Here is a 72,089-nt window from a genome sequence, read left to right as displayed (position 1 = left end):
CAGTGTTGGTGAAGATCTTCTCCCAGTCAGTGGGTTGCCTTTTTGTCTTAGTGACAGTGTCCTTTGCTTTACAGAAGCTACTCAGTTTCAGGAGGTCCCATTTATTCAATGTTGCCCTTAATGTCTGTGCTGCTGGGGATAATCGTAGGAAGTGATCTCCTGTACCCATATGTTGTAGAGTACTTCCAACTTTTTCTTCTATCAGGTTCAGTGTGTTCAGACTAATATTGAGGTCTTTAATCCATTTGGACTTGAGTTTTGTGCATGGTGATAGATATGGATCTATTTTCATTCTACTACACGTTGACAACCAGTTCTGCCAGCACCATTTGTTGAAGATGCTCTCTTTTTTCCATTGAATACTTTTAGCTCCTTTATCAAAAATTAGGTGTTCATAAGTTTGTGGGTTAAAATCAGGGTCTTCTACTCGGTTCCATTGGTCGACTTCTCTGTTTTTATGCCAATACCAAACTGTTTTCAATACTGAGGCTCTGTAATAGAGTTTGAGGTCAGGGATGGTAATGCCTCCAGACGATCCTTTATTATATAAGATTGTTTTGGCTATCCTGGGTTTTTTGTTTCTCCATATAAAGTTGATTATTGTCCTCTCAAGATCTGTGAAGAATTTTGATGGGATTTTAATGGGGATTGCATTGAATCTATAAATTTCCCTTGGTAGAATTGCCATTTTTATTATGTTGATCCTCCCTATCCAAGAGCAAGGGAGATCCTTCCATTTTCTGGTATCCTCCTCAATTTCTTTCTTCATTGACTTAAAGTTCTTGTCAAATAGATCCTTTACTTCCTTGGTTAGGGTTACCCCAAGATATTTTATGCTATTTGTGGCTATCGTGAAGGGTGATGCTTCTCTGATTTCCATCTCTGCTTCCTTATCCTTTGTGTATAGGAGGGCAACTGATTTTTTGGAATTGATCTTGTATCCTGCAACGCTACTAAAGGTGTTTATCAGCTGAAGGAGTTCTTTGCTGGAGTTTTTGGGGTCGCTTATGTACACTATCATATCGTCTGCAAATAATGAAAGTTTAACTTCTTCCTTTCCGATTTGAATCCCTTTGATCCCCTTATGTTGTCTTATTGCTATTGCTAGAATTTCAAGCACTATATTAAAGAGGTATGGAGAGAGTGGACAACCTTGTCGTGTTCCTGATTTTAGTGGAATAGCTTTGAGTTTCTCTCCATTTAATTTGATGTTAGCTGACGGCTTGCTATAAATAGCTTTTATTATAGTTAGGAACGACCCTTGTATTCCTAATCTCTCTAAGACCTTTATCATAAAGGGATGTTGAATTTTGTCAAATGCTTTTTCAGCATCTAATGAAATGATCATATCGTTTTTTTTCTTTCAGTTTATTTATATGATGGATTACATTGATAGATTTTCGTATGTTGAACCAGCCCTGCATCTCTGGGATGAAGCCTACTTGATCATAATGGATAATTTTTCTGATGTGTTCTTGGATTCGGTTTGCCAGTATTTTATTGAGTATTTTTGCGTCGATGTTCTTGAGTGAGATTGGCCTGTAGTTCTCTTTCTTGGTTGTATCTTTGTGTGGTTTTGGTATCAGAGTAACTGCAGCTTCATAAAAGGAATTTGGCAATGACTTCTCTGTTTCTATATTGTGAAATACCTTAAGGAGTATAGGTATTAGGTCTTCTTGGAAATTCTGGTAGAATTCTGCATTGAAGCCATCTGGACCTGGGCTTTTTTTGGTGGGGAGGTTTTTTATAACAACTTCTAATTCTTCGTGACTAACAGGTCTATTTAGATTGTTCACCTGGTCCTGGTTTAACTTTGGTATATGGTACTTATCTAAAAAAGTGTCCATTTCTATAACATTTTCCAATTTTGTGGCATACAGATTTTTGTAGTAAGATCTAATGATTCTCTGAATTTCCTCTGAGTCTGTGGTTATGTCTCCCTTTTCGTTTCTGATTTTGTTAATTTGCGTATTCTCTCTCCGCCGTTTGATTAGTTTGGATAGGGGTTTATCAATCTTATTGATTTTCTCCATGAACCAGCTTTTTGTTTCATTGATTCTTTGGATTGTTTTCTGTGTTTCTATTTTGTTGATTTCAGCCCTCAATTTGATTATTTCCAGTCTTCTACTTCTCCTAGGTGAGTCTGCTTCTTTTTTTTCTAAAGCTTTCAGGTGGGCTATTAAGTCTCCAATGTGTGCTTTCTCCGTTTTCTTTAAGTGGGCACTTAATGCTATGAATTTTCCTCTTAGCACTGCTTTCATAGTGCCCCATAGTTTTGAGTATGTTGAGTCTTCGTTTTCATTGAATTCAAGAAAGACTTTAATTTCTTTCTTTATTTCTTCCTTGATCCAGGTGAGGTTCAGTAGTTGACTGTCTAGTTTCCATGAGTTCATAGGCTTTCTGGGGATAGCATTGTTGTTGAATTCTAACTTTATTCCATGGTGATCTGATAAGACACAGGTGGTTACCGATATTTTTTTGTAACTGTGTAAGTTTGCTTTGTTACCGAGTATGTGGTCTATTTTCGAGAAGGTTCCATGAGCTGCAGAGAAGAAGGTATATTCTTTCCTATTTGGGTGGAATGTTCTATAGATGTCTGTTAAGTCCATTTGATTCATTACCTCCCTTAATCCTCTTATTTCTCTGTTAGGTTTCTGTTTGATTGACCTGTCCATTGGTGAGAGAGGAGTGTTGAAATCTCCTACTATTAGTGTGTGTGGTTTGATGACTGCCTTGAGTTTTAGTAACGTTTCTTTTACATAAGTGGGTGCTTTTATATTAGGGGCATATATTCAGGATTGAGATTTCATCCTGGTGAACTGTTCCTGTTATGAGTAAAAAATGTCCATCTCCATCTCTTTTGATTGATTTTAGTTTGAAGTCAACTTTCTTAGAAATTAGTATGGCCACACCTGCTTGTTTCTTAGGTCCGTTTGCTTGATAAACCTTTTCCCAGCCCTTTACTCTGAGTAGATGTCTGTCTTTGTGGTTGAGGTGTGTTTCTTGTAAGCAGCAGAATGTTGGATCCGGTTTTCGTATCCAATCTCTTAGCCTGTGCCTCTTTATAGGTGAGTTGAGTCCATTGATATTAAGTGATATTAATGACCAGTGGTTGTTAACTCCGGTCATTTTTCCTTTCTTTCTTTCTTTCCTTTGGTAGTAGAGTTTGTGTGTTTCCCTTCTTCAAGTTGTGCTGGTGAAGGGTCTTTAGATGTCTGAGTTATTGTGGGCATTGTTGGACTCCTTGGTTTGTGATTTTCCTTCTATTACTTTCTGAAGGGCTGGATTTGTGGCTACGTATTGTTTAAATTTGTTTTTATCCTGGAAAACTTTGTTTTCTCCATTTAGAGTGAACGAAAGCTTGGCTGGGTATAGTAGTCTGGGCTTGCATCCATGGTCTCGTAGTTTCTGCAGTATATCTATCCAGGACCTTCTGGCTTTCATGGTTTCCATAGAGAAATCAGGTGTAAGTCTGATAGGTTTACCTTTATAGGTAACTTGACCTTTTTCCTTTGCAGCTCTTAATATTCTTTCTTTATTCTGTATGTTTTGTGTTTTGATTATTATATGACGAGGAGATGTTTTTTTTTGATCCAGTCGATTTGGTGTTCTGTATGCTTCTTGGACCTTCAAAGGAATATCTTTCTTAAGGTTGGGAAAGTTTTCTTCTATAATTTTATTAAATATATTTTCTGGACCATTGAGGTGTACTTCTTCTCCTTCTTCTATCCCTATTATTCTTAGGTTTTGTCTTTTTATTGTGTCCCAGATTTCCTGAATGTTTTGTGATGAGAATTTGTTGGTTATGCTGTTTTCTTTGATGAGAGTGTTTATTTTCTCTATGGTATCTTCAGTGTCTGAGATTCTTTCTTCTATCTCTTGTAATCTGTTGGTGGAACTTGTCTCTGTAGTTCCTGTTCGTTTATTCAAATTTTCCATCTCCATCCTTCCCTCGGTTTGTGTTTTCTTTATTACTTCCACTTCGTTCTTCAAGTCTTGAACCGTTTCCCTTACCTGTTTGATTACTTTTTCTTGTTTCTCTTGGTTTTCTTGGGTATCTTTGAGATATTTATTCATTTCCTCTACCTTTTTGTTTGTAATCTCTAATTGGTTGTGGCAGTTTTTCACCTCCTGTTTAAGGTCCTCTATTATTTTCATAAAATTCACTTTTGAGTCGAATTCTTCTAATTCTTCTTTATTAGGGTTTAGACTTCTCATTTCAGGATTCCTGGATCCTGGTGATGTCACGTTGCCTTTCAAGTTGTTGGGGGAATTCTTGCATTGGCGCCTGCCCATCTTTTCCTTCAAATGGAGCCAGGAGAGGCCTGATGTCTTGGACCAGTCTTTGCTGTGACTAACTCTCTAGGTGTATCTCCTCAGTGTAGGGGCAGGAACCGTTCCCTTCCAGGTGAACTCCTCAACACCAAAACATGGATGCGTGGTATTCCAATGACCCGCGTAAAGAAGGCCGAATGCAAGGGGTCGGGCGGGGTCCAGTAGAACACAGGCGACACTGCAGTACAAGCTGGAGGTGCCTGCGCTCCCTTTCGGGGGTTGCTGAGGCCTGCCCGCTGCTCTGGTTGGGTAGCCTTAGTGTAGGGGCGTTTGTGCTCTCTACGGGGACCGTCCGCCCCAGGATAGTACACACTCACCCGTCCCGATGAAACTTCTTGGCACCTACACAGGAACTCCTGGATGCCCCAATGAGCCAGGGACTAATGGAAGTAGGGCGCAGGCAGAGCAGGTCCAGCAGATCACAGCAGAGACTGCAGCCCCAGCAGCAAGGGCCCGCTTTCCCTGGCTGGGACCTTGAGGCCTGCCCTCTGGTCAGGGACTCACTGCTCTGGGTTGGTAGCCTTAGTGAAATGGCAGGAAACTGTTCCACAGCTAAGGACCTTGCAGACAAGGCAGGTTTGGGGGTGGGGGTGGGGGCGGGTGTGTAGGAGAGCAAGCCCTGCAGCAGGAGCTGGGGGAGGGGTGTTTGTGCTCTCTACCTGGACAGTCCGCCCCAGGATAGCACACACTCACCCGTCCCGATGAAACTTCTCGGCACCTACACAGGAACTCCTGGATGCCCCAATGAGCCAGGGACTAAGGGAAGTAGGGCGCAGGCAGAGCAGGTCCAGCAGATCACAGCAGAGACTGCAGCCCCAGCAGCAGGGGCCCGCTTTCCCTGGCGGGGACCTTGAGGCCTGCCCTCTGGTCAGGGACTCACTGCTCTGGGTTGGTAGCCTTAGTGAAATGGCAGGAAACTGTTCCACAGCTAAGGACCTTGCAGACAAGGCAGGTTTGGGGGTGGGGGTGGGGGCGGGTGTGTAGGAGAGCAAGCCCTGCAGCAGGAGCTGGGGGAGGGGTGTTTGTGCTCTCTACCTGGACAGTCCGCCCCAGGATAGCACACACTCACCCTTCCCAATGAAACTTCTCGGCATCTACACAGGAACTCCTGGATGCCCCAATGAGCCAGGGACTAATGGAAGTAGGGCGCAGGCAGAGCAGGTCCAGCAGATCACAGCAGAGACTGCAGCCCCAGCAGCAGGGGCCCGCTTTCCCTGGCGGGGACCTTGAGGCCTGCCCTCTGGTCAGGGACTCACTGCTCTGGGTTGGTAGCCTTAGTGAAATGGCACGAAACTGTTCCACAGCTAAGGACCTTGCAGACAAGGCAGGTTTGGGGGTGGGGGTGGGGGCGGGTGTGTAGGAGAGCAAGCCCTGCAGCAGGAGCTGGGGGAGGGGTGTTTGTGCTCTCTACCTGGACACTCACCCGTCCCGATGAAACTTCTCGGCACCTACACAGGAACTCCTGGATGCCCCAATGAGCCAGGGACTAAGGGAAGTAGGGCGCAGGCAGAGCAGGTCCAGCAGATCACAGCAGAGACTGCAGCCCCAGCAGCAAGGGCCCGCTTTCCCTGGCGGGGACCTTGAGGCCTGCCCTCTGGTCAGGGACTCACTGCTCTGGGTTGGTAGCCTTAGTGAAATGGCAGGAAACTGTTCCACAGCTAAGGACCTTGCAGACAAGGCAGGTTTGGGGGTGGGGGTGGGGGCGGGTGTGTAGGAGAGCAAGCCCTGCAGCAGGAGCTGGGGGAGGGGTGTTTGTGCTCTCTACCTGGACAGTCCGCCCCAGGATAGCACACACTCACCCGTCCCGATGAAACTTCTCGGCACCTACACAGGAACTCCTGGATGCCCCAATGAGCCAGGGACTAATGGAAGTAGGGCGCAGGCAGAGCCTTTTTTCTAGAGCTTTAAGGTGTGCTGTTAAGTCCCCATTGAATGGTTTCTCTGTTTTCTTATGTGGGCACTTAGTGCTATGAACTTTCCTCTTAGCACTGCTTTCATACTTTGCCATAGATTTGAGTATGTTGTCTCTTCATTTTTTATTAAATTCACGGAAGATTTTTATGTTTTTCTTAATTTCTTTCTTGACCCAGGTGTGGTTCAGTAGTTGACTATTCAGTTTCCATGAGTTGGTCGGCTTTCTGGGGGTAACATTGTTGTTGCCTTCTAATTTTAATCCATGCTGATCTGATAAGACACGGGTGGACACTGATTTTTTTTGTATCTGTGGAGGTTTTCTTAGTTACCAAGTATTTGTTTAATTTCAAGAAGGTTCCATGAGAAGAAGGTGTAGTCTTTCCTATGTGAGTGGAGTGATCTAGAGATGTCTGTTCAGTCCATTTGGTTCATTACCTCCAATAATTCTCTTATTCTCTATTAGGTTTCTGTCTGATTGACCTGTCCATTGATGAGAGAGGTGTGTTGATGTCTCCTACAACTAGTGTGTGTGTGGTTTGATGTCTGCCTTGAGTTTTAGTAATAATTCTTTTACATAAGTGGGTGCTTTTATATTATGGGCATAGATATTTAGGATTGAGACTTCATCCTGATGAATTTTCCTGTTATGAGTATAAAAAGTCTCAACCTCTTCTGATTGATTTTAGTTTGAAGTCAGTTTTGTTAGAAATTAGTATGGCCACTCCTGCTTGATTCTTAGGCCCGTTTGCTTGAAAAACTTTTTCCCAACCCTCTAGTCTGAGTAGATGACTGTCTTTGTGGTTGAGATGTGTTTCTTGTAAAACAGCAGAATGTTGGATCCTATTTTCGTATCCAATATCTCAGCCTGTGCCTTTTTATATGTGAATTGAGTCCATTAATAGTAAGTGATATTAATTACCAGTAGCTGTTTACTCCAGTTATATTTATTGTTTTTGTTAGTAGAGTTTGTATGTCTCCCTTCTTTGAGTGGGGTGGTGAAGGCTTGCTAGATGCCTAATTCCTTGTAGGCAGTGTTGGCAATGTTGGATTCCTTGATTGTGATTTTCCTTCTTGTTTGAATTTGTTCTTATGCTGACATGTTTGTTTTTTCCATTCATAGTGAACGATAGCCTGTCTGGGTATTGTAGCTTGGGCTTGCATTCACGGTCTCTTAGTTTCTGTAGTACCTCTATCCAGGACCTTCTTGCTTTCATGGTTTCCATAGAGAAGTCAGGTGTAAGTCTGATTGATTTACCTTTATAAGTTACTTGCCCTTTTTCCTTTGCAGCTCTTACTATTATTTCTTTAATCAGTATGTTTTGTGTTTTGATTTTTATATGGTGAGGGGATTTTTTTTGATCCAGACTGTTTGGTGTTCTGTATGCTTCTTGAATATTTAAAAAATATCTTTATGTTGTGAAAATTTTCTTCCATAATTTTGTTAAAAAATATGTTCTGGGCCTTTGAGCTGTGACTCTTCTCCTTATATCCCTATTAATCTTAGGTTTGGTGTTTTTTTTTAAGTTAAAGATCTTTTATTTAATTAATTAATTAATTAATTAATTTAATTATTAAAGATTATTGCCTCTTCCCCAACACCACCTCCCATTTCCCCCCACTCTTCCAATCAAGTCTTCCTCCCTCCTCAGCCCAAAGAGCAATCAGGTTTCCCTGCCCTGTGGGAGGTCCAAGGACCACCCACCTCCATCCAGGTCTATTAAGATGAGCATCCAAACTACCTAGGCTCCCAGAAGGCCATTATGTGCAATAGGATTAAAAACCCATTGCCATTGTTCTTCAGTTCTCAGTAGTCCTCATTGTCTGCTATGTTCAGCGAGTCCAGTTTTGTCCCATACTTTTTCAGACCCCGCCCAGCTGGCCTTGGTGTGTTTCCGATAGAACATTTCCATTGCCCTCGCAGTCCTGAGTTCCTTGCCCGTGCTCTCTCTCCTTCTGCTCCTCCTTTGGATCGTGAGACTTCAGTCCAGTGCTCCAGTGTTGGTCTCTGTCTCTGTCTTCTTTCATTGCCTGATGAAGGTTAATATTCAGGAGGATGCTTATATGTTTTTCTTTGGGTTCACCTTCTTATTTCGCTTCTCTAGAATCACAAATTATAGTCTCAATGTCCTTTATTTATGGCTAGAAACCAAATATGAGTGAGTACATCCCATGTTCCTCTTTTTGAGTCTGGCTTAACTCACTCAGGATAGTGTTTTCAATTTCCGTCCATTTGTATGCAAATTCAAGAAGTCATTGTTTTTTACTGCTGAGTAGTACTCTAATATGTATATATTCCATACTTCTTAATCCATTCTTCCATTGAAGGGCATCTAGGTTGTTTCCAGGTTCTGGCTATTACAAACAATGCTGCTATGAACATAGTTGAGCATATACTTTTGTTGTATGTTAGGGCATCTCTTAGGTATATTCCCAAAAGTGGTATTGCTGGGTCGAGAGGTAGGTTGAACCCGACTTTCCTGAGAAACCGCCACACTGCTTTCCAAAGTGGTTGCACAAGTTTGCATTCCCAACCAGCTATGGATGAGTGTGCCCCTTTCTGCACAACCTCTCCAGCAGAGGCTATCATTGGTGTTTTTTATTTTAGCCATTCTGACAGGTGTAAGATGCTATCTTAAGGTTGTCTTGATTTGCATTTCCCTGATTGCTAAGGAACTTGGGCATGATCTTAAGTGTCTTTTGGCCATTTGAAATTCTTCTGTTGAAAAGTATTCGTTCAGCTCAGTGCCCCATTTTATAATTGGATTGAATAACCTTTATGGTCTAATTTCTTGAGTTCTATATATATTTTGGAGATCAGACCTTTGTCAGTTGCAGATTGGTGAATATCTTCTCCCAATCAGTGGGTTGCCTTTTTGTCTTAGTGAGAGTGTCCTTTGCTTTACAGAAGCTTCTCAGTGTCAGGAGGTCCCATTTATTCAATGATGTCCTTAGTGTTTGTGCTGCTGGGGTTATACGTAGGAAGTGTTCTGCTGTGCCCATGTGTTTTAGACTACTTCCCACGTTTTCTTCTATCAGGTTCAGTGTGTTCAGACTGATATTGAGGTCTTTAATCCATTTGGACTTGAGTTTTGTGCATGGTGATAGATATGGATCTATTTTCATTCTTCTACAGGTTCACAACCAGTTCTGACAACACCATTTGTTGAAGGTGCTTTCTTTATTCCATTGAATACTTTTAGCTACTTCATCAAAGATCAGTGTTCATAGGTTTGTGGGTTAATATCAGTGTCTTCTACTTGATTCCATTGGTCGACTTCTCTGTTTTGATGCCAATACCAAGCTGTTTTCAATACTGAAGCTCTGTAATAGAGTTTGAAGTCAGGGACTGTAATGCTTTCAGAAGTTCCTTTATTGAATTCAATTGTTTTGGCTATCCTGGGTCTTTTGTTTTTCCATACAATGTTGAATAATGTCCTCTCAATGTTTGTGAAGAATTTTGATGGGATTTTGATGGGGATTGCATTAAATCTAGGAATTGCCCTTGGTAGAATTGCCATTTTCACTATGTTGATCCTCCCAATCCAAGAGCAAGGGAGATCCTTCCATTTTCTGGTATCCTCCTCAATTTCTTTCTTCAAAGACTTAAAGTTCTTGTCAAATAGATCCTTCACTTCCTTGGTTAGATTTACCCCAAGGTATTTTCTGCTACCTGTGGCTATCGTCAAAGGTGATGCTTCTCTGATTTTCCTCTCTTCTTGCTTATCCTTCGTGTATAGGAGGGCAACTGATTTATTGTATTTGATCTTGTATACTGCCACTCTACTTAAGGTGTTTATCAGCTGTAGGAGTTTTTTGGAGGTGTTTTGGGGGTCGCTTATGTACACTATCATATCATCTGAAAATAATGAAAGTTTAACTTCTTCCTTTCCAATTTGAATCCCTTTGATCCCCTTATGTTTTCTTATTGCTATTTCTAGAACTTCAAGCACTATATGAAAGAGGTATGGAGAGAGTGGGCAACCTTGTTGTGTTCCTGATTTTACTGGGATGACATTGAGTTTCTCTCCATTTAATTAGATGTTAGCTGTCGGCTTGCTATGAATAGCTTTTATTATAGTTATGTACGACCCTTGTATCTCTATTCTCTCTAAGACCTTTATCATAAAGGGATGTTGAATTTTTTTGAATGCTTTTTCATCATCCAGTGAAATGATCATGTGGTTTTTTTCTTTCAGTTTCTTTACATGATGGATTACATTGATAGATTTTCATATGTGGAATGAGCCCTTCATCAGTGGATGAAGCCTACTTGATCATAATGGATATTTTTTCTAATGTGTTCTTGGATTTGTTTTGCCAGTATTTTATTGAGGATTTTCACATCGATGTTCATGAGTGAGATTGGCCTGTAGTTCTCTTTCTTGGTTGGGTGTTTGTGTGGTTTTGGTATCAGAGTAACTGCAGCTTCATAAAAGGAGTTTGGCAATGATTTCTCTGTTTCTATATTGTGAAATACATTACATTAAGGAGTATAGGTAATAGGTCTTCTTTGAAGTTCTGGTAGAATTCTGACTTGAAGCCATCTGGACCTGGGCTTTTTTGGTTGGGAGGATTTTAATATCATCTTCTAATTTTTCACGACTAACGGGTCTATTTAGATTGTTCACCTGGTAATATTTTAACTCTGGTATATGGTACTTATCTAAAAATTGTCCATTTCTTTTACCTTTTCCAAATTTGTGGCAAATAGGCTTTTCTAGTAAGATCTAATCATTCTCTTTATTTCCTCTGTGTCTGTGGTTATGTCTCCCTTTTCATTTCTGATGTTGTTAATTTTCGTATTCTCTCTCTACCATTTGATTAGTTTGGATAGGGGTTTTTCAATCTTGTTGATTTTCTCCAAGAACAAGATTTTGTTTCATTGATTCTTTTGATTCTGTTATGTTTTTCTGTTTTGTTAATTTCAGCCCCCAGTTTGATTATTTCCAGACTTCTACTCCTCCTATTAAGTCTCCAATGTGTGCTTTCTCCATGTTCTTTAAGTGGGCACTTAGTGCTATGAACTTTCCTCTTACCACTGCTTTCATACTGTCCCATAGGTTTGAGTATTTAGAGTTTTCATTTTCATTGAATTCAAGAAGGACTTTAATTTCTCTATTTCTTCCTTGATCCAGGAGTTGTTCAGTAGTTGACTGTCCAGTTTCCATGAGTTCGTAGTCTTTCTGGAGGTAGCATTGTTGTTGAAATCTAACTTTAATCCAAGGTAATCTTTAAGATAGGTGGTTGCTAATATTTTTTGTAACTGTGGATGTTTGCTTTATTAACGAGTATGTGGTCAATTTTCGGTTCCATGAGCTGCAGAGAAGTAGGTATATTCTTTCCTATTTGGATGCAATGTTCTATAGATGTCCATTAAATCCATTTGATTCATTACCTACTTCAATCCTCTTATTTCTCTGTTAGGTTTCTGTCTGATTGACCTGTCCATTGGTGAGATAGGAGTGTTAAAATCTCCTACATTAGTATCTATGGTTTAATGACTGCCTTGAGATTCAGTTATGTTTCTTTTACATGAGTGGGTGCTTTTATATTAGGGGCATAGATATTCAGGATTGAGACTTTGTCCTGATAAATTGTTCCTGTTATGAGTAAAAAATGACCCTCTCTATCTCTTCTGATTGATTTTAGTTTGAAGTCAACTTTGTTAGGTATTAGTATAGCCACACCTGCTAGTTTCCTTGGTCCATTTTGTTGATAAACATTTTCCCAGCCCTTTACCCTGAGTTGATGTCTGTCTTTGTGGTTGAGGTGTGTTTCTTGTAAGCAGAGGAATGTTGGACCCTGTTTTCATATCCAATGTCTTAGCCTGTGTCTCTTTATAGGTGAGTTGAGGCCATTAATATTAAGTGATATTAATGACCAGTGGTTGTTAACTCTGGCCATTTTTTCTTTCTTTCTTTCTTTTTTTACCCTTCTTCGAGTTGTGCTGGTGAAGGGTCATTAGATATCTGAGTTATTGTGGGCATTGTTGGACTCCTTGGGTTGTGATTTTCCTTCAATTACTTTCTGTAGTCTGGATTTGTGGCTATGTATTGTTTAAATTTGTTTTTATCCTGGAAAATTTTGTTTTCTCCCTTTATATTCTATGAAAGCTTGGATGGGTATGGCAGTCTGGGCTTGCATCCATGGTCTCTTAGTTTCTGCAGTGCATCTATCCAGGACCTTCTGGCTTTCATGGTTTCTATAGAGAAGTCAGGTGTAATTTTGATATGTTTACCTTTATAAGTAACTTGACCTTTTTCATTTGCAGCTCTTAATATTCACTCCTTATTCTGTATGATTTGTGTTTTGATTATTATATGATGAGGAGACTTTTTTTTATCCAGTCTATTTGGTGTTCTGATTGCTTCTTGGACCTTCAAAGAATATCTTTCTTAAGGAAGGGAAAGTTATCTTTTTAATTTTATTAAATATATTTTGTTGACAATTGAGCTGTACTCTTCTCCTTCTTCTATCCTTATTAATCTTAGGTTTGGTCTTTTTATTGTGTCCCATATTTCCTGAATGTTTTGTGATGAGAATTTGTTGGTTTTGCTTGATCAGTGTGTTTATTTCCTCTATGGTGTCTTTAGTGTCTGAGATTCTTTCTTCAATCTCTTGTAATCTGTTGGTAGTACTTGTCTCTGTAGTTCCTGATTGTTTACCCAGATTCCATCTCCATCCTAACCTTGTTTTTTTCTTCTATACTTCCATTTCATTCTTCAAGTCTTGAACCGTTTCCCTTACCACTTTGATTGCTTTTTCTTGTTTCTCTTGGTTTTCTTGGGTATTTTGAGAAATTTATTCATTTCCTCTACAATTTTGTTTGTAATATCTAATTTTTTATGGCAGTTTTCACCTCTTGTTTAAGGTCCTCTATTATTTTCATATAATTCAATTTTGAGTCGAATTCTTCTAATTCTTCTGGAGTAGGGTATACAATTCTTCTTATTTCAGGATTCCTGGATTCTGGCAATGTCATGTTGCCTTTCAGGATGTTTTGAGGAATTCTTGCATTGGTGCCTGCCCATCTCTTCCTTCAGATGGAGCCTGGAGAGGCCTAGTGTCTTGGTCCAGTCTTTGCTGTGACTGACTCCCTGGGTGTATCATCTGAGTGTAGGAGCAGGAGCCGTTCCTTTCCAGATGTATTCCTCAGCACCAAAACATGGACGCCTGATAGTCCAATGACCTGTGGACAAAATGGCGAATGTGGGGTGTAGTGTGGAACACAGGAGACCTTGCAGCCAAAGCTGAAGGTTCATTTGCTCCCTTCGGCGGTCCTTGAGGCCTGTCTGACAGGCAGGCACTCACCACTCTGAGTGGGTAGCCTTAGTGTAGGAGCATGAAACTGTTCCTCAGCAAAGGACCTTGCAGACAAGGCAGGCTTGGGGCTGATCGTGGGTAGGAAAGAAAGTCCTGCAGCACGAGCTGGGGGAGGGGGTTTGTCCTCTATTCCAGGACAGTCAGCCCCTGGATAGCACACACTCACCCATCCAGATGGAATTTCTCAGCACCTATACAGGGATGCCTGGTAGCCCAATGAGCCAGGGACTATAGGGAGAATGTTACAGAGAGGGCAGTGCTCAATAAAGCACAGGAGACCCTGCATCCCCAAGCTGAATGTTCCTGTTGTCCCTTGTTTGGAACCTTCTGGCCTGCCTGGTAGGCAGGCACTCACTGCTCTGGGTGGGTAACCTTAGTGTAGCAACGGGAAAACTGTTCTTGAGGAGAGAACTTAAGAGACAGCAAGGCAGGCTTCTGGGGGGTAGATGGGGGCTGGGTCATGTGTAAAAAAGGGGCCCTGCAGCAGGAGCTGGGGGAGGGTGATTTGTGCTCTCTTCCAGGAGAGTCAGCACCTAAATTGCACACCCTAACCCATCCAGAAGGAACTCCTCAGCACCTAAACAGGGATGCCTGGTAGCCCATGAGCAGGCAAAAAAGGAAACAAGCCTACTTGATTGTAAAGCATAATTTTTTAAATGTGTTCTTGGATTCTGTATGACGAAATTTTATTGAGTATTTTTGCATCAATGTTAATGAGTGGTATTGGTCTGTAATTCTCTTTCCTGTTTTGGTCATTGTGTGGTTTTGGAATCAGAGTGACTGTCAATTCATAAAAAGAGTTTGGGAATGACTCTCTGATTCTATTATGTGCAACACATTAAGGAGTATAGGTATCAGCTTTTCCCAGGAGTTCTGATAAAATTCAGCATTGAAATCATCTGCTCCTGAGCTTTATTAGCTTGGGAGCTTTTTTATGACCGCTTCTATTTCCTCATGACTTATAGGTCTATTTAAATTGGTCACCTGTTCTTGATTTAACTTTGGTAAATGGTACTTATCGAAAAATATGTCAATTTCTTTTATTATTCCAACTTTATGGCATACAAGCTTTTGTAAAATGACCTAATGATTCTCTGAATTTCCTCAGTGTCTGTTGTTAAGTCTCCTTTTTCATTCCTGATCTTGTCAATTTGGGTATTATATCTGTACCTTTTGTTTAGTTTGAAAAATTGTTTGTCAATCTTGTTGACTTTCTAAAAGAACCTGCTCATTGTTTCATTGATTCCTTGAATTGTTCACTGTTTATTGATTTCAGCCTTCTGGTTGATTATTTCTGGTCTTCTACTACTCCTGGGTGAGTGTGCTTCTTTTTTTCTAGAGTTTTCAGCTGTGTTGTTAAGGCTCTAATGTGAGCTTTCTCCATTTTTTAATGTGTGCAATAAAAGCTATGAACATTCTTCTTAGCACTGCTTTCATTGCTTCCCATAGGATTGTTTATGGTGTGTCTTAATTTTCATTGAATTTAAGGAAGACATTAATTTCTTTCTTTATTTCTTCCCTGACCCTGTTGTGGTGAATAGTTGACTGTTCAGCTTCCATAAGTTTTAGGCTTTCTTGGGGTAGAACTATGTTTAAATTCTTATTTTACTCCATGGTGATCTGATAAGACACAGGAGGATACTAATTTTTTTATATCTAAGGAAGTTTGCTTTGTTACATAGTATGTGGTCAGTTCTAAAGAAGATAACATGAGATGTTCAGAATTAGGTATATTCTTTCCCCTTTAGGTTGAATGTTCTATAAATGTCTGTTAAAGGCCATTTTTTTCATTACCTCCTTTAATTCTATTTTTTCGCGATTTGTTTTCTGTCTGATTGATCTGTCCACTGGTAAGACAGGAGTGTTGAAATCCCTTCTATTAGTTCTGGGTTTTGATATCTGCCTTTAGATCTAGTAATTTTTCTTCTAAAGAAGTGGGTGCTTTTTTTAGGGACATAGACATTCAGGATTGTGACTTCATCCTGATGAATTGTTCCTCTTATGAGTAAAAAGTCTCCATCACCATCTCATCTGATTGACTTTAGTTTTTCGTCAGTTTTGTTAGATATTAGTATAGCCACACCTGTTTGTTTCTTAGGTTCATTAGAATGAAAAACCTTTCCCAACCCTTTCCTCTGAGTAGATGTCTGTCTTTGTGGTTAAGGTGTGCTTCTTGTAAACAGCAGATTGTTGGTTCCTGTCTTTGCATCAAATCTCTTTGCCTCTGTCTTTTTTATAGGTGAATTGAATACATTGATATAAGTGATATTAAAGACCGGTGGTTGTTAACTCTGGTTATTTTTTTTTTTCATTTTGGTGTTAGAGTATTTTGTTACCCCTTTTTGTGTTGTATTTGTAAAGATTTGCTAGATGTCTGAGTTATTTGGGCGTTGTTGGATTTCTTCGGTTGTAATATTCCCTCCATTTCTTTTAGTTATGCTGTCTTTATGGCTACATATTATTTAAATTTGTTTTTGTCCTGGAATGTTTGACTTTACATTGATGGTGAACTAAACCTTGGCTGGGTATAGTAGTCTGGCCTTGAATCCATGGTCTCTTACTTTCTGTAGCAATCTATCCAAAAACTCCTGGCTTTCATTGTTTCTATAGACATGTCAGATGAATTCTAAAAGGTTTATATTTATAATTTACTTGAGAGTTACCTTTGTAGCTCTTAATATTCTTTCTTTATATTCTATGTATTGTGTTTGATTATTATAATGTGAGGGTTTTTTTTTATTCATTCTATTCAGTATTCTGTATGCTTCTTGAACTATTATAAGAATATCCTTTTTTGAAGTTAATTGAATATATTTTTGGGCCTTTGAACTGCAATTTATCTTCTTCTTCTACCCCTATTATTTTTATGTTGGGTCTCTTTATTATGTCCCTGATTTCCTGGATGATTTGTGATGAGATATTTTTAGATATGCTGTTTTCGTTGAACAGTGTGTTTATTTTCTCTATAGTGTCTTCAGCATCTGAGATAGTTTCTTCTATCTTTTGTATTCTGTTGGTTATGCTTGTTTTCTCTGTAATCTCTGTTTGTTTACCTAGATTTTCCATATCCAGGTGGCCCTTGTTTCTTGTTTTCTTCATTACCTTCAGTTTAGTTTTCAAGTCTTGACCTGTTTCCATTATCTGTTTGATTGTTTTTTCTTGGTTTCCTAGGGTATCTTTTCGGAATCATTTCTTCAAACTTTTTGTTATTCTTCTCATCCTTTTCTTTAACGAAGTTTTTCACATCCTGTTTAAGGGACTCTATCATTTTCATAATGTCTATTTTTTCTATTTCTTCTGCATAAGTGTGTTCCCGTCTTCCTGTTGTACGTTTATTGGATTCTGGTGTAATCATGCTTTTCAGGTTGGTGGAGGAAATTGTCTTCTCATTTCTTCCTTCCATTGCCTTCTGATGGATCTTCTGGTACAGAATCAGAGCCACTTGCTGGCCAGGGACATTCAGACAACCTAGTTTTATTCAATGTGGTATTCTCAGATGTCATCCCTGAGTCAGTGAGCTTCCACTAGCTCAGGTAAGCTGTCTCTGTGGGTTACCCCACCAATGTCTTGACTCCATTGCCTGTATACTCTCTTCTGCCTCTCTTCAACTGGACCTCAGTAGCTTCGCTCACTGTTTAGCTATGGATCTTAGCATCTTTTTCCATCAGTGGTTGAATAAAACTTCTATGATGATATTAGAGTGGTCAAGAATGTGATTACAGATGCAGGCCAGTTCAAAACCCTCTCCACTAGTACTAGAATTTTTATCTGGGACTGTTTTTATGGATTACTGAGACTTTTTCTGGCAGCAGTTTTGTCTCTAAGCCTAGTATTGCTTTCTATATCAAGATATTTTCAGGGCAGATGCACGTGCCGGGGGAGACCAGTGGGCAGACTCACGCTGCGGGCGGAGACCAGCGGGCAGATTCGGCAGAGACAGCTATGCAGACCCGGCAGGAGACTGGCACGCAGACACGGTGGAGACCTGCGGGCAGAAGCGGCAGTGACAGGTGCACAGATGCGGCAGAGACCAGCAGAGGTGGGATAGTCTAAGCATGAAACAGTGAAGCCCACACTGAGAGCAGATTGCCCCACTACTATTAAATCAAGTAGGTTTCTTGGGGCCTAACCTGCAGATTGGGAGGCCTTGTATTGGCGAGATCCACTGGCCTGCCCTGAAGACACTCCTGGGTGGGGAGAGTGTTCTTGGCCCACGGTGGGCCACAGTAAATGTAGCAGGGGCATTCCAAGACCCCCTTGACCCCTCTGCTGGTACCCTCTGCTAGGGCTGCTCTTCCTCTGCTGTGACCTCGCTCCCCCTGGCCCAGCTTGTGCCCAGGGGACGACGTCACTCTCCCTCCCTTACGCAGGGCCATGGGATTACCCAGTTTAGCCTATTTGGGCTCTGGGTCAGGAGCTCAGGACAAAGGGCAGTGGAGATTCTCTGTTTTGGTGGCTGGCCCACAGAGTGGTAGGCCTTTTGTTGGTGAGATCCCTGGCAAACGGGGAGCCTGGCCCTGTTCCTGAAGACCCTTCTGAGTGGTGAGAAGGATCTTTGCCCTTGGTGGGAGACAGGAAACGGAGCAAGGGCATTTTGTAAGCGAGGCCACTGGCCCAGCAGGGAACCTGATCCTGCTTTAATAGACCCATTAGATAGCATTGATAGGAGGAGATGGGCAGGCACCAAAGCAAGAATTCACCCAACAATCTGAAAACAACATGAAAACACCAGAACCCAATGATCTTATATCAGAAGGACTTGAACACCCTAAAAGAGAATTAGTGGAAAAATTGACTTTGTGAAAGCAATAGAGTCCCTTAAACTACATGTAAAAAATGCCCTTAGAGAAATGGATGAGAAATATAACAAAAGGTTTGAAGAAATGAGTAAATACGTGAATGATACCCTGGGAAACCAAGAAAAAACGATCAAACAAGTAATGGAAACAGTTCAAGAATTGAAAACTGAAATGGAAGTAAGGAAGAAAACACAAACTGAGGACCAGCTCGGTATGGAAAATCTAGGTCAACCAGCAGAGACTGGTGGGAATGTAAACTTGTGCAACCACTTTGGAAAGCAGTGTGGCGGTTTCTCAGGAAAGTCGGGTTCAACCTACCTTTTGACCCAGCAATACCACTATTGGGAATATACCCAAGATATGCCCAAATATACAACAAAAGTATATGCTCAACTATGTTCATAGCAGCATTGTTTGTAATTGCCAGAACCTGGAAACAACCTAGATGTCCTTCAATGGAAGAATGGATGAAGAAAGTATGGAATATATACATATTAGAGTACTACTCAGCAGTAAAAAACAATGACTTCTTGAATTTTGCATACAAATGGACAGAAATTGAAAACACTATCCTGAGTGAGGTAAGCCAGACCCAAAAAGAGGAACATGGGATGTACTCACTCATATTTGGTTTCTAGCCATAAATAAAGGACATTGAGAATATAATTCGTGACTCTAGAGAAGCTAAATAAGAAGGTGAACCCAAAGAAAAACATATAAGCATCCCCCTGAATATTAACCTTCATCAGGCGATGAAAGAAGACAGAGACAGAGACCAACATTGGAGCACTGGACTGAAGTCTCACGATCCAAAGGTGGAGCAGAAGGAGAGTGAGCACGAGCAAGGAACTCAGGACCGCGAGGGGTGCACCCACACACTGAGGCAATGGGGATGATCTATTGGGAACTCACCAAGGCCAGCTGGCTGGGGACTGAAAAAGCATGGGACAAAACCGGTCTCGCTGAACATAATGGACAATGAGGACTACTGCGAACTGAAGAACAATGGCAATGGGTTCTTGATCCTATTGCATGTAATGGCTTTGTGGGAGCCCAGGTAGTTTGGATGCTCACCTTAATAGACCTGGATGGAGGTGGGTGGTCCTTGGACCTCCCACAGGGCAGAGAAACCTGCTTGCTCTTTGGGCTGAGGAGGAAGGAAGACTTGATTGGGGGAGGGGGAGGGAATGGGAGGTGGTGGCGGGGAAGAGGCAGAAATCTTTAATAATTAAATTAATTAATTAATAATAAAAATCAGCAAATAAAAGAAAAAAATATCAAGCATAATCAATAGAATACAAGAGATGAAGAAAGAATCTCAGATTCTGAGACACCATAGAGAAAGTAAATGCACTGATCAAAGTAAACAGCAAAGTCAACAAATTCTCATCACAAAACATTCAGGAATTATGGGACACAATAAAAAGACCAAACCTAAGAATAATACGTATAGAAGAAGGAGAAGAGTCACAACTCAAAGGCACAGAACATATTTTTAACAAAATTCTGGAAGAAAACTTTCCCAACCTAAAGAAAGATATTCCTTTGAATATTCAAGAAGCATCCAAAACACCAAACAGACTGGATCAAAGAAAAACATCCCCTCACCATATAGTATTCAAAACAAAAATATAGTGATTAAATAAAGAATATTAAGAGCTGCAAAGGAAAAAGGGCAAGTAACTTATAAAGGTAATCCGATCAGACTTACACCTGACTTCTCTATGGAAACCATGAAAGCCAGAAGGTCCTGGATAGAGGAACTGCAGAAACTAAGAGACCACGGATGCCAACCCAAACTACTAGACCCAGCCAAGCTACCATTCACTATCAATGGAGAAAAAAGACATTCCAGGTAAGAACAAATTTAAACAATACATAGCCACAAATCCAGCCCTGCAGAAAGTAATAGAAGAAAAATCATAACCCAAGGAATCCAACATTGCTAACACTGCCTCCAATAACTCAGGCTTCTAGCAACCCTTCAACAGCACAACTCAAAGAAAGGAGACACACAAACTCTACTACCACAAACAATAAGAATAACTGGAGCAAACAACCACTGGTCATTAATATCACTTAATATGAATGGTCTCAATTCACCTATAAAAAGGCACAGACTTAGATGTTGGAGAAAAAAACAGGATCCAACATTCTGCTGTTTGCAAGAAACACATCTCAACCACACAGACAGGCACCTACTTAGAGTAAAGGGTTGGGAAAATCTTTTTCAAGCAAATGGTTCTAAAAAAAAGAAGGTGTGGCCATACTAATTTCTGACAAAACAGACTTCAAACTAAAATCAATCAGAAGAGATCGAGATGGACATGTTATAATCATAACAGGAACAATTCATCAGGGTGAAGTCTCAACTCTGAATATCTATGCTCCTAATTTAAAAGCACCCATGTATCTAATAGAAATATTACTAAAATTTAAGGCAGACATCAAACCACACACACTAGTAGTAGGAGACTTCAACAAACCTCTCTCACCAAGGGACAGGTCAATCAGACAGAAACCTAATAGAGAATTAAGGGAATTGTTGGAGGTAAAGGCTTAACAGACATCTATAGAACACTCCACCCAAATAGGAAAGAATATACCTTCTTCTCTGCAGCTCATGGAACCTTCTCGAAAATTAACCACATACTCGGAAACAATGGAAACCTCCACAGATACAAAAAAAATCAGTGTCCACCTGTGTCTTATCAGATCAACATTGATTAAAGTTAGAAGGCAACAACAATGCTACCCCAAGAAAGACAACAAACTCATGGAAACTGAACAGTCATCTACTGAACCACACCTGGGTCAAGGAAGAAATTAAGAAAGAAATTAAAGTCTTCCTTGAATTTAATGAAAATAAAGAGACAACATACTCAAACCTATGGGACACGATGAAAGCAGTGCTAAGAGGAAAGTTCATAGCACTAAGTGCCCACTTAAAGAAAACGGAGAAAGCATACATTGGGGACTTAACAGCACACTGGAAAGCTCTAGAAAAAAAAAGAAACAGACTCGCTCAGGAGGAGTAGAAGACTGGAAATGATCAAACTGAGGGTTGAAATCAACAAAATAGAAACACAAAAAACAGTCCAAAGAATCAATGAAACAAAAAGTTGGTTCTTGGAGAAAATCAACAAGATTGACAAACCCCTATCCAAACTAATTAAACGACAGAGAGAGAACACGCAAATAAATAATATCAGAAATGAAAAGGGGGACATAACCACAGACACAGAGGAAATTCAGAGAATCATTAGATCTTACTACAAAAGCCTATATGCCACAAAACTGGAAAATGCAAAGAAATGGACATTTTTTTTAGATAAGTACCACATACCAAAGCTAAACCAAGAACAGGTAAAAGATCTAGTAGACCTGTTAGTCGTGAAGAATTAGAAATTGTTATAAAAAGTAGTCTTTCCTAAAAAAAGTCCAGGAGCAGATGACTTCAATGCTGAATTCTACTTGACTTCCAAGAAGAGCAAATACCTATACTCCTTAATGTATTTCACAATATAGAAACAGAAGAGTCATTGCCTAATTCCTTTTATGAATCTACAGTTACTCTGATACCAAAACCACAAAAGACCCAACCAAGAAAGAGAATTACAGGCCTATCTCATTCATGAACATTGACGCAAAAATTCTCAATAAAATACTGGCAAACCAAATCCAAGAACACATTAGAAAAATTATCCATTATTATCAAGTAGGCTTCATCCCAGAGATGCAGGGCTGGTTCAACATACGCCAATCTATCAATGTATTCCACCATATAAATAAACTGAAAGAAAAAAACAATATGATCATTTCATTAGATGCTGAAAAAGCATTCGACAAAATTCAACACCCCTTTATGATAAAGGTCTGGGAGAGATTAGGGATACAAGGTTCATACCTAAATATAATAAAAGCTATTTAAATCAAGCCAACAGCTAACATTAAATTAAATGGAGAAAAACTCAAAGCCATCCCACTAAGATCAGCAACAGGACAAGTATGTCCACTCTCTCCATATCTCTTCAATATAGTGCTAGAAGTTCTAGCAATAGCAATAAGACAACATAAGGGGATCAAGGTGATTTGTATTGGAAAGGAAGAAGTTAAGCATTCATTATTTGCTGATGATATGGTAGTATACATAAGCGACCCCAAAAATTCTACCAAAGAACTCCTACAGCTGATAAATACCTTTAGTAATGTTGCAGGATACAATATCAACTCAAAAAAATCAGTTGACTTCCTATACACTAAGGATAAAGAAACAGAGAAGGAAATCAGTGAAGCATCACCATTCACGATAGCCACAAATAGCATAAAATATCTTGGGGTAACTCTGACCAAGGATGTGAAAGATCTATTTGACAAGAACTTTAAGTCTTTGAAAAAAAAATGAGGAGGACACCAGAAAATGGAAGGATCGCCATTGCTCTTGGATTGGGAGGATCAACATAGTAAAAATGACAATTTTACCCAAAGCAATCTTTAGATTCAATGCAATCCCCATCAAAATCCCATCAAAATTCTTCACAGATCTCGAGAAGACAATAATCAACTTCATATGGAAAAGCAAAAAACCCAGGATAGCCAAAACAATCTTATACAATAAAGGACTGTCTGAAGGCATTACCCTCTCTGACTTTAAACTCTATTATAGAGCTATAGTATTGAAAAAAGATAGGTACTGGCATAAAAACAGAGAAGTTGACCAACGAAATCGAATAGAAGACCCTGACTTTAACCCATAAACCTATGAACACCTGATTTTGACAAAGGAGCTAAAAGTATACAATGGAAAAAAGAGAGCATCTTCAACAAATTGTGATGGCAAAACTGGATGTCAATCTGTAGAAGAATGAAAATAGATCCACGTCTATCAACATGCACCAAACTTAAGTCCAAATGGATTAAAGACCTCACTAATAGTTGGAACACACTGAACCTGATAGAAGAGAAAGTGGGAAGTACTCTACAACACACGAGCACAAGAGACCACTTCCTACGTACAACGACAGCAGCACAGACATTAAGGGCATCATTGATTAAATGGGCCCTCCTGAGATTGAGAAGCTTCTGTAAATCAAAGGATACTGTCACTAGACAAAAAGGGAACCCACTGACTGTGAGAAAATCTTCACCAACCCTGCAACTGACAAAGGTCTGATCTCCAAAATATATAAAGAACTCAAGAAACTAGACCGTAAAAGGCTAATCAACCCAATCATAAAATGGGGCACTGAGCTGAGCAGAGAATTCCCAACAGAAGAATTTCAAATGGCCAAAAAACACTTACGGTCATGCTCAACTTCCTTAGCAATCAGGGAAATGCAAATCAAGACAACTTTAAGATACCATCTTACACCTGTCAGATTGGCTAAAATCAAAAGCACCAATTATATCCTTTGCTGGAAGGTTGTGGAGAAAGGGGTACACTCATCCATTGGTGGTGGGAATGCAAACTTGTGCAACCACTTTGGAAAGCAGTGTGGTGGTTCCACAGGAAATTCGGCATCAACCTACCTCTGGACCCAGCAATACCACTCTTGGGAGTATACCCAAGAGATGCCTTATCATACAACAAAATATATGCTCAACTATGTGCATAGCAGCATTGTTTATAATAACCAGAACCTGGAAACAACCTTGATGCCCTTCAATGGAAGAATGGATGAAGAAATATGGAATATATACATATTAGAGTCCTACCCAGCAGTAAAAAACAATGACTTCTTGAATTTTGCATGCAAATGGACAGATATAGAAAACAGTATCCTGAGTGAGTTAAGCCAGACCCAAAAAGAGGAACATGGGATGTACTCACTCATATTTGGTTTCTAACCATAAATAAAGGACATTGAGCGTAGAATTTGTGATCCTCGAGAAGCTAAATAAGAAGGTAAACACAATGAAAAACATATAGGCATCCTCCTGAATAGTAACCTTCATCACACGATCAAAGGAGACAGATACAAAGACCCACAGTGGAGCATCAGACTGAAATCTTAAGGTCCAAATCAGGAGCAGAAGGAGAGAGAGCACGAGCAAGGAACTCAGGCTGTGAGGGGTGCACTGAGATAATGGGGATGTTCTATTGGGAACTCACCTAGGCCAGCTGGCCTGGGTCAGAAAAAGCATGGGATAAAACCAGACTCACTGAACAATGAGGACAACTGAGAACTCAAGAACAATGGCAATGGGTTTTTGATCCTACTGCACATACTGGCTTTGTGGGAGCCTAGGCAGTTTGGATACTCCTCCTACTAGATGGGATGGAGGTGGATGGTCTTTGGACTTCCCACAGGGCAGGGAACCCTGATTGCTATTAGGGCTGACGAGGGATGGGTACTTGATTGGGGGAGGAAAATGGTAGGTGGTGGTGGGGTGGAGGCAGAAATCTTTAACAAACATATAAATAAATAAATAAATAAATAAGAGATATTTTCTTCATTTTTCTCCATCTCTGACCTTCTTGAATCTCAACCATCCCATTCTTTCATTTCTCCTTGCCTTCCCCTTCTTCCATCTCCATCCTCTTCCTCCCACCTTTCTTCCTCCACTGTTCCCAATTTTTTCGGGTGCTCTTTTCTGTTTCTACTTCCCAGGGCTATCCATGCATGCATCACTTAAGATCCTCCATATATCCTTCTTGTTGACAAATGAGTTTATCCTGCCTATTCCCAGAGTGACTTACTTCTAAAGAGCACACAGAGACTTATATTAATTATGAACTATTTGGCCGATTAGCTCACACTTATTATTGGCTAGCTGTTATATTTTATATTAACCCTTAATTCTTATCTATGTTTAGAAACATGGCTTATTACCTTTTCTCAATAAGTCATTCTCATTATTTTTTTTCTGCCTCTAGCTGATAAGTCACTCTGCCATCCCCTTCCCATATTTCACTTAGTGTAGTAGCCTCAACTGTATTACCTGCCTAGTTACAGGAAAGTCTGTACCTTTCCAGTGACTAATCTTTATAGTCTACAAGAATGTTATCCCACAGTAGTTCCCCTTTTTTTTCTTTGAAAGAAAGAGCTCTGTTTTATTTCATTTGTTTAGCTTTAGTATATATATTGAAGGTAGAATTTGCAGTCTATAGGTGTGAATGGCCTTAGCCAATGAGAAGGCATGTGATGTTAGTCACAAGGAAGTTGAATTTTCATATTTAATGTGTTCCTTTATCTGGAGTTTGGCAGAGATTGGAGAGTTTGAGAGCTTGGCCAAACTTTCTGAAATTAAAAGAAAAGCATCCTTTTTGTCTCGAAGTATAGAAGACCAAATTATGAATAGATGGGTTTTGAAATTTCAGTCCTATATATACACTCTATGCATCAGCCTTGAGCCCTCGTCATGCTAACAGCTGATAGTCCTGCACATATTGGTCATCTAAAAATTTTCTAGCAGAATATTTAGAATCATTTGCTTAGACCTAGAATGACTCTGTATCAAATAATTTGTTTCTATGGCTTCTGCTGAATCATGTATATAGTGAGGGAACACCCAAGTTAGTTTACCTGTGTGCCTCTTATAGTTTGAGGGATTGCCCTGACCTTGTGGAAAAGTGTCTTGATACAGTGTAACTTAGTAGACCAGAATTCCAGGGTAAGGCTCCATATTGTAAAAGTGGCCAGGTTTGAACTCAGTTATCTTGAAGTGTTGGGACATTTTGTTTACTACTGTGGAATAATGCTCTTATATCCTGTATATATTTGTTATTTGTGTTGGTTCAATAAAATGTTCATTGGCCACAATCCAGGCAGGTAGTATAGGCAGGGTAAACAGACTAGGAGAATCCTGGGAAGAGGAAAATATTCATTCTGCAATCGCCATCCAGATTTATTGGGTACAAGATGTGAATGCTACACTGAGTAAGCTACCAAACCACAAGGCTAATCTTAGATTAGACCTATGGTTAATTTAAGTAATAAGAGCTAGCTAGGCATATGTGTGAGCTACTGGACAAACAAGGTTGTAATTAATGTAGTTTCTGTGTGAAAACTTGGGTCTCCGTGACCAAGTAATGAAAGGGCTATCAGTATATACAATTTGCTCTTCTTTCTGTATGTATTTCAGGATTTCTTTCCATATAACTTTCACCATCTCTCTATCATCTCTATACTCCATCATTTATTTTTCTATACTATCATCTTTTCCTGTATTATCTCTAGTTCATCTCATTGTCTATCATCTCTCTATAATCTCTTTGTCATCTTTTTATCATCTCTATCATCACTCTGTCATCTCATTATCATACCATTTTCTATCATCTCTCTTTTGTCTCTATGTCTATCCTCCAGCATTTATTTTTCTTGTCTCTCTTCCATCCCTTTCTCTATCCCATGTATCATCTCTTCTATTTCTCTATCATGGCTCAATCATCACTTCTTCTATCATCACTTTTTCCTCCATGTCTTTGTCTATCATCACTTCCTCTTTCATCTCTTTCTCATCATCTCTTCCTCTATCATTGCATTTACTATCGTATCTTACTATGATAACATTTTCTTTATCATCTCTTTCTGTATTGTCTATTTTCTATCATCAGTTTCTCTAATACCTCTGTCATCACTTACTCTATCATCTTGTTCTCGATCATCTATTATTCATTTCTCAATTACCTCTATCTGCCATCATTTCATTCTCCAGTCTATCTTCTCCTATTCTACCATCTCTCTATCTTCTCTTACTCTATTATTTCTCTGCCATCTCTTTTCTGTCTTCTATTTCTCTACTATCTTTCTCTATCATTTCTTACTCTATCATATTTCCTCCATTATGATTTCCTCTAACACTTCTCTATCATCTGATTCTCTCTCATCTTTTCTTCTATCGTCTCTTCCACTATCATCCCGTACTCCACCATCGCATTTTCTAGCATCTCTTCTCTAGCATCTCTTTCTCTATCATATCTTCTTTTATCAACCTTTGCTCTATCATCTCTTGCTCTTTAATCTCTATGTCATCTCTTTCTCTATGACCTCTTCATTATCATCTGTCTTTATCACTTATGTATCATCTCATTCTCTAAGATCTCTATCACATATATCTTTAGCATCTTTTCCTATTTCTCTTGATCTCATTAATGGTAGGCAGAAAATTGCATTGATAAAAATGTATCTCTTGGTATGGTATTATTTTATTTAATTTATTTATTGAAAATTTCTACTTCCCTTCTTCAAATTTCACTCACACTCTGCCATCCCCCTCTCTGTCCTTCTCGAGTCCTCAGAGATAACAGAGTGCCCTACCCAGTGGGAAGTCCGAGGCCCTCCCCACTCCATCCATGTCTAGGAAGGTCTGAATCCAAACAGACTAGGCACGCAAAAATCAGTACATGCAGAAGAATCAAAACCCAGTACCATTATCATTGGCTTCTCAGTCAGTTTTCAGTGTCAGGCACATTCAGAGAATCTTGTTTGATCACATACTCATTCAGTATCAGTCCAGCTGGACTTGCTGAGCTTCTATTATATATGTCCCATAGTCTCTGTGTGTGGAAGCAATTCTTGAGGTCCTAACTCACTTACTCATGTTCTCTCTCCTTATGATCTTCATCTGAACATTGGGAACTAAGTCCAGTGCTCCAATGTGTGTCAGTGTCTCTATCTCCATACATTGCTAGATGAAGGTTCTAAGGTGATATGCATGATATTTATAAGTAGGGCTATGGAATAAGGCCAGTTCAGGGACCCCCTCATCCGCTGCAAGATGAAAGAGCTAGGGACATCTTCCAGGGCACCTGGGACCCCCTCTAGAGCCAAGTCTTTTGCCAAACCTAAAATGGTTCCCTTCCTTGTGATATCTTCTTTTCTGCTCCGATATCCATCCTTCCTCAATCTCATTCATCCCTATTCCAATCCTTCCATTCTCCCTTCTCTCTCCCCACTGCCACCCCCATGATCCCAACTTTCACCTGGCAATCTTGTCTACATCCAGTATCTAGGAGGATAAATATATGTTTTTCTTTGGGTTCTCCTTCTTGTTTTCTTCTGTAGGATCATGAATTATAGGCCCAATGTCCGTTGCTTATGGCTTGAATCCACTTCTGATGGAGTTCATAACTTATTCATCTTTTTGTATCTAGGTTATCTCAGTAAAATGTTTTCTATTTCCATTCTTTGAATGCAAAATTCAAGATGTCATTGTTTTATTGCACTGAGTGCATCTCTAAAGTGAATATATGCCGCACCTTCTTTATCCATTCTTCTATTGAGGGGCACCTAGGTTGTTTCCAGGTTCTGGCTATAACAAATAGTGCTGGTATGAAAATAGTTGAACAAATGCTTTTGTAGTATGATTGGGTATCTCTGGATATATTCAGCAAAATTGAAATTACTGGATTCCAAGGTTGGTTGACTCCTCTATTATAATGTATCATACATCTCTACTTCTGATCAAGGTATCTATAAGCTGCTTCCATTTTGAGGCTGTTGTCATCATTTGTTGCACATATGTTCAGAGATTGTTTAATATTGTAAAATGAAGTAATAGTCTTTACGTTATATATTAAAGCAGTAAGTATTATAGGTTAATATTCACCGATGTTTTCCAAACTCATATTAACACTAATCAGGTTCTTATGATACATAGAGACTGTATTCTGTACAGATAGGTAATCATCAAACACTTAAAGGAACTGCAGAAACTGGGATTTAAATAACTTAGGTCTTTGTTGATGTGAGACACAATGGCTCTTTGCAGCACTGATCTATTCCTGAAAGAATGTTGAGCATCAAAGATACTGTACTTGGAGTTTGTACTATTCTTTGTAAAACTGGGCTTTGGTGAAGGAATTGCACTTGTTTGACTGATAAAATGCATGGTGTCTGGACTGGACAAGCAAGATACAAGAAAAATGACTGTCAAACCTTGCCAAAATAGGGTAAGATTGTTTTCAAAATCTTCCTGCCTCTATAAAAGAGCTGTCAGTTACTCTAGGCCTTAGCCAAAGTGGTTTGCTTCAACATTGCAAATGAGACACTGGGTGATTTCCAAGGTAGACATATGTCTCTGTAATCTACTGTACATTTTGGAAACATCTTGAATGCATTTATTGGCTACTCAAGTAATATTCTATCTCAATTCTCAGGCCTTGATGGAGGTTGAAGACTTGATAGTTGTAGATAACTTCCTCTTATGGTCTAGCCAACCCATTTCTAATACAAGACTAAGACTCCTAGGAATAAAATAATCATTGAAATTTTGAGCATATATTTCTTGCTCAATATTGCCTATACTGGATACTCCCTGGGCTCCCTACAGGGGCTCTACACCCCGCAAACTGCCTCTCTCTTCTTGTCCCATCCAGCTTGCATCAAGAACCCTTCTCCCTTCTGCCTCGTTGGGCACATAACACCATCCAGCTCAGTCTGTCTGGTGCTGGGGGCAAATCCTCAGGGTAAGTAGGCAGGCAAGACTTCCTTTGTTTCACTGGCCTGCCTGCCCCAAACAAGTAGGCGCTTTTTTTACAAACTACCCAACCTGCACGGAGATCTGACCTCGGCACCAAAGAGACAGCAGTGGGGTGAGTTTGTGACCGGCAGCGGAAGCAGCCCTGGACAGGGAACTCTGAAGTTCCTCATCCCCCACCCTATACTCCCTGGGGTCCCTGCAGGGGCTCTACACCCCGAATACTGCCTCTCTCTTCTTGTCCCACCCAACTTGCCTCCAGAACCCTTCTTCCTTCTGCCCCCTTTCCTCTTTGGGCACATAACACCATCCAGCTCAGTCTGTCTGGCACAGGGGGCAAATCCTCAGGGCAAGTAGGCAGGCGAGACTTCCTTTGTTTCACTGGCCTACCTGCACCAAGCAAGGTTGGGGCTTTGTTTACGAACTACCCAACCTGCACGAATATCTGATCTGGGCACCAGGAGAGACAGCAGTGGGGTGAGTTTGTGACCGGGGGCAGAAGCAGCCCTGGACAGGGAACTCTGAAGTTGCTCACCCCCCACCCTATACTCCCTGGGCTCCCTTCATGGGCTCTACACCCCGCATACTGCCTCTCTTTTCTTGTCCCACCCAGCTTGCCTCCAGAACCCTTCTTCCTTCTGCCCCCTTTCCTCTTTGGGCACATAACACCATCCAGCTCAGTCTGTCTGGCACTGGGGGCAAATCTTCCGGGCAAGTAGGCAGACGAGACTTCCTTTGTTTCACTGGCCTGCCTACAACTAGCAAAGTAGGGGCTTTGTTTACGAACTACCCAACCTGCACGGAGATTTGATCTTGGCACCAGGAGAGCCATCAGTGGGAGAGCTAATCTCAGTACCAGGAAAGCCATTTTTGAGCACGGAGATCTGGTATAGGTACCAGGAGAGACATCATTGGAGCACCAGGAAAGCTATCACTGCAGAGTGCCATCAATGGGAAGGTACATAAGTAGGCAAGGAGACCTGATCCGGTAAAAGAAGACCCATAGGGGAGCATTCGGAGAAAGAGATGGGCAGGCGCCAATGCAAGAATTCACCCAACAATCTGAAAAACTATATGAAACCACCAGAACCCAGCGACCTCACAACAGGAGGACATGAACACCTTAATCATGATGAAGAAGTAGATAAAATTTACTTTATGAAAGTGATTGACACCCTTAAACAGCATGTAAAAAATGCCCTTATAGAAATGGATGAGAAGTATAACAGAAAGTTTGAAGAATTGAGTAAATCAGTGAATGACACCCTAGGAAACCAAGGAAAAACAATCAAACAGATAATGGAAACAGTTCAAGACTTAAAAACTGAAGTGGAGGCAAAGAAGAAAACACAAACAGAAGGCCAGCTGGACAGGGAAAATCTAGGTAAACGAATAGAGACTACAGAAGTAAGCATAACAAATAGAATACAAGAGATAGAAGAAAGAATCTCAGATTCTGAAGATACCATAGAGAAAATAAACACGCTGATCAAAGAAACCAGCAAGGCCAACAAATTCTCATCACGAAACATTCAGGAAATATGGGACACAATAAAAAGACCAAACCTAAGAATAATAGGAATAGAAGAAGGAGAATAAGCACAGCTCAATGGTCCAGAAAATATATTTAATAAAATTATAGAAGAAAACTTTCCAAACCTAAAGAAAGATATACCTATGAAGGTTCAAGAAGCATACAGAACACCGAATAGGCTGGATCAAAAACAAACATCCTCTCACCATATAATAATCAAAACACAAAGCAAACAGAATAAAGAAAGAATACTAAGAGCAGCAAAGGAAAAAGACCAAGTTACTTATAAAGTTAAACCTATCAGACTTACACCTGACTTCTCTATGGAAACCATGAAAGCCAGAAGGTCCTGGGTAGATGTACTGCAAAAACTAAGAGACCATGGATGCAAGCCCAGACTACTATACCCAGCCAAGCTTTCATTCACTATAAATGGAGAAAACAAAATTTTCCAGGATAAAAACAAATTTAAACAATACGTAGCCACAAATCCAGCCTTACAGAAAGTAATAGAAGGAAAATCCCTAATCAAGGAGTCCAAAAATGGCCACAATAACTCAGACATCTAGAGACCCTTTACCAGCACAACTCAAAGAAGGGAAACACATAAAATCTACTACTAAAAAAGTGACAGGAGTTAACAACCACTGGTCATTAATATTACTTAATGTCAATGGACTCAACACACCTATAAAACGGCACAGACTAAGAGATTGGATATGAAAACAGGATCCAACATTCTGCTGTTTACAAGAAACACACCTCAACCACAAAGACAGGCACCTACTCAGAATAAAGGGTTGGAATAAGGCTTATCAAGTAAATGTACCTGAGAAACAAGCAGGTGTGGCCATACTAAATTCTAACAAAGTTGACTTCAAACTTAAATCAATCAGAAGAGATGGAGAGGGACATTTTCTACTCATAACAGGAACAATTCATCAGGATAAATTCTCAATCCTGAATATCTATGCACCTAATATAAAAGCACCCACGTACATAAAAGAAACATTGTTAAAACTCAAGGCAGCCATCAAACCACACACATTAATAGTAGGAGACTTTAATACTCCGCTCTCACCAATGGACAGGTCAAATAGACAGAAACCTAACAGAGAAATAAGAGAATTAATGGAGGGAATGAATCAAATGGACTTAACAGACATCTATAGAATATTCCACCCAAATAGGAAAGAATATACTTTCTTCTCTGCAGCTCATGGAACCTTCTCAAAAATCGACGACATACTCGGGAACAAAGCAAACATCGACAGTTACAAAAAACATATCTGTAACCACCTGTATCTTATCAGATCACCATGGATTAAAGGTATAATTCAGCAAAAATGCTACCCCCAGAAAGCCTACAAACTCATGGAAACTGAATAGTCAACTACTGAACCATACCTGGATTAAGGAAGAAATAAGAAAGAAATTAAAGTCTTCCTTGTAGACTATGAAAATAAAGAAACAACATACTCTAACCTATGGGACACTATGAAAGCAGTCCTGAGAGGAAAGTTCATAGCACTAACTGCCCACTTAAAGAAAACAGAGAAAGCACACACTGGAGACTTAACAGCCCACCTGAAAGCTCAAGAAAAAAAAGAATCAACCCCAAAAACTCCACCAAAGAACTCCTACAGCTGATAAACGCCTTTAGTAATGTGGCAGGATACAATATCAACTCCAAAAAATCAGTCGCCCTCTTATACACAAAGGATATGGAAGCAGAGAGGGAAATAAGAGAATCATCACCTTTCACGATAGCCACAAAAAGCATAATATATCTTGGGGCACTCTAACCAAGGAAGTGAAAGATCTATTTTGCAAGAACTTTAAGGCATTGAAGAAAGAAATTGAAGAGGATACCAGAAAATGGAAGGATCTTCCTTGCTCTTGGATTGGGAGGATCAACATAGTAAAAATGGCAATTCTACCAAGGGCAATTTATAGATTCAATGCAATCCCCATTAAAATCCCATCAAAATTCTTCACAGATCTTGAAAGGACAATAATCAACTTTATATGGAGAAACAAAAAACCCAGGATAGCCAAAACAACCTTATACAATAAAGGAACTTCTGGAGGCATTACCATCCCTACTTCAAACTCTATTACAGAGCTACATTAATGAAAACAGCGTGGTACTTGCATAAAAACAGAGAAGTCAACCAATGGAAATGTATATAAGACCAGGATTTTAACCCACAAACAGAGGAACAACTGATTTTCGATAAAGGAGCTAAAAGTATACAATGGAAGAAAGAAATCATCTTCAACAAATGGTGCTGGCACAATTGGATGTCAACCTGTAGAAGAATGAAAATAGACCCATATCTATCATCATACACAAAACTCAAAACTCAAGTCCAAGTGGACCAAAGAACTCAATATCAATCTGAACACACTGAACCTGATATAAGAGAAAATGGGAAGTACCCTACAACATATGGGCACAGGAGATCGCTTCCTATGTATAACCCCAGCAGCACAGACATTAAGGGCAACATTGAATAAATGGGACCTCCTGAAACTGAGAAGCTTCTGTAAAGCAAAGGACACTGTCATTAAGACAAAAAGGCAGCCTAGGGACTGGGAGAAGATCTTCACCAACCCTGCAACAGACAAAGGTCTGATCTCCAAAATATGTAAAGAACACAAGAATCTAGACTTTAAAAGGATAATTAACCCAATTAAAAAATGGGGCACTGAACTGAACAGAGAATTCTCAACAGAAGAAGTTAAAATGGCCAAAAGATACTTAAGGTCATGCTCAACCTCCTTAGCGATCAGAGAAATGCAAATCAAAACAACTTTGAGATATCATCTTACACCTGTCAGAATGGCTAAAATCAAAAACACCAAGGATAGCCTTTGCTGGAGAGGTTCTGGAGAAAGGGGTACCCTCATCCATTGCTGATGGGACTGCAAACTTGTGCAACTACTTTGGAAATCAGTGTGGCGGTTTCTCAGAAAAATTGGGATCAACCTACCCCTGGACCCAGCATTACCACTCTTGGGAATATACCCAAGAGATGCCCTAGCATATGACAAAAGCATTTGTCCAACTATGTTCATAGAAGCATTATTTGTAATAGCCAGAACCTGGAAACAACCTAGATGCCCTTCAATGGAAGAATGGATGAAGAAAGTGTGGAATATATACACATTAGAGTACTACTCTGCGGTAAAAAACAATGACTTCTCGAATTTTGCATGCAAATGGATGGAAATAGAAAATACGATCCTGAATGAGGTAACCCAGACCCAAAAAGTAGATCATGGGATATACTCACTCATAATTGGTTTCTAGCCATGGATAGGGGCCACTGAGTCTATAATTTGTGATCCTAAAGAAGCTAAACAAGAGGGTAAACCCAAGGAAAAACATATAGATATCCTCCCAGCTATGGGAGATAGACAAGATTGATGGGCAAAATATTGGAATCTTGGGGGTGGGGTGTGATGGGGATGAGGGGTGATGGGGAGAGAAAAGTGTGAAGGAGATGATGAGGGGAACTGAGGGAAACTGGTGACTGGGGATAAAGCAAGCTGGGATAGGGGAGCCGGAAACTCATACCTTAGTTAAGGGAGCCACCTAAGGGTTGGCAAGAGACTTGAACTTGGAAGGGCTACCAGATGCCCAGGGCAATGACCCCAGTTAGTTCATTGGGGCACCTGAGGATAGGGAACCTGAAATGAACCTGTCCTATAATCATACTGATGAATATCTTGCATATCGCCATAGAACCTTCATCTAGTGATGGATGGAGATAGAGACAGAGACCCACACTGCAGCACCGGACTGAGCTCCCAAGGTTATAATGGGGAGCGAAGGAGAGAGAACATGAACAAGGAAGTCAGGACCATGAGGGGTGCACCCAACCACTGAGACAATGGGGCCGATCTATTGGGAGCTCACCAAGTCCAGCTGGACTGCTACTGAAAAAACATGGGATAAAACCGGACTCTGTGAATGTGGCAGAAATGAGAGCTGATGAGAGGCTAAGGAGAATGGCACGGGAACTTTCATCTGGCGATGGATCGAGAGAGAGACAGATACCCAATTTGGAGCAACGGTCTGAGCTCTTAAGGTCCAAATGAGGAGCAGAAGGAGGGAGAACATGAACAAGGAAATCAGGACCACGAGGCATGCACCCACCCACTGTGACAGTGGAACTGATCTATTGGGAGGTCTCCAAGGCCAGCTGGACTGGGACTGAATAAGCATGGGTTGAAACTGGACTCTCTGAACATGGTGGACAATGAAGGCTGATGAGAAGCCAAGGACAATGGCACTATGTTTTGATCCTAATACATGAACTGGCTTTGTGGGAGCTTAGCCTGTTTGGATGCTCACCTTCCTGGACCTAGATAGAAGTGGGAGGACCTTGGTCTTCCTGTAGGGCGGGGAATTTGGATTGCTCTTCAGTATCGAGAGGGAGGGGGAATTGACTGGGGTAGGACAAGAGGAGTGGGGATGGGGGAGGATAGCGGGGGGAGGGGGCAATATGTGGGAGGAGGGGGAGCGAAATGAGAAACGGGGGGCAGTAGGAAATTTTAATTAAAAAAGAATTAAAAAATGAGAAAAAAAATTGCCTATACTGGCTATAAATCTAACTTTTATACTTGATATTTGTTCTTATTATATGTAGTCCTGTATTGGTTTTGAACATTCTTATTAGGTAAAAGGGGAGGTGATGTGGAAACTCCTTTGGCCAATGGCCTTTGAGAGGCTGGACCTTGTGTGGTGTGACTTTGTGGTACCAGAAACACTTAGGAGAGCCATTCTGCCTCTTGTGCAAAGCAACAGACTCTCGTCAACCTGGGGAGCTACTGGGAGAAAAAGATTCCAAGAGTGTGGTAAACTTCCATGTTTTTTTTCTTACTGAAGAGTTGCTGACAGGAGGAGTTACTGTGGGTAACTCTCCAAGTTATCTCCCTTACTTATGAGCTAATGGTAGTAAGACTGGCAATTCTGTCTTAGGAAAGTATCTTTTAGGTCATATTCTTACTTGGGACAGCTGGCAAATGAAGCTATCATGAGTTTGATGCTCTTCCAGCCCTCCTATTTCTTTTGAAGTTGTTGGCAACATATGTGGCCTTATGCCTAAGCCAAGAACTTTTTCCCGTTGAAGTGGCCATCGAGGACAAGTGCTCTAGGCCCTAGCTCTTATTGGGGAGCTCTTAGCAATTGAAACTGCCATCAGATATGTTTTCCTGGCCTCATCAAACACTGAGTTCTTATTGGAGGAGTAGATGGAGGATGGGGAAGGGAGAAGTTGGCAGGAGTGGAAGGACAGTGGATTAACTTGGGTATGTAACATGAGATTGTCCTAAAAAGAAAAAAAAAAGAAAGAAAAAAAACCACTGCCAGAAGAGGCCCAGACATTTATTGGGGAGGTACTGGCAGCTGAATCTGAAATCAAGGATGTGCATTATTCCCTATCACTTTACTTATAGGCTACTGACAGTTGAAGCTGCCATGAAGGATGTGCTTTCCAGGCAATATCTTATATTGCGCAGGCCAACTTGCTTCTGGATGGACTAAGGTAACACCCACAGTGGTATAACTGTTCTGTATCAATTAGCAGTAATAGCCCCATAGACATTCACTTATTCCATTCAGATAGCCACGGTTCCATCTTTCCATATGACTCAAGGTTAATAGCTAGTTTAAAGGTAAAGCAAACTGTGATGAGCAGCAAGTGACAGAAACCCACTGGAAACACTAGGAGCCAAAAGTGGTGATTCTTTGCTGGGGCATGGTGCATCCTGGCATATGAGAAGAAGGAAGGTGTCATATGCAAGCAAGGACTCAGAAGACCCTAATTCTCATCTCTGCCCTTCCTTCTTTATTGCCTGCATGATGGCTTACATGCCTCATCACTTCCTCTTAGATCAGATTTCAATAAATGACAGATATCACTTGTCATCTTAACTGCTGCTTATCTAATATTTAAGAAAGCATTATCTGTGTTTACTTATATTCATCAGGCACTTCAACCTCAAGTCCTGATTGATTATTTCTCCTTGCTGTGCTCTGTTGATCTTTTGATTGCTTTCATGATTCTGAAATATTTCCTTTCTCAAATTTCTCCTCCAGAATTCCCACAATGGTTAGTGTTCTTTCTCAAGACAAACAAATGACATTATTAATATTATTACTATTATTACTATTGTTATTGATGTTACTTTTATTATTGTTGTTGTTTTTCTGTTGTGATTTTATCCTGAAAACTTATCCACAGGGATTCACTGGGGTTCTCAATTGTACAAAGAGACATTTCTACAAATGATTACTTCAACTCCATGCTTCTAATCATTTTATTATTTGTCTGATTTTGTTCATTGCAGCCAAATTACTGTTTTCCAACTGAGGCCTTAGTCTAAGACACTGTATGTGACCTGTCCCTATTCCATAGCATATTCCCACACTTTGTGTTCAGACTGTGACATGCTTATACAATCCATTCTCTCTTTGTTGAACAACCTCTGGCTGGTATTATTTCATGTCCTTGTTCCAAGTTCTGTTTGTACTTCCAATGGGTCCTTTTAAATAATCAGGCTGTTTCTTCACAAGTGATGGTATCTTTGATCATCAGGATGAGCTGCAGTTGCTTCATTTCAAAGTAGTTTCTTCTGCATCAAGATGCTGACACTTTGCAAATAGCCATTTTCTTAGACTTCCAGTCAGCGGCAGAATCCATTAACGATTCTTACCTGAGCCAATTACGGCATATATGGTGGCTGCCAGGTGGTGGGGTTCCAATTTCATGATTCCTTTGCGTTGATGAGTTGGAATGCCACCCCAAAGACCCAGTTTTCTCCTCCACTGTTTTTTTTAATCAAAGCAGTTGGGATTCAGAAACATTTTCTTCCAAAGATTTAAAATGGCAGCTATTATTGTTTTCTGCGATGTTAAATTGTCCCTGGTTGGCAACCAACAAGCCTTCATGCCATCTCATGTTTTCCTTTTGACATTTGTGTTTTTTGAGAACTTAGTTACTCCCTGGATGCATGAGATATTTTAGGCTTCTGCCTTCTGCTTCCCTCTGCCTATCAATCCACCATTTCCCCATGGAGTGCTGTTATCTTCTTCTTCGGGGAATGATATCAGAAGTTAAACCCCAGCACTTGGAATGATGAATACTGAATGAGTCTGATGTTTGCATCTGTGGCCTTTCAGAGAACTAACATCAGGAAAAGCCTTTTATATAAACACACGTACACTCACTACTGTATACACATGAACACCTATAGGTCAGCACATGAGTTTTCTCACTTGTTTTCCCTGATCTACTTCGTGCTTAGATTTCCTATTGCATCTCCTTTCCATTTTAAGACTCACTTTTCTAGTGGAAAAGCTGTTGCTCTCATTCCTCACTATCCCGATATGGTTTTAATGCTAAATCACCTGCTAGACTGTGAAAGACACAATCTAAACAGGGCTCAGTGTGTGTGTATAGAGTAAGTTTGAATCTTTATTCTGAGAAGTTATAATCAATGTGTCAGGAAGTTACTTACAGCTACTGTTAGTAGTATTGCGCATTGGAGGCACATTACTCATTCTGCATATCAAGAACTAGGCAGCTGAAGGAATCTTCTCTGTCTTTTCCTGGGTCCTAGAAGCCATGAGACTTTCAATAATGTATTAATTATATATCTTTTAATCTATTAATATCATCTATCTCTTATTATTCATCTATCCATCCATCCTTCCATCTATCCATTTATTCCTCATTTGTTTACCAAATATCTAACACCAGGCTCTCTGTCTATCTATCTTTCTATTTATCTTGTCTTAGTTGTGGTTTCTACTGCTGTGAAGAGATAACATGACCACCATCAGTCTTATGAAGGAGAGCATTTAATTGGGTTCTGACCATTAACATCATGGCAGAATTATACCAGACTTCAGGGAGACATGGCGCAGGAGAAGGGAAGAGATCTACATCCAGACCCTTGGGGAGCAGGAAGGAAGAATAAGGCACTGGACCTATGTTGAGCTTCAGACATCAAAGAGTATCTCTGGTGACACTCTTTCTCCAACAAGGCCACACCTCCCAATAATGTCACTCCCCATAGGATGATAGAGTATCATTTTTATTCAAACCACCACATATCTATTAATCATTTATATTTGGATGATCAATTATTATTTACCATCACTCTATAATTTATCTGTCATATATGTGTATATTTGTTACTCTATCAGTCATATATCTATCCATCTATCTACTTAACTACCTATGTTAACTCCTATTTATCACACTTTCAATCTATTAGGTGTATCTATGTATCTATTAGTCTTTCTATGTATTTATCTCTGTATCTCTAAGATATGTATAATTATTCCTCTGTACATGTTTCCTCTATGTTTCTATATTATTCTATTGACGTATCAATCTATCTATCTGTGTATATCTGTATGTTGATTATTATATTAATCAATGTCCATTTATATAATTCTTTCTGTCCATTAATCTATCTATTCTCTATCTATTTTCCATCTATATAACTTTTTATCTATCTACAATCTCTCTATGTGCTTGTCAATTTTCATATCTGTTATTTCCCAGTATTAAGTCATAACCTTTTAAGTTCCCACCATCCACACACTCCCTGTGTTTTGCCCATAAGATTTTGATCAAGAGCTGTCTGTTAACCAAAGCCTCTGACAACACTGGTATTAAATTATTGACCTTAATTCTGCTTGACAAACTACTCTTAGTAGAAGGATTTAACATTTGCTGAACCTAGACTCAGATCTCACACAGTATGCCAAGGAGGTCCAACTGTGATGAGATATTGAAAAATCTCCAGCTGCACCCATTGGGTAGTGTCTACACTATAGGCATTCCTGTGAACGTAAGATGACAATGTTTAAGAGCACTGTAGCTCTGGAGACAAGGAGAGATCTTAGGCTAAATGTCACTGGGTTTTCTGTTTCCTTCTGCTTAAAAAGCCCAGATTCTGCATTCTTGAAAAAAGGGTCCCATATGCATTTGGAATAATTGTTACCCATGGTATTTGTCAGCTTCTTTGTTGCTTTAAAAGGACATACAATCTTCTTTCTACTTATCTTACCCAGCCATCTTTTGTGGTATCATTCAGTTGAACACTCATGGAAATACACTTCTGAAAGACTGTCTGCCCACGTTAGTGTGAAGTCTAACCCTTCCCAGATCAGGAGATGAGGAGTTATTTCCCCCGACCGATGATTTCCGTGCATCTACGGCAGTGGATGATAGTGCTGTGATGTTGATCATGGCAATTTCTTTTTCAATTTGCTGAGAGAAGGGAGTGATAGATATACATGGATGATGGTAAGGAGCAGAAATCTAAGCAACTGCAGGAAGAGAGGAAACATGGAAACAGCGACACTGAGAAACATACAACTGGGTTGTGAGTCAGGGACAGCCTTGATTTGCTATAGGATACTTATCCTTGCACTTGAAACTCAAGCTGGTAGAAATGTCAGTGTCTCTTTAACAGCTCCCCTAGGACATAAAGGGATGCAGGAGCTGGCTTCATTCTCCAGAACCCATCATATCCCCTAGTCTCGCTGGAGACTTTTCAGTTCCAAGAGATAAAACACAATTCAAACTGGCTTTAGGGAAAGCCAAAGTTTAGTTAAAGCAAAAATTCATCTAGGCATCAAAAGACAGTGAGTAACCTCAGATGGAACTGGAATGGTGATTAAAAAATCTTGACCAGGATGCAGGTCTTGATTTCTAATTTTTTTTTACTGACATTACAATGGACACAATGTTAAGATGTTTTCCCTGGCTGTTTTAAGGTCATTTGAGTTTTTCCAAAGCCTAAAGTGGTCAGTTGAGGTAACTCTAACAAAAACATTATGCCATAAAATGACTGGTCTAGCTAAATGGGGAAGATAGATCATACAGTGTCCAACAGTTTGCCACGGCAAGGCAGGGAAAGCCACCCATGCCTGGATTTGGAGGAGAGTTTCAGGGAGAACTAAAGGGAAGGGGCAGGAAGGTCCATGTGGCAGATGGGGTATACAAGTGCTTATTTATTATCAGTACTCTGTTTAACTTTGTGATATTGTTTTCTTAATTTGAACACCATTGGAATTCTGTAGTCATTGTGCTGTGAATTCAAAAATGAGCAATCACTTTCTATATGAGTCTAAAATTAAGACTAACATACTGAAAAGAGATTTTCTTTGTCAGGGATAAATCAGCTGTGTGTATACAGGCCTGAGTTCAGACTCCAGAGACCTTATTCAAAGCTTTCCAACGTGGTAGTGTGTGCTTGTAATGTCACTGCTTGGGAGGCAGACACTGTGGATTCTGGTACTGACTGGCCAAACTGCATCTTCTATTCAGAAAATCCTAGGTCCCTGTAAGTGATACTGTCTAAATAAGCATGGTAGATGATTTTTGAGGAATGACCACTGAAGTTGTCCTTTGGTCAAATCAAACACACACACACACACACAAACACAGAGTAAAAGCCACCAAATAACCTTCCAAACCACAAAACTGCAGATGTACAAATGTTAATTGGTTAATACGATTGGCATTATTTTTTTTGTCAATGTCAGTCATTTGTGCAAGATTAGATGATTGAACAGTGGGAATAATGAGATTTTAGCTATTGGGTGGCTTAATTATCTTCATTGTGAGGCAGCACCCAACCCAATTTTCTGGAATCTTCCAGCTATCAGGGTCCCATCCCATTTTAAGAACTCCATCTATTAACATCTCCATTAGGTCTCAAAGAGTGTCACTGCTACTGGCTGTTAAATATATTGGAGCTGCTTTGGAGTGGTTGGGAAAAGAAGCCAGCTCATCAGGGTTGTGGTACATTAGTTGAAAAATTCACATTATCGTTATCAGACCTGGAAGTAAGAGGGAGAGCAGAATGAACTATATGAGAAATACAGCAGGTGAACATGACAGGAGCTGTAATGGGAAGAATTTGTTTCCTTTAAAGCATGGAGAAAGACTTGTGAAGACAGACAGCATAAATGGGTGTCAACCTGTAGAAGAAGAAAAATAGATCCATATTGTTCAGCATGCACAAAATGCAACTACAAATGGATTAAAGACCTCAATATTAATCTGACCACACTGAACTTCATAGACTAGAAGTTGAAATGAGTCTGCAATACATGGACCCAGGAGACCACTTCCAGTGTAGAACCTGAGTAGCATAGACCATGAGACCAAAAAGGAATAAATGTGACACCTCCTGAAAGTGAGAAGCTTCTGTAATGCAAAAGACATTGTCACTAAGACAAAAAGGCATCCTTTTGAATGTGAAAAGTCTTCACCAGTCCGTAATCAAAATTCTGATCTCCAAATATGTAAAGAAATCCAGAAACTAGACATTAACACTTAAATTACTGCAATTAAAAAAGGGTACTTAACTGAACACAGAATTCTCAACAGAAGACTTTCAAATGGGCAAAAGACAATGTCATGCTTAGCCTTTTTAGCAATCAGGGAAATGCAAATCAGAACATCTCTGCTATACCATGTTACAACTGTCAGAATGGCTAAAACCAAAAACACCAATGATAGACTATGCTGAAAAGGATGTAGAGTAGAGGAACACCGATCCCTTGTTGTCGGGAATGCAGACTAGTGCAACTACTTGGGAAATCAATGTGGCAGTTTTTCATGAAACTGGGAGTCATGCTACCTCAGAACTGAATAATTCCATTCTGTAAGTGCATTGTGCTCTTGAATATAGTTCCCTGCTTGTTTGAAGTAAAAGAGTGACGACTATTTTCAATAGAAATGATTAAATTTCTTTTCATGAGTTTGAGTTTATCTGCACATTAGTGTGTTCACCATGTGCATTCAGTGCTTGTGTTGGCCAGGGTCAGATGTTCTATAACTGGAGTTACAGATGTTTGTATGGGTGGGAGGAATTGAAACCCGGTCCTCTGGAAGACAAGCAAGTGACCTGAAATGCTGAGCCATCTCTCTCATGCAAGAATGATAGTTCCCTTTCAGGGGAAGGCCTAATTACTAACAGGCCTAACCACCAAAACCTGTGGAGGATATTTTGTAGTCCTAACAGGAGTCCAGGTGGTGGGTGACTCACTCAGTCGCCCTCTCTCCCCTTCTCACTCTTGTCACCTGCTTGCTATCTTGTGCCCTTTTCTCTCTTGCTTAGGACACGGAACTCTTGAACAACACAAATCTCCCTGGAAACGTCATAGGGTTCAAGAAGAAAATTCTGTGTTGGATGTCTTGGAGTATCTGGAATGCTGGTGGCCTGATAAGGATTTTGTGAAGGTACCAGAGAAACACTCATGCTCTGGTGTTTCATTCTCTCTGTCTTTAAATCTCCAATAATGTTTTCTTTCTTTTTCTCTCCCTTCACCTTCACCATGTTCACACTTCTCGCTCATGCATGTTCTGTCTGAATGTCTGTCATTTGAAGCAATGGAGATGACATTACAGAAGAGGAGATTATTGTCAACAAAGAAGCTTTTGTTTCCTCTGCTGGTTTTTGGTCTCAACAAATGATCTCTTCCCTTTTTCCCCTTCTTCCTTCCTCTCTGTCTTTCTCATAAGAGGGCTGCATCCTTTACTTTGGCAATCGATACATCATTGCAGGTTTTACCAACTGGCAATGCCTAGTTGAATTATTTACTGAGTAGTCTTTCTTTATGTACCCTACTTTCCTGCAGCAGTTGTCTACATTATCAAGATGAAGTCTCATACCATTAAAGCCTCCTTTACTTTGGCTTAAAAACTAATTTGGGGTCAATATAAGGTAATAAAACAAACAAGCTTGATGCGTTAAAATTTTATTAATATACATTAAAGTAAAAGCTATTAAAATAACAATAAAGAGCCTCATCATGCACATCCTGGCTTAATTTGAATACCAGTAAAGAAACACCCAGCTTTTAGTTGAGATATGTTTACATGGGATACTTCTCCCGAATTCTCTTTATTAGTGATCGATGAATATTTTGGCTCCAAATTTTTTCGGAACCTTATGGATGGTTCATTGTCCTTACTTTTTCTCAGAAAGATTTAAGATTAGTATTTATGTTGTCCCCACTATTTTTTGCATATTGGTTGCTCATTGCTCTTCTAACAGAATCCACAGAGAAAAAGGATTCTAAATTTGAATCAATAAGAGAGCTCCCAGTTCCAATTGGCTCAGATAATGTAGGAAAATGAAATTCACCCAAATATCCTGCTGTTCACATCTCATCTGCTTCTTTTGAGAGGTGAAAGGAGACCTGGTCTTAGGCTTTTCCAACTTACATTATGAATCTGTTTATGTGGAGGTCAGAAGGCAGCTTTTTCTCTCCCTTCACCACCAACATGTTCACACTTTTCTCTCTTGCATGTTCTGTCTGAATGTCTGTCATTTGAAGGAATGGAAATGCCCTTACAGAAGAGGAGATTATTGTCAACAAAGAAGCTTTTGTTTCCTTTGCTGGTTTTTGTCTCAACGGATGATCTGTTCCCTTTTCCCTCTTCTTCCATCCTCTCTGTCTTTCTCTTAAGTGGGCTGCTTCCTTTATTTTGGCAACCGATACATCATTGCAGGTTTTACCCACTGGCGATGCCTAGTTGAATTATTTACTGAGTCGGCTTTCTTTATGTACCCTACTTTCCTGCAGCAGCTGTCTGCATTATCTGGATGAAGACTCATACCATTAAACCCTCTTTACTTTGGCTTAAAAACTAATTTGGGGTCAATGTAAGATAGTAAAACACACGAGCTTGATGAGTTAAAATTTTATTAATATACATTAAAGTAAAAGACTATTAAAATAAAAAGTCTCATCATGCACATCCTGGCTTAATTTGAATACCAGCAAAGTAACACCCATATTGCATTTGAGATATCTGGACATGGGATACTTCTACCCAATTCTCTTCATTTGTGATCAATATTTTGACTCCAATTTCTTTCAGAAACTTCTGGAAGTTTCATTGTTCTTACTTTCTGTCAAAAATCTTTAAAATTAGTATTTATGTTGTCCCCCTTTTCTTTGCATATTGGTTGCTCATTGCTCTTCTTACAGAAACTGCAGAGAAAAAAGGTTCTAAATTTGAATCAATCAGAGAGCTCCCAGTTCCAATTGGCTCAGATAGTGTAGGAAAATTAAATTCACCCACAGATCCTGCTCTTCACATCTCATCTGCTTCAGTTGAGAGGTGAAATGAGACCTGGTCTTAGGCTTTTCCAACTTACATTATTCATCTGTTAATGTGGAGGTTACAAGACAGCTGTCTAGACTCATGTTCTTCCTTCCACTCTCTGGGTCTTTGTTTCCTGGGTCTGGGCTGGTTTAATACTTATAATATGGCCTTGCCTAAGAACTCCTGGCAATCCTTGTGCTCATTAGGTATAACAAATTAAACAAAGTAAGGGCTTCCATATTAGGAGTCAAGAAAAACCTGAGTTTAGGATATAGGTACATATGAGACAGACTGACAATGCATATCTTCACACATGAAAACACACATACAAACACACTCACACAGCCTTATATTTGAGACAGGTTATATCATTGAACCAGATGGTTACTGATTTTTCCAGAACAGGTGGTCTAATTGGTGTATAAGTATGGATATGGTTGACTCTAGATCAAAGAGAGGTATGTGTATGTGTGCCTTCATACATATGGAAGCTGTTTCATTCTTTGTGTGTGTGTATATATGTGTGTGTGTATTCATGAATGTGAGTGCAAGTGGGCATTGCCACAGTAAGCATGTGGGCTTGAGGAGAGAGGAGGACAACCCAGCATATCAGTAGTTGCCTTCCATTTTGTTTGATATAGTGTCTTTATTGTTTTTGTTGCTTATTCAAGGCTAGTTGACTAGCTAGCTTCTGAAGAGTCTCCTGTCTCCACATCCCAATTCGTCTTAAGAGAACTGGACTTGCAGATACTTGTACACATCCTGATATTAAGTAGATTCTGAGAATTCAGTCACAGTGCCTTTCACTTTCATGGCAAGTGTTTTGCCTACTGTGCCAACTTCCTGGCCCATGAGTTACTTATTGTTACTATTATTTAATTCAGTAACATTTCTATTAGCCATAGTTTTCTAGAGTAACAGAACTTATAGAAAAAGTTTTAACACAATGGTTTACAGGTTGTGACCTTGTTAATCCCTCTATGAAAGGAATGTCCAAAAGCAAAGTAGGTATTCAGTCCGAGACTCTGAATGTGTCAGCTAGTCTTTGGTACACACCAGAATTATAAAGAATTCTGTGTTAATGCTGGTGAGGGAATAGCCTTGCCTTTGAGAGCAAGCAGGCAGAGAAAGTGGTTCCTCCTTCCATCTCCTTTATATAAGCTGCCAGAAGATGGTGTGGCCCAGACAAAAATGCCTCTTCCTACCTGAAAAGAGTCCTATCTCAAAGATCCAGATTAGGAGTGTGTCTTACCACTTCAAAATTGAAATTAAGAAGAAATACTCTTCCATAAATATGCCCAGTCATTAAAATACTTATTAACTCTAGATGTAGTCAAGTTGACAACTAAGAATAGCCATCCCATCATTATGAATATATTGTCTATTCATATAGAAATCTGTATTTCTACCTCATAAAATCCTCCAAGGTTGTATGGCCACAGATCTACTTCACTTCCTATGAGACTTTTCTTAAGTCGGGCAGAGATGCCCCTTCATTGGAATGTCAATCCTGTTCACTGCAATCTACACCACCAGTTTAACTCCTTGTGGGGGTGCAGGGATGTCACATTTACATGCTGATTTTCTGGTTTAGATTTTGCAGGAATATAGAAAGGTTATTATTCAGGGCCCCTCTTTTATAAAATAATGGGACACATACTACACTTCATCCCATCACTCTGGTGGCAAAGTCTGTCTATGTAAAATCTGAAAGCGGCATTTGGAAGTGTGTGACTTAGCAATGATGTGAAGGGATGGAGGATTCTGGAAATCCAATCACAGAGGAAATATTGAGTAAGGTAGGTGGCCAACTGGCCAGTCAACTCCAGAGGAATAAAATGTCATTGTATCAGGGGCCATCATAATGCTCTTCACATCTGTCAAGGACCAATGTGGGGTAGATGCAGTATGAATTTGCCTTTCAGCTCCTCAGAGTGTGGGTTCATTCTCAGTGGAAAGAAAAGTATGGTCATGCACTGAGTTCCTTGGTTAAGATTTTAGATTTTGGCAATAAATTCAGATCTTGATTCCATCTTTCCTTTCTGTTGGAAATTTGTTAGACTGTGTAACATGTCTGAGCCTAGCTTTCTTATGTCTTAGGAAGAGAGGAGACAGGATTCAAAAGGCCAAATGAGATAGTGGACAGGGTTCTTATAGAAAGATTTCTTCTAATGTCATTGTGTGAGGCAGGCCAAAGTGATGGAGGAGGGCTGTATGTCTATAGCTTTATAAAGAAACTGACTTGGCCCTTTTGATAGGACAGCAGATTAGATAGGCAGAATAAAGAGAAGGGAATGCTGGGAGAAAGAACCCGAGTAAGACAGACACCATGCCACTCCCCTCTGAGACAGAAGCAGCTTAAGAATCTCCCTGGTAAGCCAGCAGCTCATGGTGCTATACAGATTATTTGAAATGGCTTAATCAAGATGTGAGAATTAGCTAATAAGAGGCTAGAAATAATGGGTCAAGCAGTATTTAAAAGAATACAGTTTCTGTAAAATTATTTCTGGAAAAGCTAGCCAGAGCTGGAGACAGGTGGCAGGATGCAGCCTGCCATTCCTATAACACCAAAGAGCAGTCAAAGTTAAGCTCAAAGCTCTGCCACTGAAATGTGTATAATATAAATTGGAAACACAGTTGTTTAAAAAGATGAGTGTAACATTTTATGGAAATGTGTATGCATGCATGCAGAGGCCAGAATTAACTGTGGGTGTCTTCCTTAGTTACTCTCTGTCATGTTTAAGATACATCATTTCTTTGAACCTGGAGCTGACCAATTCCCCTTGACCAAAGAGTGAGACTCAGAGACCCAGGTGTGGCTGTCTCCTCAGAACTGAGTGATGGGTTTATATCTTTAATTCTGAGATTCTTGCACAAGTTGAAGGGATCAAATTTATGTTCTTCATTTGTATGGAAAGCACCTTACTGACTGAGCCATGGCTGAAGAACAAGACAGTTGGTTAAAAAGTATTGAGCTCTGAGTTAATATTCTGAATCAGAAAAGGGAATGGTATGACTTTAAAAGAAATGTTGGGGAGATTGAGATGAGAGACATTCAAACATGAATGCCTTTGCTTCCTCCCCTAAGACTCCTGGTGGATGTGTCCAGAGGGCTACTGAATTATCACAGCATGGGGAAACGGCGAACTGTGAAGTCTGTTTGGGCTCAGGTCTTGATATCAAATTTAGGGTGTAAATATATAAAAGTGTACATCCAGAGTAGCATGCTATGGTTGGTCTATCCCAGTAGTATATTGCATTTAAAAGCAGATGTTAATTTCTGCTCATTTTAGAGGGGCATGACAGCAGATGCTCAAGGCAGAGGTGCATTGTTATAGATGCTTAAGGCAAAGAAATATTGCTCCAGATGCTCAAGGCAGAGATACATCATTCTAGATGCTTAAGGCAGAGATTCATTACATGGGATTGAAATGGCATTCCATCTCCTGAACTTTGACTGCCAGGATTTGTGGCTCATTAACCTTTAAAAATGCTTTTATTATCTTCCTGGAATTGGGAAATGGGGTTCTTCATTTTCAGTTACCACCTTTGTCTCATCACTGCCTATATTTCGCTTAGTCTCAGTTTTTCTACTTTCTGATTAGGAAAGCCATCTTTTGCAGTCTTAGCTTCTTCCAGAATGTAACTGAATATATTCTCTGGAACTCTGCAACTCCCCATGGTGTTACATGTCTTAGCTTTGGTGTTACGTCCTCAGCCTCCATTGATGCTCAGAATTCTTCATCTGTTTCTTGTTGCTGCCAATGTGATTGTGGCCATGTATGTCATATCTCAAGCTGGATGTTCTATCTGTTTTTATTATTCCTGCAAGTGGTTCAATGCACTGTACCTGAGATAGAGACTCCTCTGGGGGAGAAGACAAGCAAAGAGGACATTTTGATGCCCTGGTATTACAACGCCAGATGAGATGCTTCCCCAAGCAGCAAGCATCCTGTTCATATGATCAGAAGAAAGGCAGATGTGACAGTGTAGACTGACATCATAACATCCTGGAAGATGCATTTTTTTCCCAATTATGTTAGTTTTGAATCTTCCCCAAGGGTCTTTCATAAGCCGTTTGTTGCATCAGTGAGACTTTTTGTTGAGACTCTAGGGAGATATGCCTCCTTCTGACAATGATGAGGATAACTCCCGGGAAAAAGGGCATCTGTGCCACACTCTAGCTGGCCCTCTCAGAGTAGAAACTGCCAATGCTTGGGCTAGCTGCTTGGAGATTTTGTGGCCTAGACAGGAGTAGTGACTATGGAAAACGCTGTGGCTGTTTCCTTCTTAGCTCAGGTCTCCTCTTCCATTTTGAAATACTACAGGGTAGTGCTCTCATACTCCCTCTCCTTTTCTTTTATCTCTCCTGTGTGAACCCATAATTTTACTTTCTTATCTGACTCTGACCCTTCCTTCTCCACATATAAAGTTCTTTAATGCCAATATGTAGTTTTGGTTGATAGATTCTATACTGCAGGAAAGCTACTTAGATAGGAAGCAAACAACTCAAATTATCTATAGAGAGTTTGATAACCTGAGCATATTCACAAGGCAATGTCCTCCAAACAGTATATTGGCAGTAAATATATAACCAAGCAATCATCACAGACAAATAGAGATGCTTAGATAAGGCTCAGATGAACAGTGCCAAAGATTTAAAAAAACACTCTTCAGATCACTGATCTGCCTCAGGGCTGCACAGTGAATTTCAGGTTCTCAGCCTTACTGAACTATTAACCATGCTGGGGTGGGCTTTCTTGAACCAACTGCTATTTAGTCATTTCTACTGTAAGTGCTCGCTCACCAATTTTCCTGTAAGTAACCCGAAAATTATTCTTTGGTTCGCCTAGTTAGACTTTGTCTATTGTTAGTTCCATATCTCTTGTGTGTAGCCAATTTATTCATACAACATAGGTTTTACCCAGACAAGCCATCTCAGGATAGTCAATGAATCTGCAATACCCTTTGTTGGTGGAGGCCACTCTTTAGTTAGTTTTCCGACCACCTTGACTTAAAATAATCACATAAAACCTATATTATTCACAACACTGTTTGGCCAATAGCTTAAACATATTTCTAGTTCCCTCCCTTATTCTAAACAAACCCATTTGCATTTAACTGTATCACCAGTAGTTCATGTCTTACCAACAAATTTTTGGCAACTCCAGAGAAGGTGTTCTTCCATGGTGGTGTCTATGTGGCTTCTCACTGACCCTACCCTGTTTCTCCTATCATTGTTTACTTTTACCACCTAGGTCTATTCTGCTAAGCTACTGTCTGAAACAACATTATTCATTAACCAATAAAAGCAAACATAGACAGAAGGACTTCCCAAACCAACCCTTTGTCCAATGTATTAATTCCAAGAACTGGTATAAAATTTTCTAATAAAACAAATACTTGAAAGGGGTTGATGTTTATTCTCAGGATCTGGAATAAATGTGTTGGTGGGGACCCTACTTCGTCAAGATGTGCTAGGAAAGTTGGCTTTTGATATTCCTCAGTATGTATTAGTTCTCTTACTGTCTCCACTGTTTTGTGAGCACACCACTGTTTTCCTGTGTCTCTTTTGATACAGAGGTTTGCCATTGAATTTAAAGACCATCTTATCCTAAGATGACACATTTTTGTGAATCTTAAGCTTCTATTTGCAAAGTAATATTTTTAAATTATGATCCCTCTCAGTGGGGCCTAAAACTTGGATATATCACTTTTATGGTGTGGTTTCCTGCTGTACTGTGTATTTACAAATTCTCAGGATTAAGACTGTGTTACTTGGCAGGAGTCACTACATTTTAGGTGACCCTGTGTGATTGGTTTTTCCTTTGTTAAATAGAATCTTTAATGATCTTGAGAGAAAGGAAATGAAATGCTATTTCAATATGTTAAATATTCTTTCATCCTTGGGCATCTGTCCTTCTGAGGGTTGTTTTTGTTTTAATCTCATGTATGTACTTACAAAATGTAATGGTTTCATTCCATCTGCTATGCAAAACATTGTGGCAAATAAACAAGCAAGCAAAAAGCATCAACACAAAAACGACTTAAGGGAGAGAAAGTTTTATTTTGCCCAGCATTTCAGAGGGATTGTTTCAATAGCTATTGAAATGGCAGAGCAATAGGAGTCTGAGGCTTGCTGGCCACATTGCATTAACAATTAAGAAGCAGAGAGATATCAGGAAGTCGGGTGAGTCTATAGATTCTTAGAGCCTATCTTCAGTGTCCACTTCCTCCAGCAATTCTCTGCCTCCTAAAGGTCGGCAACCACTTCAAAGAGCACCACCTGTTTGGGAAAAAATGTTCAAATATGGGAGCTTATGGGAGACATTTCTCACTCAAACCACAACATGTTCTATGCCAATAGATTCCAGAACTAACCAGTAAAAACTATTATCACCCATGATGGGCAGCTTGTTATACTCAGGGGGAGATAAATATAAATGCATGCACAACTTGAAAATGGCTCCTGTAACTTTAGGCTGTCATAATTACATGCATAACCAATAGGTATCAGGTTGGTTCATAATAATGCAACCTTGAAAGTCTAATCAATCTTAATATTTTAAAGTCTATTTAATATTTTATTAAAATATAATATTTTAAAGTCTAACCACAATCAATGATCCTGCTTTGGAAGAAGCTGGTTTGTGGGAGAGAAGACGCAACGATGTGAATAACAGAGAAAAGGAGAAAGTGTTCTCTTGCTTGATGAGCTGTTTGAGGAGCTGGTCATTGAAACTCCATGGGAAATGAGAGCAAGACCCACAGTAACAGCTTTATTGTGTCAGTGTGTGCAACCACAGTAGGCTGTGTGATCAAAGTCACCCTAAGTGTTGGGCTTCCAGAGTAGATTAAATGGAAGGCTAGTGTGTTCTGAGAGGGCTCCTCAGGGAGACACATGAGTTGACATCAGCCCTCAAGAAATGTTAACAGGCCAGGTGTAGGAGACAGGGAGAGGGCTATTTGAAAGAAAAAGGATGAATTCTGGAATGAGCAACTATTATTCTCATTATTGTTTCACATCACAGAAACCCAAATCCACCACCTGCCTCTTTCAATTTGACTTGAAAGAACATGGAGAGAGTATTTAAAAAATCAGAGATTTAAAGCCATTTCTTTTCCTCTTGCAATGTACAATGCTTCACACAAAAAATATTCTATATCAAAAAGCCCCACTCTTTGTCTATCTTTGGGCACAAATTTCCTTTCTGCCCCATATTGCCAGGAGCCATACAGGTAAGAACAATTTGTCAGGCAATTTGGCTGTTGCTGTTCCTGAATTCTGTCCTTCTTTTTGCTGGTAATTTGGATGTTGATTGTTTCATTTTGTGTTGGAGATCTGTGATATATTGGTCAGGCATACACACTGCTGTATTCTCAATCTTTTGTTCTGTAAACTTCATTACAATTCCAATATCAATCCGAGCATTTGTTCCTTTTCATCTTTGACATTTCTAATTAAGAAATAAGAATCCTGGCACTACTTCTGCATATATCTGGGCAATCTTGGAGTGAGCCAGCTCAAACCTACATTCCTCTGGATTCTCCCAGGAGCTGTGCACCTGCACTTCCTTCCCAACCATTTTATGATTTGAACACCTGTTGCTCTCCTTCTTTTTACAAAGACCTGGGCAGATCTGGTTGCTGGTACACATGACTTCCACAGATACATTATTGTCTCCTAGACATGTGCTCCCTGGGCATTCCGTGATATCAAATGTATTTTTTATTTGACCTAAGTGTAATTTGATTGTAGGTGGAGATATCAGCTATATTGGTATGAATTGAAACAAGCTGCCAAGTTCAACTAAGTCACACACATGTAAGATTCAGTCCCAAGTAGGAGTGTATCTAGGGAGAGGTTATATGTGACAAGGATATATATGACACAAGAGGGTCAACCTCTGCCAGAGGTGTCCTAACAAATTTTCAGAGCAGTAATGGATGTCCATGAAAGGTAAATATTTTAATGAAAATCGGATAGGCTTTTTTATATTATAGGTGTTTTACCAATATATTGATTTATCAAAATTACGCATCATCCCTATCACATTAGGCTTTAACTGCCAACCTGACCCAACTTAGAAGCAGATAAGAGTCTCAGTTGGGTCTGTAAGCATGACTGTTGTCAAGTGTTAATCAAGCCCAGTCCACTGTGGGTAGCATCCTTCCCTTAGAAGTGGTCATGTGCTGTGTATGAAACCTAGCTGAGTTTGAGGCTGCAAGCAAGTTAGCAAGTGGCATCCACTACACTTGTGCTGCAGGGACTGCCGAAATTTTAAAGTTATAAATTAAACAACACACACAGCTTGGGTCTATATTGGAGTCAACAGTCGAGGGAGAGTCAAGTGTAAATGTAGGCTCTTTGGTATAGAAGAGAGACAGGTATTTGACTCTTCACTTTAGACCTATCTTGCTGAAACTTTAGAATGTATCAGGGACATTAAAATGGAAATAACTGAAGTGCTTTTCCTTCAAACAAAATCAATCAGAAGAGGTTGAGACTTTTTATACTCATAACAGGAAAATTCATCAGGATGAAGTCTCAATCCTAAATATCTATGCCCATAATATAAAAGCACCCACTTATGTAAAAGAATTATTACTAAAACTCAAGGCAGACATCAAAACACACACACACTAGTTGTAGGAGACATCAACACACCTCTCTCATCAATGGACAGGTCAATCAGACAGAAACCTAATAGAGAATAAGAGAATTATTGGAGGTAATGAAGCAAATGGACTTAACAGACATCTCTAGATCACTCCACTCACATAGGAAAGACTACACCTTCTTCTCATGGAACCTTCTTGAAATTAAACAAATACTTGGTAACTAAGAAAACCTCCACAGATACAAAAGAAATCAGTGTCCACCCGTGTCTTATCAGATCAGCATGGATTAAAATTAGAAGGCAACAACAATGTTACCCCCAGAAAGCCGACCAACTCATGGAAACTGAATAGTCAACTACTGAAACACACCTGGGTCAAGAAAGAAATTAAGAAAAACATAAAAATCTTCCGTGAATTTAATAAAATTGAAGAGACAACATACTCAAATCTATGGGAAAGTATGAAAGCAGTGCTAAGAGGAAAGTTCATAGCACTAAGTGCCCACATAAGAAAACAGAGAAACCATACAATGGGGACTTAACAGCACACCTTAAAGCTCTAGAAAAAAAAAAGAAGCAGACGCACCTAGGAGGAGTAGAAGACTGGAAATAATCAAACTCAGGGCTAAAATCACCAAAATAGAAAGACAGAAAACAATCCAAAGAATCAATGAAGCAAAAAGTTGGTTCTTGGAGAAAATTAACAAGATCGACAAACCCTTATCCAAACTAACTAAACGACAGAGAGAGAACACTCAAATAAATAAGATCAAAAATGAAAAAGGGGACATAACCACAGACACACAGGAGATTCAGAGAATCATTAGATCTTACTACAAAAGCCTATATGCCAAAAAATTGGAAATGCAAAAGAAATGGACATTTTTTTAGATAAGTACCATATACCAAAGCTAAACAAAGAACAGGCGAACAATCTCAATAGATCTGTTAGTCGCAAAATATTAGAAGCTGTTATCCAAAACCTCCCTTCCAAAAAAAGCCCAGGACCAGATGGTTTCAATGTGGAATTCTACAAGAACTTCCAAGAAGACCTAATACCTATACTCCTGAAGGTATTTCACAATATAGAAACAGAAGAGTCACTGCCAAATTGCTTTTATGAAGCTACAGTCACCCTGATACCAAAACCTCACAAAGACTTAACCAAGAAAGAGAATTACAGGTCAATCTCACTCCTAAACAGTGATGCTAAAATTCTCAATAAAATACTGGCAAACCATATCCAAGAATACATGAAAAAAAAATTATCCATTATGATCAAGTAGGCTTCATTCCAGAGATACAGGGCTCGTTCAACATAGGGAAATCTATCAATGTAATCCATCATATAATAAACTGAAAGAAAAAAACCATATGATCATTTCATTAGATGCTGAAAAAGCATTCGACAAAATCCAACACCCCTTTATGATAAAGGTCCTGGAGAGATTAGGGATACAAGGTTCATACCTAAATATAATAAAAGCTATTTACATCAAGCCAACAGCAAACATTAAATTAAAGTGAGAAAAACTCAAAGCCATCACACTAAAATCAGGAACACGACAAGGCTGTCCTTTCTCTCCATACCTCTTCAATATAGTGCTTGAAGTTCTAGCAATAGCAATAAGACAACATAAGGGGATCAAGAGGATTCATATTCGAAAGGAAGAAGTGAAAATTTGTTATTTGCAGATGATATGATAGTATACATAAGCGACCACAAAAACGCTACCAAAGAACTCCTATAGCAGATAAACACCTTTAGTAATGTGGCAGGATTCAAGATCAACTCCAAGAAAGAGATGCCTTCCTATACACTAAGGATAAGGAAGAAGAGAGGGAAATCAGAGAGCATCACCTGTCACGATAGCCACAAATCTGTCACGATAGCCACAAATAGCATAAGATATCTTGGGGTAACTCTGATCAAGAAAGTGAAAGATCTCTTTGACAAGAACTTTAAGTCTTTTAAGAAAGAAATTGAAGAGGACACCAGAAAATGGAAGGATCTCACTTGTTCTTGGATTGGGAGGATCAACCTAGTAAAAATGGCAATTTTACCAAAAGCAATATATAGATTCAATGCAATCCCCATCAAAATCCCATCAAAATTCTTCACAGCCCTTGAGAAGAAAATAATCAACTTTATATGGAAAAATAAAAAACTCAGGATAGCCAAAACAATCTTATACAATAAAGGATTGTCTGGAGGCATTACCATCCCTGACTTCAAACTCTATTACAGAGCTACAGTATTGAAAACAGCTTGGTATTGACATAAAAACAGAGAAGTCAACCAACGGAATGTAAAGAAGACCCGGACTTTAACCCACAAACCTATGAACACCTGATTTTCGATAAACGAGCTAAAAGCATACAATGGATAAAAAAGATCATCTTCAACAAATTATGCTGGCAAAACTGGATGTCAATCTGTAGAAGAATGAAAATAGATCCATGTCTATCACCATGCACAAAACTTAAGTCCAAATGGATTAAAGACCTCAATAAAAGTCAGAACACACTGAACCTGATAGAAGAGAAAGTGGGAAGTACTCTACAACAGGTGGGCACAGGAGACCACTTCCTACGTATAACCACAACAGCACAGTTATTAAGGGCCTCTTTGAAAATATGGGACCTCCTGAGACTGAGAAGCTTCTGTAAAGCAGAGGACACTGTCACTAAGACAGAAAGGCAACCGACATACTGGGAGAAGATCTTCACCAACCCCACAATTGACAAAGGTTTGATCTTCAATATATATAAAGAACTCAATAAATTAGACCGTAAAAGGCTAATCAACCCAATTATAAAATGGGGCAATGAACTGAACAGAGAATTCTCAACAGAAGAAGTTCATATGGCCAAAAGACACTTAAGGTCATGCTCAACTTCCTTAGAGATAAGGAGAATCCAAATCAAGACAACTTTATGATGTCATCTAACACCTGTCAGAATGGCTAAAATCAAAAACACCAATGATAGCCTTTGCTGGAAAAGTTGTAGAAAAAGGGGTATACTCATCCATTGCTGTTGGGAATGCAAACTTGTGCAACAACTTTGGAATGCAGTGTGGCACTTTCTCAGGAAATTCGGGATCAACATACTCCTGACCCAGCAATATCACTCTTGGGAATATACCCAAGAGATGCCCTATCATACAACAAAAGTATATGCTCAACTATTTTCATAGCAGCATTGTGTGTAATAGCCAGAACCTGGAAACAATCGAAATGCCTTTCAATGGAAGAATGGATGAAGAAAGTATGGAATATATCCATATTAGAATACTATTCAGCAGTAAAAACAATGACTTCTTGAATTTTGCATTCAAATGGACAGAAATAGAAATACTATCCCGAGTGAGGTTAGCCAGACCCCCCAAAAAAGAGGAACATGGGATGTACTCACTCATATTTGGTTTCTAGCCATAAATAAAGGACATTGACTCTATAATTTATGACCCTAGAAGAGTCCCACATTGGAGCACCAGACTACAACCCCAAACCAGGAGCAGAAGGAGAGAGAGCATGAACAAGGAACTCAGGACTACGAGGGGTGCACCCACATACTGAGACAAAGGGGATGTTCTTTTGGAAACTCACCATGGCCAGATGGACTGGGTTCAAAAAACATGGGATAGTACTGGACTCAATAAACATAGCAGACAATGAGGACTGCTGAGAAGTCAAGAACAATGGCACTGGGTATTGATCCTACTGCACATACTGGCTTTGTGGGAGCCTAGGCTGTTTGGATGTTCACCTTAATAGACCTGGAAGAAGGTGGGATGTCCTTGAACTTCCCACAGGGCAGGAAACCCCGATTGCTCTTAGGACTGATGGGGGAGGGGGAAGGTTATGGGAAGCAGTGCCGGGGAAGAGACAGAAATCTTTAATAAAGAAATAAATTAATAAAAAAAAACTGAAAAAATAGTCAACTGTGATATTGATGGTGAGTAATTTTGATAACATCAATGCATTGGAAAAACACCTATAACATAAAAGAAAGCCTATCCGGTATTCATTTAAAGATTTACCTTTCATGGACATCCATTACTGCTCTGAAAAGTTGTTAGGAAACATATGGCAGAATTGGTCACTGCCTTGTCACATATATCCTGTCCCTAGATACACCCCTACTTGGGACTGAATCTTACATGTGTGTGACTAAGTTGAACTTGGCAGTTTGTTTCAATTAATTCCAATAAAGCTGATAGTTCCACCCACTAACTAATTATACTTACATTAAATAACAAAATGTATTTGAATCACTTAATTCCCAGGGAGCACATGTACAGCAGACAATAATTGTATCCATGGAAGTCATAGGTACCAGCAACCAGATCTGCCCAGGTCTCTGTCTAGAGAAGGAGAGCAACAGGTATTCAAATCATGTAATGGGTGGGAAGGACGTGAAGTTGCACAATTCCTGAGAGATGCTGGAAGTATGTAGGTTCAAGATGGCTCATTCCAAGATTGCCTAGATAAAGGTAGAAGTAGTGCCAGGATGCTTATTCTTAATTAGACATGCCAAAGGCAAAAATTAAAATATGCTCTAATTGATATTGAAAGTGTAATGTGTTGCGGGAGGTCCTTCTGCTCTTCCAGCCAATAGCTGCCGAGATACCAGCCCATTGGGCCGTGGTCTGTTTCCCTTTAAAAACAAAGTGGCTACTTCCCTCCTCTCTCTCTTTACTTTCTGCTCCAGTTCCGGCGACTAGACTTCTTCCTAATTGCGTGCACAGAGGGCTGTTGTCTGGGACAGTGATCTGTAAGTTTATTCCCCTTTAAATAAATACCACCCTAATAATCACAATTCCAAACTGGTGTGGGATTGTTTATGAATTGCGCCTTCATCTGGCACCCAAAGTTTGGTTTTAGGACCCCTCCTTCCCCCCCCCGCTCGGCTGCCGGCCGCCAGTTCGGCCATGGCCTGTTCCTTGCGGCCTGTGCCTTGTGCGTGGAGCCAGCAGTTTAACATAAATCATCATGCAGTGGCTTTTCTTGCTGCAGTTTTTTATATTTTCCCTATAGACACCTCAGATTGACTTCAAGTCCCGACGTAGCCTATCGTTTGCCTCGCTATGTGGATTTAAATTCCACAGGCCCGCATAGTCTTTGCCCACGTGGTATGCTCTTTTCTGAATCATTTTCAAATCTCCCATGCAAGCGCAGCACTTAAGCGGAATGAACCAGAGCACGCGGTTACCGGTTGTGGAAAGCTGCAACCCCTTGGGACAACTCTGTCACGTGGAGGCATACACGGCTTCCGGGTTACTCTTCTCTACCCCTGGATTCTGGGTTTATTGTTCCGTGTACGGAATTGATTTAATTACATTTACTTTGTTGAGCAACTTATATTTCCCAGTTTTAACAAATACTAGGCGGACACTGAAACAGGACCCTGTTTTCGTCGCGACTTGGGAACAGCGCCACCTGCTGGATAATAGGTAATATGAAAGTTTTCATTTCCAACATGAATTTTACTGTTTTGACTACCAAAACAATGGGTTTTTTCATGCAAGGTTTATATCACTATGGAGATAATTTACTGGTTACTAGATTTCAGTATTCTTTTGAATATTCTATTATTTAGGAAAAATATGGTCCTAAGAACCATACAATCTTTAACAGAAACTAATACAGGTCAGGAGATTCAGGATTCAAAGCTTTGAAATCACAGGTGCAGAATGCGGACAAAAAAATTGATACCTCAGTGAAATCACTAGAAACACATGTAGCTCAGGAGATTCAGGATTTAAGAGAGAAAATGATAAAAAGACTTGAAATGATTGAAGAAATTATTGGAGCTGGTGAACAGAGTGAGAAGGCACAAGGACAGGATACAATGCCACCACCAGCTATTAGATCTGGCTTACCCAGGGTTTTAGCGACATACCCTGTAATTCATTCTGACAAAGCGTCAACTTCTAAAGGCTCAAAGGGAGTCAGAGAAGCTAGATGGATGCCAATAGCAATGAATAATCTAAAAGAAATTAAGCAAGTTATTGTTACCTTTGGCTTGCACTCTGCATATATTAAGGAAATGATAAGGACTTGGGCTTCTAATGCTAGAGCTACCCCCCACGATTTCCATCAGTTAGTGTCTGCAGTTTTAGATAATGGACCTTCCTTGATGTTTGGAATCTTTTTCAGAGAAGAATCTAAACATATGGAACAGCAAGGAAGAGCAAAAGGTGTGGAGGTTTCCCAAGATCAAATTCTTGGTGTAGGACAATATGCTGATCCACAGATCCAAGCTCTTTATGATGATGAAGTACTGTGTTTATGTCACCAAGCAGCTTTAAATGCTTGGAATAGGCTACAAGATCCAGCAAAAAGGTTGAATCATATACCAGAATTAGGCAGGGACAGAGAGAACCCTTTATTGACTTTTTGCAAAGATTAATTAAGGCTCTGGACATAGGGCTAACAGACCCAGAAGCTAGACGACTACTTCTTGAATCTCTAGTTTTTGAGAATGCAAACATAGAATACAAAAAGATAATTGGGACTTTAAATTTAGATCAGCACCTATGGATGAATGGATTCAGAATGTTGAGACGTTTAGCTATAATGATGAATCTTGGGTAGGAGAAGTGATTTCCCAAGCAATGAGGAGACATCAAACTGCCAGGTGTTTTAATTGTGGTAAATTAGGACATCTGAAAAGGGATTGCAGGCAAAGGATTTCTAGGAATAATATCCCTTCTGGGAATGACAAAAATAGGAGACCTCGGCCTTCAGGTATATGTAGGAGATGCGGTAAAGGCCGACATTGGTCCAACGAATGCAGGTCAACAACAGACAGACAAGACAACCCGATACCATTGGGAAACTCCTTGAGGGGCCTCTCGCAGGCCCCCAAGCCAACAGTGGCCCAGTCATTCCCAGTCACAGTAGAGAACGTGCCTCACCAAGAAAATTAAAAGCTCCAATTTCTGCCCTAAAAAATATTACTGGTCTAAATGATGAATTACGCATGGAGGATGAGTAAAAATAACCCAGTAGGACAGAGTAAACGCATATTTTGGCAGACTTCTATTAATGATCAAAGACCAAAGCTAAGAGTCTGTATAAATGGCACTTTTATTGAAGTCTTATTAGACACAGGTGTGTATGTAAGTATCATTACTCCAGAATCTTGGCATCCGAATTGGCCTCTTCAAGAGGTAGATGTTCAGTTCCTGGGAATTGGGACCCTATCTCGTGTAAAACAAAGCACAAGATGGGTTGAATGCATAGGGCCTGAAGGGCAAATAGGAAGACTAAGGCCATATATTGCCAATATCGCAATAAATTTCTGGGGCCGCGACCTGCTACAGCAATGGAATACCCAGATTAACATTCCTGTAGTTCCAGGAACTCATAATTCTGGGAAGGACATGATGAGATATTATGGGAAAACGTCACCAGCCATTCAGGCTGTACAAGAACATACAGCAAATACCGAACCTTTAGAGGTACCAACAGCCCTACCTTTAAAATGGCTAACTGAGAAGCCAATATGGATCAAACAGTGGTCTCTAGCTGAAGATAAATTACAGGCATTGGAACAGCTGGTGCAAGAGCAACTAGATGCTCACCATATTGAAGAATCAACCAGCCCTTGGAATTCTCCTGTGTTTGCTGTAAAAAAGAAATCCGGTAAATGGAGAATGGTGACAGATTTAAGAGCTGTCAACAAGGTAATTCAACCTATGGGCCCACTACAATCTGGAATTTCTTTGCCTTCTCTATTACCAAAAGGATGGCCTCTTATAGTTATTGATTTGAAAGATTGTTTTTTCACCATACCATTACAAGAAAATGATAGAGAAAAAATTGCCTTCACAGTGCCTACTTATAATAATTCTTAGCCTAATAGGAGATATCAATGGACTGTCCTTCCACAGGGTATGCTCAATAGTCCTACATTGTGCCAATATTTTGTAAGTAAGCCATTGGAAATAATTCGTAAACAATTCCCCAAGTCCGTAATTTACCATTACATGGATGACATCTTGTTATCTGATTCAAATAAAGATACTTTAGAAAGGATGTTTGAAGAAGTAAAGAAAGTCTTGCCTAGGTGGGGATTACAAATTGCCCCTGAAAAGATTCAAAGAGGAAATTCTATTAATTACCTAGGTTACAGAATAGGGTTAGAGAAAATTAAAACGCAAAAGGCACAAATTAGGAGAGACCGGTTAAAGACTCTTAATGACTTCCAAAGATTGTTAGGAGACATTTCCAGTCTACGACCAGCTGTTGGCATAACACCTCATCTAATAGTTCATTTAAACAAAACCTTAGATGGTGATAAAGATTTGAATAGTCCAAGAAAACTGACAGCTGAAACAGAAAAGGAACTGACAATGATTGAGGAAAAATTACAGGAGGCACATGTGGATAGGATGAACCCAAATCTTAGCTGCATCCTAGTCATATTACCTTCCAGAATTTCTCCTACAGGGATTCTAATGCAGAGGGAAGATATTATTTTAGAGTGGATATTTATACCTAATAAACCAAGTAAAAAATTAAAAACTTATGTGGAAAAAGTCTCTGAATTAATTATAAAAGGTAAACTGAGACTTCGTCAACTAGCAGGTATAGACCCAGCAGAAATTATAGTGCCTTTTACTACTGAAGAAATAAAAAAGTTATGGGAAGACAATGAACCATGGCAAAGAGCTTGTGCTAATTTTTTGGGAGAAATTAATAGCAACTATCCCAAAAGTGGTAGACTTAACCTCATAAAGAGAACTTCTTGGATTCTTCCTAGAATTGTACGTGATGCTCCAATAACTGGAGCCTGTACGTTCTATACTGATGCAAATAAATCAGGGAAAGCAGGTTATAAGTCAGATGAATTGAGTAAGGTGGAACAAAGCCCTTATAATTCTGTCCAGAAGGCAGAATTATATGCCATTCTTATGGTGCTAAGGGATTTTAAAGAACCTCTTAGTATAGTTACAGATTCACAATATGCAGAAAGAGTTATCTTGCATATTGAAACCACTGAATTTATACCAGATGACACAGAGTTGACTTCATTGTTTATCCAGGTACAAGACATAATCAGGAACAGGCTTTGTCCAATGTACATAACACACATCCGGTCCCATACAGGTCTGCCTGGTCCTCTAACACAAGGCAACGCTGAAATTGATCAATTATTGATTGGAAGCGTGTTGCAGGACTCAGAATTTCATAAGAAGCATCATGTCAATAGTAAAGGCCTAAAGAAAGAATTTTCCATTACATGGCAACAAGCTAAGGACATTATAAAGAGATGTCCTACTTGTTCTTTCTATAATCAAACACCGTTGCCTGCAGGGAGTAACCCAAAGGGTACTAAGAGAAATGAAATCTGGCAGATGGATGTGTTCCACTTTATGGAATTTGGTAAATTAAAATATGTACACCACACCATAGACACGTATTCAGGTTTTCAATGGGCTACTGCCCTGAGCTCAGAAAAGGCTGATTCAGTAATCACACATCTATTGGAAGTTATGGCCATCATGGGAATACCTGCACAAATAAAGACAGATAATGGTCCAGCATATGTATCTAAGAAAATGAAATGCTTTTTTGCTTATTATAATATAAAACACATTACAGGTATACCACATAATCCAACAGGTCAGGCAGTTATAGAAAGATCAAATTGTACTATAAAGGATATGCTGAACAAACAGAAAGGGACCAAAAATACTCCCAGAAATAGATTACATAATGCTTTATTGACCTTGAAATTTCTTAACGCTAATGAGAAAGGAACGACAGCAGCAGAAAGACATTGGATAATGGAAAAGTCTGCTGAACTAAATCAACCAATTTACTTCAAAGATGTCCTGACCTCTCAATGAAAGCCAGGAGATGTGCTACGTTGGAGAAGGGTTTTTGCTCTGGTTTCCACAGGAGAAGAAAAATTGTGGGTACCATCAAAATTAATAAAGGTTTGATTTGAAGAGGAGAAACCTCCTGGAAATGAGAAATGACAACTCATCCACAATGATGATATTCCTACAGGTGGTAAGAAAAACGTATAGAATGGGGGCAGAGTTCTGTTGTTATCTCCACAGGAAAACACTCATCTTTGAAAAATTCAAGGGATCCTGGATGTTTGGATACTGACAGATGGAAAAATACCTGCCCAATAGGAACTATCAAGAAAACTGAATAAGTTGTGTAAGTAAAATATACTAAACCATATTTCTAAATTTATAGAGCTGGTTTTGAAGGTGGACTCTGGCTCAGTCCCTCTCCAATTCCAAGCCTATTGGTAAGAGAAAAACCCAGAGTTTCTGGAGTTTCTGTCTATTGTCAAGAGCCATGATAGGTGATAGAAAGAAATATGAGTTTAGAAAACATCTTTGCTTTTCTTCATATCTATCATACTTTTCATTGAATATATCTATCATTCCTTTCATTGAATATATGTGTGTGTGTGTGTGTATGTCTATATGATTAATGTTTAAGTTTTTCACAATGAACAATGAGTTTTTCCTGAAGTGACATTTAAAGTTTCCAGGAAGAAGATGGGGCCCCATAACAACGACTACACCTGGTTGATATGACGTCATGATACTGATAGAGCTACTACAAGACCTGTTTTGGGTACCAGCTGCACAAGATGATCCCAACTTGGTTAGCTGAAATGGTGCACCTCTTATACAACATTCTGGCCAGACTTGCACAATATGTCAGAGACTACTTGCAATTTTAAAAGACATCGATCTTGAAATTTAACCATCATTTTACGTTCACAGGATCCCCCAGAAAGAACGTCGCCCCCATGACAGCTGGAAGTAACTCTAGAGGACGACGTCCCCTCTCCCAGTAAAGTTTTCCCTTGGGTTTAGGGACATCATTTAGGGGTTGATTATAAATTGGTATATGGTTGAGGATTGGGGAAAAAATTTTATAAGCTCGGGGATCATTTGGGAAAAAAAAAGAGGGATAATAGATTGGTACTTGTTGGTACTTGTGAGTTATGGTTTTGAGACAAATGTATTGGTATCGATTCTTATATATTGATACAAAGTGAAATTATATTGACTATTGTATGCATGCATGTTTCTACCTCTGTTTAAAAACATTTTTTATGTATTGACATATATTGTATTGATATATATTGTATATATTTACCATATTGCAGTGTACATTTCTACCTCTGATTAAGATACTTACATTTTGCTTGTGTATTGATATATATTTACCATACTGCAATGTATATTTGTACATTGCTTATATTTGGAGGTCATTATCCTCATTTGTTTCACAGTTGTTTATTGTCTTAGTCTTTAAGTTAGATAGGTATTGATAATTATATAGATCAATAGTATTCTAAGTTTGTCATTTATAATTAGACTAATCAGGTTCTTTAGATACATAGAGATTATACTCAGTATAGATAGATAATCTTCAACCTCTTCAAAGAGCTGTAGAAAATGTCTTTTAATCTAACTCAGAGTTTTGTGGTAGTGAGACACAATTGCTCCTGGCAACACCGCTCTATTCCCGAGAGAATGTTGAGCACCAAAGACACTCCACCTGGAGCCTTTCTTCTTGGCTGAACTGGCCTTTGGGTAAAGAAATGCTCATACCTCAACCACTGACAGAAATACAGAGTATCTGTGAATGGAAAAAACAGGACTGTCATATCCTGCCAAGACAGGGTAAGATAGTTTTGACAAGGTTCTTGACTTTGAAAATGGTGTGTCAGTTATGCTAGGCCTTAGCCAAAGTTGGTTGCTTCAACACTGCAAAAGTGACCTTGGGTGATTGCCCAGGTAGCTAGTTGTCTCTGTGATTTGTTGCATGTTTTGGAAGGTGTTTGATTGCACTTTCTAATTACTCAGGAAACATTATTTCCCTTCACAGATATTCGATGGGGTTGAAGACTATATAAATGTTGTTCTTTCGACTCATGACTTAGCCCAGCTATTTATTATATAAGACCTAAGCTAGTTAGAATCGGATATTTTTACTTATTGTATATAATTTCATAGTAGGTTTAGAACTCTCTTACTTAAACAAAAGGGGGAGGTGTTGTGGGACGTCCTTCTGCTCCTCCAGCCAATAGCCACCGAGATACCAGCCCATTGGGGCGTGGTCTCTTTCCCGTTAAAATAACAAGTGGCTACTTCCCTCCTCTCTCTCTTTACTTCCTGCTCTGGTTCTGGCGACTAGACTTCTTCCTAATTGCGTACGCAGAGGGCTGTTGTCTGGGATGGTGATCTGTAAGTTTATTCCCCTTTAAATAAATACCACCCTATTAATCACAATTCCAAACTGGTGTGGGATTGTTTATGACTTGCGCCTTCAGTAATGACGTTTCAGAAAAAAAAGATTGAGAATACACAGTGTATATGCCTGAACAATATATCACACATCTCCAACACGAAATGAAACAAAAAATTTCCAAAGTACCAGCAAAATGACCAAGAGCCAAACTGCCTGACAACTTTTTCTTAGCTGTGTGGCTCCTGGCAATGATGGAAAAGAAGGAAATTTGTGCCCAGAAATAGACAAAGAGTGGGGCTTTATTATATAGTATTTTTTTTTGTGTGTGAAGCATTGTACATTAAAAGAGGAAAAGAAATGACTTTGTCTCTTTGATTTTTTAGAATTCTCTCTATGTTCTTTCAAGTCAAATTGAAAGAGGCAGGTTTATTTGGGTTTCTATGATGTCAAAATACAATGGAAATAATAGTTGCTCATTCCAGAATTCATCCTTGTCCTGTCAAATCCCCCTCTCCCTGTCTGTTACACCTGGCCTGTTCCCACTGCTTGAGGGATGATGTCAACTCGTGTGTCTCTCTGAGGAGCCCTCTCAGAACACACTTGACTTCCATTTAATCTACTCTGGAAGCCCAAATTCTTAGGGAGACTTCGATCAAACAGCCTACTGTGCTGGCACACACTGATCCAATAAAGCTGCTACTGTGGGGCTTGTGCTCATTTCCCATTGAGCTTCACTGACCAGCTCCTCAAACAGCTGATGAAGCTAGAGAACATTTTATCCTTTTCCCTGTAATTCAACTTGTCGCCTCTTCTTCTCCCACAGACCAGCCTCTTCAAAAAAGGATCCTTACATGGGGTTAAAAGACTTTAAAGTATTAATATTGATTAGACTTTCAAGGTTGCATTTTTATGAATCTACCTGATGCCTATATATTGTGCATGTAATTATGACAGCTTAAAGATACAGGAGCCATCTTTAGGTTGTGCATGAGTTAATATTTATCTCTCCCTGAGTATGAGAAGCTGCCCATCATGGGTGATAATAGTTTTCACTGGTTATTTCTGGAAGCTACTGTCATAGAACTTATTGTGGTTTGAGTGAGAAATGTCCCCCATAAGCTCCCATATTTGAACATTTTATCGGCAACATGTGCTGCTCTTTAAAGAGGTTGCAAAACCTTTAGGAGGCATAGAATTCCTGGAGGAAGTATGCCACTGAAGATAGGCTCTAAGAATCTATAGAATCACCCAACTTCCTCTTCTCTCTCTGCCTCCTAACTGTTTAGGCAATGTGGCCAGTCAGCCTCACACTCCTGTTGCTATGATATTCCCAAAGCTATTGAACCAATCCCTCTGAAATGGTGAACCAAATTAAACCTTTTCTCTCCATTAAGTTGTTTTTCTCATGATGCTTTTTGATTGCTTGTTTGTCACGATGCTTTGTCACAGCAAACGGAATGAAACCATGACATTTTGCAAGTACACACCTGAAATTAACACAAAACCAACCCTCAGAAAGAAAGATGACCAAGGATTAAGGCATATTTAAGATATTGAAATAGCATTTCATTTCCTTTCTCTCAAATACATTAAAGATACTATTTAACAAAGGAAAAACAAATCACACAGGGTTAAGTAAAATGTAGTGCCTCTTGCCAAGTAACATAGTCTTTGTAATGAGAACATGTGAATACACAGTAGAGTAGGGAACCAGGACATAAAAGAGATATACCCAAGTCCTAGTTCCCACTAAGAGCATCATCTTTCTCGTAGCCACAAACAGCATAAAATATCTTGGGGTAACTCTAACAAAAGAAAGTGAAAGGTCTCTTTGACAAGAACTTTAAGAAATTGAAGGAAGAAATTGAAGAGGATACCAAAATGGAAGGACCTCCCTTGGTCTTTGATTGGGAGCATCAACATAGTAAAAATGGCAATTCTAGCAAAGGCAATTTCTTTTTTTTTTTTTTTTTTTTGGTTTTTCGAGACAGGGTTTCTCTGTGGCTTTGGAGCCGGTCCTGGAACTAGCTCTGTAGACCAGGTTGGTCTCGAACTCACAGAGATCTGCCTGCCTCTGCCTCCCAAGTGCTGGGATTAAAGGCATGCGCCACCATCGCCCGGCCCATCAAAATTCTTGACAGATATTGAGAGGACATTAATCAAATTTATATGGAAAAACAAAAAATCCTGGATAGCCAAAATAATCTTATACAATAAAAAAAATGTCTGGAGGCATTACCATTCCTGACTTCAAACTCTATTACAGAACTACAGTAATAAAAACAGCATGGTATTGGCATAAAATCATAGAATTCGACCAATTGAATCATATAGAAGATACTGATTTAACCCACAAACGTCTGAACACCTCATTTTCTATAAAGTGGCTAAAAGTATACAATGAGAGAAAGAAAGCATGTTCAACAAATGGTACTGTCAGAACTCGATGTCAACCTGTAGAAGAATTAAAATAAATGCATATCTATCACCATGCACAAAACTCAAGTCCAAATGGATCAAAGACCTCAATATCAATCTGAACACACTAAACCTGAGAAGAGAAAGTGGGAAGTACCCTACAACATATGGGCACAGGAGATTGCTTTATATGTATAACCCCAGCAACACAGATGATAAAGGCAACATTGAATAATTGGGACCTACTTAAACTGATAAGCTTCTGTAAACAAAGGACACTGTCACTAAGACAAAATGGCAACCCACTGACTGGGAGAAGAATTCACCAACCCTGCAACAGACAAAGGTCTGATCTCCAAAATATATAAAGAAATCAAAAAACTAGACTTTAAAATGCTAATTAACTCAATTAAAACATGGGGCACTTAACTAACAGGGAATTCTCAACAGAAGAAGTTTAATTGGCCAAAAGACACTTAAGGTCATGCTCAAACTCATTAGCAATCAGGGAAATGCAAATCAAAACAATTTTGAGATATCATCTTACACCTGTCAAAATGGCTAAAATCAAAAACACTAATGATAGCCTTTGCTGGAGAGGTTGTGGAGGAAGGGGTACCCTCATCAAATGCTGGTCAGAATGCAAACTTGTCCAACCACATTGGAAATCAGTGTGGCGGTTTCTCAGGAAATTTGGGATCAACCTAACCAAGGACCAAGCAATACCACACTGGGGAATATACCCAAGAGATTCCCTATCATATTACAAAATCATTTGTTCAACTATGTTCATAGCAGCATTATTTGTAATAGCCAGAATCTGGACATGACCTAGAGCCCTTCCATGTAAGAATGGATGAACAAAGTGTGGAAAATATACACAGTAGTGCACTACTCAGTGGTAAAAAACAATGACTTCTTGAATTTTGCATGCAAATGCATGGAAATAGAAAACACTTTTCTGAGTGAGGTGTCCCAGACACGAAAAGATGAAAATGGCATGTACTCAGTCATAATTGGTTTCTAGCTATAAACAAAGAACATTGCATCTATAATTTGTGATCCCAAAGAAGCTATATAAGAAGGTGAACCCAAAGAAAAACATATAGTTATTCTCCTGGATATGAAAGGTAGACCAGATTCTCAAGCAAAAATTTGGGATCTGGGGGGTGGGGTGGGATAGGATAAGAGGGGATGGGAGGAGAAAAGTAAGAAGGAGAGGATGGGGGAACTTGGGGAATTGGGATGATTGGGAAAAAGTAAGTATGAATATGGGAGCAGGGAAGCATATATCTTAATTAAGGTAGCCATTTGAGGGATTTTATTTAAAAAAAGAAATTGGTAAATAGAAGCTTAAGATTCTCAAAATTGGTCATTTCAGGTTATGATGGTCTTTAAATTCAATGGCAAACCCTTATATCAAAAGAGTCACACAGGAAAACAGTGGTGTGCTCATAAAATAATGAAGATATTAAGAGAAGTGATACAAAATGACGAATATCAAAAGCCAAATTTCCTAGCCCATCTTGAGGAAGTAGGTTCCCCACCAACACATTAATTCCAGATCGTGAGAATAAACATCAACCTCTTTCAAGTACTTCATTTAATAATAAATTTTTATACCAGTTCTTGGAATTTATACATTGGACAAAGGGTTGGTTTGGGAAGTCCTTCTGTCTATGTTTGTTTTTATTGGTTAATGAATAACATTATTTCAGCCAGTAGCTTAGCAGAATAGACCTAGGTGGTAAAAGTAAACAATGTTGGGAGAAAGGAGGTGGGGTCAGTGAGAAGCCACCTAGACACCACCAGGGAAAAACACCTACTCTGGAGCTACAAAAATTTGTTGGTAAGACATGAACTAGTTGTGATACAGATAAATGCAAATGGGTTAGTTTAGAATGAGGGAGGAATCTAGAAATATGGTTAAGCTATTGGCCAAAGACTATTGTGAATAATATAGGTTTTATGTGATTATTTCAAATCAACGTGGTCAGAAAACTAACTAATGAGTGGCCTCCACAAACAAATCAGCTTGTTGAACTGACGAGTGTTTTTTTTTTTTTAAATCTGTTTGCTCACTTGATCTGGGCTTCATCTAAGCATGTCTATTTGTCTGTGATGATTGCTCGGTTATATATTTACTGCCAATATATTGTTTGGAGGAAGGGGTCTATTGAATCTGCTCAGTTTAATGGACTCTCTATAATTAATTTGAGTTGGTTACTTTCTATCTTATGTAGTTTCCCTGCAGGATAGTGTTTATCAACCAAGACTACATGTTGGCATTAAAGATCTATAAATGGGGAGGTTGAGGGTCAGAGTCAGATAAGAAGTTGCAATTGTGGACGCCGACAGGAGAGAGAAAAGAGAAGGAAAGGGAATATGAGATCACTACCCTATAGTCTTTCAAAATGGAGGAGGGGACCTGAGATAAGAAGGAAACAGCCACAGCTCCTTCCACAGTCACTATTCCTGTCTAGGCCACAATATCTCCAAGCAGCTAGCACAAGCATTGGAAGTTTCTCTTCTGAGAGGGGCAGCCAGAGTGTGCCACATATGACCATTTTCCCTGGAGTTATCCTCATCATGGACAGAAGGAGGCATGTCTCCCTAGAATCTCAACAACAATCTCACAGATGAAAATAAAAAGGCTTATTAAGGACACTTGGAGAAGCATTATAACTAACAGAGTTGGGAGATAATACATCTTCTAGGATGTGATGATGTCAATCTACACAGGCACATCTGCCAGTCTTCTGATCATATGAACAGAACGCCTGCTGGTTTGGGAAGCATCTCATCTGGGATTGTAATACCAGGGCATTAAAATGTCCTCTTTGCTTGTCTTCTACCTCAGAGTGTTCTCTCTCTCAGGTACATTGGGATGAACCATTTGCAGGAATAACAGAAAAATAGGTAGAGTATCCAGAATGAGGTATAACATACATGGCCACAATTACATATGCAGCAACAAGGAAACAGATGAAGAATTCTGAGCATCAGTGGAAGTTGAGGACCTAATACCAAAGCTAAGTCATGTAACACCATGGGTAGTTTCAGAGTTTCAGAGAGTAAATTCAGTTACATTCTGGAAAAAGCTAAGACTGCAAAAGATGGCTTTCATAATCAGAAAGTAGAAAAATTGGGACTGCAAAAAGGAGGCACTGAGGGAGTCAAGGGTGGTCACTGAGCAATGAAGAACCCCAAGTCCCTATCCCAACATGATACTGATATCATTTTTAAAAGTTATTGAGCCACAAATCTTGGCAGTCAGAGCTCAGGAGCTGAAATTACATCTCAATCCCATGTAATGAATCTCT

The sequence above is a fragment of the Chionomys nivalis genome, unplaced genomic scaffold, assembly GCF_950005125.1.
Source record: "Chionomys nivalis unplaced genomic scaffold, mChiNiv1.1 scaffold_28, whole genome shotgun sequence".
NCBI lineage: Eukaryota > Metazoa > Chordata > Mammalia > Rodentia > Cricetidae > Chionomys > Chionomys nivalis.
Note: the sequence above shows the minus strand (reverse complement) of the source record.